This window comes from Mobula birostris, chromosome 9, assembly GCF_030028105.1.
Source record: "Mobula birostris isolate sMobBir1 chromosome 9, sMobBir1.hap1, whole genome shotgun sequence".
In the NCBI taxonomy this organism is placed as follows: domain Eukaryota; kingdom Metazoa; phylum Chordata; class Chondrichthyes; order Myliobatiformes; family Myliobatidae; genus Mobula; species Mobula birostris.
In genome coordinates this window covers 3,701,466-3,752,225 of record NC_092378.1, presented here as the reverse complement: position 1 = coordinate 3,752,225, position 50,760 = coordinate 3,701,466, and the positions used below count along the sequence as shown (strand labels likewise).

The 50,760-nt window shown below is 42.4% G+C and overlaps 1 protein-coding gene across 1 annotated transcript; it reads right to left on the bottom strand.

Annotated features, from left to right (window-relative positions):
• Window positions 1-12,892: 12,892 nt before the first annotated feature.
• med21 (mediator complex subunit 21) lies at window positions 12,893-34,410 on the bottom strand. Its single transcript, XM_072269314.1, has 4 exons — window positions 34,337-34,410; window positions 32,378-32,492; window positions 26,940-27,040; window positions 12,893-13,351 (listed from the first exon to the last, which is right to left on the bottom strand). The coding sequence occupies exons 1-4, from the start codon at window positions 34,376-34,378 to the stop codon at window positions 13,175-13,177; spliced, it is 435 nt and encodes a 144-aa protein (XP_072125415.1). The 5' UTR covers window positions 34,379-34,410; the 3' UTR covers window positions 12,893-13,174.
• Between the last annotated feature and the right edge of the window lie 16,350 nt (window positions 34,411-50,760).

Here is a 50,760-nt window from a genome sequence, read left to right as displayed (position 1 = left end):
ACAAAAAGAAAAATAATAACAATAAATAAAGCATAAATATTAAGAACATGAAATGAAGAGCCCTTGAAAATGAGTCCATAGGCTGTGGGAACGGTACAGTGCTGGATTGAGTGAAGTTATTGCCTCTGGTTCAAGAGCATGATAGTTGAGTGGTAATAACTGTTCCTGAACCTGGTGGTGTGGAGCTGAGGCTCCTGTACCTTCCTGATGACAGCAGCAAGAAGAGAGGAGAGAATGGCCTGGATGGGGGTGAGTGTCCTTGTGTGTCAGCGTCAGTCTGGAGAGATGAGTCTGTCATAAGGAAGGAGACTGAGAAGCCGAGGTCACAGTGTTTTAGAGCTTGGCAGATTGAGAGGTGATTCTTAGCTGGCTCAATAGTCTAGACCTGGGGAAGAAGTTTCCCCAACACACTTCAAATCTGCATTAAAGATGATGGGCATGATTTGAGAGGTTAGAATAGTGAATTACCCACAAGATGTTAAGACATAGAAGCAGAATTAGGCCATTTAGCTCATCGGGTATGTTCTGCCATTTGATCAAGGCTGAATTATTTTCTTTCTCAACCCTATTCTCCTGTCTTCCCCCCGTAACCTTTGATACCCTGACTAATCAAGTACGCAGCTTCAATTAGCACATGTAAACATAGCAACTTATGCTGCGTCACAGTACTCCGGGAGTGAAATCTTACACCAAAACTTCCTTGTACTACCTTGCACATATTCAATCATATTTCCAAGCTACTAGTGTACTTTGCATCTCTCATACAATTCCCTTCCTAATACTGGAAAAAAGCACTTCGCTCCACACGGTTCCAAAGTGAGGAACACAACTTCTGTAGCTTTCCCTCATGAGTAATCTCCAAGTCATTATTGACGTGGCTAATAAGTTTCCTTGGTTAATATGCCACCACCATTAGAATCATTGAGCAATACAGCACAGAAACAGGTCCTTCAGCCCATCTAGTCCATGCCAAACTGTTACTTCGCCTTGTCCCATCAACCCGCACCTAGATCACAGCCCTCCACACCCTTCCCATCCATGTACTTATCCAACTATTTCCTAAAGGTTGAGATTGAACCTGAATCCACCACTCTGCTGACAGCTCATTCCACACTCTCACCATACTCTGAGTGAAGAAGCTCCCCTCATGTTCCCTTTAAATATGTCACCATTCACCCTTAAACTATGACCTCTTGTTCCAACCTCACTGTTGTTTCTGTCAGCCCATTAAGGTAATACAAGACACATCAAAGCTTCTATTAAAAGGCGTCTCTAATGTACAAGGCAAGATACATTATATTATGCTACAGTGTTAATCAATAGAATCTAATGCGTACAGCGCACTGAATTCCTAGACAATGAAAACTCTCTGATGTCATCATCTGGATTGTATAGCAAAATCAATAAAGGGAAAACTTTATCATTATTTATGCAAAAGGAATTTCCATTAGGAAGCCACCACTGTGAATAAACTCATTAACCTTGGCAAGGCAGCAGCAATGAAAACACATTAATGCCTATGAGATAACACTTATCACACACTCAGTGGCCACTTCATTAGGTACAGGAGTGGAACCCAGTGTGGTCTTCTGCTGCTGTTAGCTATTCACCTCAATGTTTGTCACCCTGTGTGTTCAGCGATGCTCTTCTGCACACCACTGTTGTATCGTGTGGTTATTTGAGTTACTGTTGCCCTCTTGTCAGCTTGAACCACTCTGGCCTTTCTCCTCCGACCTCTTATTAACGGGGTGTTTTCACCCACAGAAATGCCACTCACACCATCTTGTTGCTCGCACTATTCTCTGTAAATCCTAGAGACGGTTGTGTATGAAAATCCCAGGAAGTCAGCAGTGTCTGAGATATTCAACCACTCCATCTGGCACCAACAATCATTCCATGGTCAACGTCACTTCGATCACATTTCTTCCCCCTTCTGATGTCTGGTCTGAACAACAAATGAACCTCTTGACCATGTCTGCATGCTTTTATGCATTGAGCTGCTGACACATGATTGGCTGATTAGATATGTGCATTAATGAGAGGTGTACCAAATAAGTGGCCAATGAGTGTACATTTGGAAACTAATACAAAATGCTGTTGGAACTCAGGTTAGGCAGCATCTATGGAGAGGAATAAACAGTTGATGTTTCAAGACTGGGACCCTTCATCAGCACCAGAAAGGGGGAAGAAGCCAAAATAAAGTGGGGGAAGGGAAGGAATCAGAGCTGGCTGTGATCAGAGAATCCAAACGAGGGGGAAGGTTATTGGGTCTCGGCCCAAAGCGTTAAATGTTTATTCCCCTCACAGATGCTGTCTGACCTGCAGAGTTCCTCCAGTGTTTTGTGTGTGCTGCTGTGCATTTCCAGTATCTGCAGAACCTCATGTTTAGATTTTCAGGTGACCGTTAACAACCCTGAAAAACTACAAGAACTACTTCCGGAAATTGAGGCGCAATGGCCAGATCTTGTGTGTGCGTGTCTGTACAGGGGAGGAACGGGATTCGTTTTGCTGTTGCTTGAGCTGTTCCGCTGAGTGTGGTGGGCACGCTATATTGGCGCCACTTGCAGGCTGCTCCCAGCACATCCTCAGGTGTGTTGGTTGTTAACACAAACAATGCATTTCACTGTATTTCTTGATGCTCATGTGAGAAATAAATAAACCTAGATACTGAAGCAACCATGCCATTTACAGCAATCAATGGCCTTCTGCTGCCCCTATCACCAACAAAAGAGAAATTTGTTCTTCCCGTAACCATCCTAGCTCACCTGAACGTTCACCAGTGTGGCTCTCTGGGTGCAGCGGTGAAGTACACATTCCAAAGACATATGGATTAGAGTTGGATGCTGATGTTTTTGATCTGACATTCTTCGGAAGTCAAGAATGAGGCATTAAACTTGTTGCTTACAATCAATTATTAGTGCTAAAAGCACAAAGGGATTAGGAAAGGAGAATATCAAAAGCAGAGCCTAATAGCGAAAGAAAATGAAGGTGAAAAAGAGGCCATGACAATGTGGTTTAACCTTCTTAAACCAATTTGTTAATAGCAGTAAATATCTTTCAAATTCTGTTGCTTCATTCAACCAATAAGATAGCCCCTGTTCAAGTAATATGATACCCACAACTGCAACCAAGTTCTTACAAAAGCAACTGCAACCACTAGAAAACACTGAACAATTAAAACTATAGTAGATTCTGGTTAATTAGGGCACACTGGAACAAGTGCATTTTGGCCCAATTAAGTGGCAATTAGCCAAAGTTTTATGGAAATAGTTAAAAAGGTTTAAAAAAGACAAACAAACCGAGTAACAAATTATGTACTTAAATGAAATACAGAACAAATTAGAACACTACTAATAGGATTACAGTACTATAAAACTGGGTATTAGTTCTCGACAGAGGAATTCATCCAGTGTACGCAATGAACAAAAGCAGTGCAGACACTTACTGCAGAAAAATGGATGGCCTCCATACAATGCCATCGACAACTTCATCCTCTAAATCTTCATTTTCATCATAACAATCAAGATAATTGTCGATACCTTCAAATTCTTTATAATTCCTAATTTGTTGAAGTAGTGAAATCGTTTCATTTTCACTCCCAGCCATTTCTGGCATCTCCAAGCTTGAAAACACAGTGAGCAAAACAGTTATTTCTTACCAATTATCAATGATAGTTCTTTTAAACACATACACAGACACCTGACGGTATTTAAAAACTGTTATTCTAACAGCCAATAACGATCAAAATACAAACAGGCATAAGAAAGTTAAACTACAAGGACAACAACAGGACAACAACGATTATTTAACAGCCGAATCTAACATAGGTTAATTGGTCCAAACGGTGTAGTTGGGCAGTGCAGGCTCAAGGAGCCTGTTACTGTGCTGTATCTCTACATACAGTATGATTATGAAGACACGTAGTCCTCTTATTGTCATTGTTTCCTTCAGTGTGATATCACAAAACACAGGACAAACCAAGATTGAAAAAACTGACAAAACCACATAATTATAACATATAGTTACAAACAGTGTAACAATACCATAACTTGATAAAGAAGTCCATGAGCACAGTAAAGTTCAAAGTTTCTCAAATGTCCCACATCTCACGCAGACGAGAGAAGGAAGAAAAAAAATCTCCCTGCCATGCTGACCACAATCCGACTCTGAGCCATCCGAAAACTTTGATCTCTGATCAGCTCTCCGACACCGAGTACTGAGCGCCATCTTTGTCCGAACAATTCGACCTCCTTCTTGGTCACCAAAAGCAGGGAAGGCCGGGGATTTTGAGGCCTACCCTCCAAAAGTTCCCAACCACACAGTAACGACAGCAGCGAATGGGCGTTTCAGAAATTTATCCAGATGTTCCTCTGTGCTTTCACGTCCATTCTCCATCAAATCAGAATTGTCCACGGCCCCTATTTAACGAATACGATATCATTTTTCACTGGAGGGCTGCGCACGCGCAGGTGCGCTGTCATCTTCTCCTCCCGCCCTAAAGGAACAGTGCACAAGTGTTGTGCTGAAGATATTAAACTAGCAATTAATTGCTAACTAATTCATTCTGCCTACGCAGTGTCTATATCCCTACGCTCTCTGCACACTCATGTCGCTATCTGAGATCCTCTTAAATGTCCCTAATGTATCTGCCTCCACACCAACCCTGGCAGCACATTCCACATACCCACCACCCTGTGTAAAACACTTGCCCAACATATCTCCTTTGAACTTGCCCATCTCACCTTAAATGCATGTTCTCTTGGTATTAGACATTTCCATGCTGGGTGAAAAATATCGTCTATGCCTCTGATAATCATGTAAAGCTCTATCGGATCTTTCCCCCATCTCTGCTGCTCCAGAGAAAACAACCCAAGTTTGTCCAACCTCTCTTTAGGGCAGAGGCAACACCAGAGACCACAGAAGCTGGAATCTGGAGCAATAATCAATCTGCTGGAGGAACTCAATGGGTTGAGCAGCATCCATGGAAGGGAAGAGTCCTGATCCAAGGTTTCAACTTTAAACATCATCAATTTCTTTCCTCCCACCAATGCGATTTCCGTCAACAGTTCTAGTCATTATAGGAAGGATGCGGAAGGATATTCCTGATTATAGGAAGGAAGTGGAAGTTTTAGAGGGTGTGCAGAAGAGATTCACCAGGACGCTGCCTAGATTAGGGAGCGTGTCTTATGAGGATAGGTTGAACAAACTAGGACTTTTCTCTTTGGAGCAAAGGAAGAAGAGAGGTGGACAAGATAAAAGGCACAGATAAATTGGATATCCAGAGACTTTTTCCCCGGGTGGAAATGGCTAATACAAGAGGACAATGTTTTTAGAGAAGTATATATATTTTTTTTACTTAGAGATACAACACGGTAACAGGCCCTTCTGACCCAGCAAGCCCACACCACCCAATTACACCTATGTAATTAACCTATTAAGCCATACATCTTTGATCTGAGAGAGGAAACTGGAACACCCAAAGGAAACCCATGCAATCACGGGGAGAACCTATGAACTCCATACAGATAGCACATGAATTGTACTCCGGCTGCTGGCGCTGTAAAGAGTCACGCTAACTGCCACGGCACTGCATCGCCCAAAGAGGGTGAATGTGAAATTAGTTTGTAAATATCTGTAATACTTCCAAACATTACTGTGTTGCAAAGGTTAATTGGATTTAATTCAAGTGTTTACTTCCGGAAAGAAGTTCCTTTTGTATGAATGGTGCAGGTATTTGTCCCTTATTGATCTCTCCAGGCACTCCATGGACTGAGCTCAGAGAGTAACACAGCACAGCACCAGGTCCTTCAGCCCAAATGGTCCATGTTGACACAACATCCTCCCTGCTAGTCTCAGTTGCCTGCATGCAGACCGATTTAAACACAGGGCTGAATTGGAAAGGTCAGGTACACGCCAAATCGAAGCAGCTGGTTCCAGGCTCCAGAGCAGATCGAGTGTCGGGGCCCGAGGCAAGTGAGGGGCTGGTTCCGCTTGCTACTCCGCTCTGCATTGAACGAAGAGTCTGTAGATGGACCCTTCGTGGATTTCAGTTCAGAACACTATATGCTTGCTTTTATTGTTTGCATGATGTTTTTTTTTCCCTCCCTGCACATTGGGTGTTTGACTGTCTATTTTAAACTGGTTCTTTTGGGTTTCTTTGTTTTATGGCTGCCTGTGAGGAGATGAATCTCAAGTTTGTATAAATACTTTGATAATAAATGTACTTTGAACTTTTGAACCCTTCAAGCCCCACCCCACCATGTACCATAAGACATTGGGCCATTCAGGCCATTGAACCTGCTCCACGTTTCATCGTGGCTGATTTCTTATCCCACTCAGCTGCATCCTCCTGCCTTTTCCCTAGGACGCTACTAATAAATAAATTATCAACTACTGATTTAAATATATCCAGTGACTTGGCCTCCACAGCAGTCTGTGGGAATGAATTCCACAGATTCACCACTCACTGGCTAAAGAAATTTCTCACCTCTGTTCTGAAGGGACTTCCCCACAATACCTAAATGTCTCTTAAATATTGCAATTGGACCTGCCTCGACCGATCCCCTGGCAACTCATTCCAGGTACTCACTACCCTCTGTGTGAAGAAGTTTCTTTCCGGTCTCTTAAGTCTCTCTCCTCGCATCTTGAATCTGTGCCTTTTAGTTTTCCCTTGTGTAAACAATGTTGGAATTTGTTCATTATTTATCACTGCACTCAGAGAATGAGAGGAGAGAGCTCTAATAGTGTGGGAGTTCACTACACTTTAACCATTAGTTTCTGTTAAATAAGACTGCAGGACGATGATGAATGTAATGTAATCCTGACTTACATGTTAGAGCGCAACAGACACAGAACATGCTGGAGAAACTTCAGCACATCAGGCAGCAACTATGGAGTCAACATTCCAGGTCAAGAGCTTTCACCTGGACTGGAAAGGGAGGGGAAAGAATCCAGAACAAAAAAAAAGTGGGGGAGGGGGAGGCAAACCACCTTGCAGGTGATTGGTGAGACCTGGGAAAGAGGAAGGTGGGTGTGTGGGGGAGACGTACAAGTTGGCAGGTGATAGGTGAGACCTGGGGTGGTGGAAGTTGGGTGGGGTGGGGGGAGGATAGGTGGAAAAGGCACACGTCTGAAGAAGGAGGAATATGTTAAGAGAGGAGTCTTAGATTTTAAAAACTATGCTTAAATAATTTCAGGTGCGAAGATTGTAAAGCTGCATATTCAATCTTGCAGTTGTGCTATTTTAAAAAACGCTAATTCAAATTCAGCCTTTTATTCTTCCTGAAAAACTACTGAATCACGCAAGCTAGTAATAACGCAAGTGTCCTCGACTTAAAGCCATGGGGTGGCACAGTGGCTTAGCATTTAGTAAAACACTGTTACTGCACCAGTGACCCAGGTTCAATTCCGACACTGCCTGTAAGGAGTTTCTACCTGCTCCATGTGATCGTGTGCTTCGTTTTCCTCCGACACATCAACGATGTACCCGTTAGTAGGTTAATTAGTCACATGGGTGTAATATGACAGGGCGGGCTTGTTGGACCAGAAGGGCCTGTACCATGCTGAATCTCTAAAATAAACGTGAAACTGATCTTTGGAGAATGGAAATGCAGGAAGCCTACAGCAGAACAAGTTTGTAAAGTCAAACGAACTACAAATGAAGATCCCTCCCAACTAACTACGACAGTCACATGTTCAATACCTAATTTACAATGGGTTAATGGGGTGCTGGGGCTGTCCAGCGAGGGGTAGCACCTCTGATGAAGGGGCCTGACAAGTCCATTCCAGGACACCTCTCTTACCTTTGGTCCCCACTGGACACTCAGCTCTCACCTTTGGCTCCAAGCGGCTGTTAGCACGAGCCAGTGCAGTGGGCTGAAGCAGGTGAGGGTAGCCAGCTGGCCACATACCCCAGTGAGACAGGGACATGGCTGGGCTAGCACGCAAAGACAGCTCTGGTGGACTGGAGCGGGATGAGATCTACAGTGAGGTGGCTCTGTAAAGGTCCAAGGAGAGAACATAATGAGGCACAGATATAGTCGTGGTCACCCACTGCAACCAAGGAAGATACCAGTTGTGTCACTGGACCAGGATTTCAGAGGTTGAGAAAGCAGAACTGCTCCAGTGCAACAGCTTTTCCACTTAAAAAAACTCTCCCGTACAAGTTTCCCATCATTGTCAAACACAGCAGACAACCACCACTGATCCCAGAGTATATTACTGGACTTGATCATTTGAGGTAAGGATGAATCAAGGACAATGAGCATGGCCCTTGTTAGTGGGAAACCAAGATTCAACATTCAAACAACAGGAATTTTGCAGATGCTGGAAATTCAAGCAACACACATCAAAGTTGCTGGTGAACGCAGCAGGCCAGGCAGCATCTCTAGGAAGAGGTACAGTCGACATTTCAGGCTGAGACCCTTCGTCAGGACGTAAGTTTCGGCCTGAAACGTCGACTGTACCTCTTCCTAGAGATGCTGCCTGGCCTGCTGCGTTCACCAGCAACTTTGTTGTGTGTTGACTGAACATTCAACATTGTTTAATATCATTTCCTGCACAGACATGTAAAGGAGAACAAAATAATTGTTGCTCTGGATCCAATGCAGCACAAAAAATTAAAAACAGTAAGAATAAAAACAATATAAATGTACTAGTTTATATCCATAGATGGTCCATAAAGTGATGCTAGGGTGAACACAAGGTGACTGATGGGAGATAATAAAACAGAGGTGGAGTTAATGAGTGGAGGTGTTGATCAGCCTCACTGCCTGGGGAAAGTAACTGTAGGACATCCCTGTGGAATGCATGGGTTTTCTCTGTGTGGTCCCGTTTCCTCTCTCAGTTCAAAGATGTAGCGGTGAAGAGGTTAATCACTCATTGTAAATCGTCCTGTGATTAGGTGAGGGTTAAATCGGGGTTGCTGGGCGGCACAGCTCAAAGGGTCAGAAAAGCCTATTTCGCACTCTACCTCTAAGTAAATAAATATCACTGCATTCATTAATAAAGGCACAGAAGACCGGGGGATTAAGGTACAACATGTTCGGGACTACTGCGTGCAGCTCTGATAATCACACAATAAAGAGGATGAAATTATATGATTGCACTGAAGCAAGAAAAAGGGGCTGGGTGAAATTACCGGGTTGAGCACCACCTGAGGGGGTGGGGGGGATGAATTTTGGGTGGAAATCTGAAAATGCTGAGAATTCATTCTTCCTCCCAAAGGAACTTTACTCAACCCACTGGGTTCCTGGATAATCTTAACATTTCCATAAGACATAGCAGCAGAATTTGGCAATTAGGCCATTTGGAGTTTTCTCTGTCATTCAATCATGGCTGATTTTATTATCCCTCTCATGGCGGATACAATAGGATCTTTTAAGAGACTCTTGGATAGGTACAGTGGCATGCAAAGGTTTCAGCACCCCTGGTCAAAATTTCTGTAACTGTGAATAACTAAGCAAGTAAAAGATGAAAACAAGAGAAATTCTGCAGATGCTGGAAATACAAGCAACACACATCAAAGTTAGTCCTGATGAAGGGTCTCGGCCTGAAACGTCGACTGTACCTCTTCCTAGAGATGCTGCCTGGCCTGCTGCGTTCACCAGCAACTTTGATGTGTGTTGCTTGAGTAAAAGATGAACTGATTTCCAAATGACATAAAGTTAAAGATGACACATTTCTTTAATATCTTAAGCAAGAAAACTTTATTTCCATCTTTTACAGTTTCAAAATAACAAAAAAGGAAAAGGGCCCGAAGCAAAAGTTTGGGCACCCTGCATGGCAGTACTTAGTAACACCCTCTTTGGCAAGTATCACAGCTTGTAAATGCTTTTTGTCTTTCAATTCTTGTTTGAGGGATTTTCACCCATTCTTCCTTGCAAAAGGCTTCTAGTTCTGTGAGATTCTTGGGCCATCTTGCATGCACTACTCTTTTGAGGTCTATCCACAGATTCTCGATGATGTTTAGGTCAGGGGACTGTGAGGGCCATGGCAAAACCTTCAGCTTGCGCCTCTTGAGGTAGTCCATTGTGGATTGTGAGGTGTGTTTAGGTTCATTATCCTGTTGTAGAAGCCATCCTCTTTTCATCTTCGGCTTTTTTACAGACGGTGTGATGTTTGCTTCCAGAATTTGCTGGTATTTAATTGAATTCATTCTTCCCTCTACCAGTGAAATGTTCCCTGTGCCACTGGCTGCAACACAAGCCCAAAGCATGATCGATCCACCCCTACTTTTTATTTCTATTTTAACTTCATCAGTCCACAGGACTTGTTTCCAAAATGCGTCAGGCTTGTTTAGATGTTCCTTTGAACCTTTTGAATAGAACTTTTGGCCGCAATGAGCAAAGGTATGCTTGGAGAAAAAAGGGTGCAGAATTTCATGAAAAGAACCCCTCTTCAACTGTTAAACACGGGGTGGATCGATCATGCTTTGGGCTTGTGTTGCAGCCAGTAGCACGGGGAACATTTACTGGTAGAAGGAAGAATGAATTCAATTAAATACCAGCAAATTCTGGAAGCAAACATCACACCGCCTGTAAAAAAGCCAAAGATGAAAAGAGGATGGCTTCTACAACAGGATAATGATCCTAAACACACCTCAAAATCCACAATGGACTACCTCAAGAGGCGCAAGCTGAAGGTTTTGCCATGGCCCTCACAGTCCCCCGACCTAAACATCATCGAGAATCTGTGGATAGACCTCAAAAGAGCAGTGCATGCAAGATGGCCCAAGAATCTCACAGAACTAGAAGCCTTTTGCAAGGAAGAATGGGTGAAAATCGCCCAAACAAGAATTGAAAGACTCTTAGTTAACTATAAAAAGCATTTACAAGCTGTGATACTTGCCAAAGGGGGTGTTACTAAGTACTGCCATGTAGGGTGCCCAAACTTTTGCTTCAGGACCTTTTCCTTTTTTGTTATTTTGAAACTGTAAAAGATGGAAATAAAAAAGTTTTCTTGCTTAAGGCATTAAAGAAATGTGTCATCTTTAACTTTATGCTTTTTGGAAATCAGTTCATCTTTTACTCGCTTAGTTATTCACAGTTACAGAAATTTTGACCAGGTGTGCCCGAACTTTTGTACGGAGCTTAGAAAAATAGAGGGCCATGTATAACCCTAGGTAATTTCTAAAGTAAGTACATGTTCGGCACAGCATTGTGGGCCGAAGGGCCTGTGTTGTGCTGTAGGTTTTCTATGGTTCTATATTCTATAACCCCATTCTCCTTTCTCCCCCTATCCCTTCATGCCCTGACTATTCAAGAATCTATCAATCTCTGCTTTAAATATACTCAATGACTTGACCTCCACAGCTGTCTGTGGCAATGAATTCCACAGATTCACCACCTTCTGATTAAGAAATTCCTCCTCATTTCCATTCCAAATGGACATCTCTCTATTCTGAAGCTGTACCCTCCCTATAAGAAACATCCTCTCCCCATTTATCTCGGCCTTTCGATATTCAGTAGGTTTCAATGAAATTTCCCCTCATTCTTCTAAACTTCAGCAAGTACAGGCCATTAAACGCTCCTCCCCGTAACCTTTGATGCTCTTACTAATCAAGAGCCTATTAAATACACCAATTCAAAAGATTTCCTATTCCAATAATTCTGTCTGCTGTTTACAGAACCTCTCTGGCCTACATGTAGCTAGCCTTGTAGCTGTGATCTGGGAAACTAATGTACAGTCACCTTATGGACAGACACTTCTGTACCTAGCTCCACTTTACGGGCATACAATCAATGATTATAAGCTATCTTACATTTTATATTTATTGTGTTATTTATCTTATTGTGTTTTCGGTGCTGCATTGGATCTAGAGTAACAGTTATTTCATTCTCCTTTACACTTCTGTGCTGGAAATGACATTAAACAATCTTGAATCTTAAATTAAATCACATCTTCGCAAACTAAACAGAACTGCCAGCCAGGTTTAATTTAATGTGAATATTCACAATAGATTTAGCATCGACTTCCTTTCATGATGGCATCCAAGATGACATAATTAATTAACAATTATTTAATAATGACTTCCTGTCTGAATGGCTCTGAGCTGCGATGTCTGTCAAGGTCATGGCTTTTTTTTTTAAGGTTTGTTGGGATGGGTTTTTGGGACAGTGCGAGGATGTAGGGGTTAGATTAGGGTTCAGGGGCAAGGATGAGGGGGAATTAGAGGTTGGGGCAGTAAATGAACCATTATGGGCAGAAGCTGGAGGTTATGACACCAATAATATACTATTAGTCTAATATTCTGAGACCTCTGTGGGTCAGGCTCGACCATGGATGTTGCGTCCTACCTGTCTACATACGCAAAGCCAAGGTAGTATGATGTGAAGTGCAAGCTGTTGCCTATGTAGCAGGCTAGCCCTCTCCATGCAGCTGATGAGCCCAAACGAACCGCAGAGACTGGTACAGTTTTGTACCAGTGGTGTCACTGGAGTTTCCAGTCAGCATTGAACTCAACGTAGGATTGCCTTAGGGACTCCAGCTCCAACCGCAGAGACTGGTACAGTTTTGTACCAGTGGTGTCACCGGAGTTTCCAGTCAGCATTGAACTCAACGTAGTATTGCCTTAGGGACTCCAGCTTCAGATTTTTCCCTTGGGGTTTACTCCCAAAGCCTTCCCCATGAGTGGGTACATCCACAAGGCAGCAGAGGTTTAAGATCAGTTTTCCTTCTCCTAGATGAGCTGCCAACCACAGCCGATGAGCCCCATCTGCCTGAAGCGAATGGTTTTAAGATGCTGGTAACCCACCTTTGCCCATTCTCGTGTCAATAGAAACAGTTTTGTAAGGCTTAGTAGCTAAGCCAGGAGAGTATAGTATAGTATATTAGTGTAATATTATTGTACAATATTATAATATATACTATAATTACTTTGTGAGCTAACTTCCACATAGTTTGAGATTCTTGCTGACAGATAAACAGGTTTATTATCAATCACTGTAATGCATGATGTGAAATTTGATGCTTTGCAGCAGCAGTACAGTGTAAACACAAAATTAATTTGTCTTTGCAAAGATTTTACAAGTCCATTGTACAAAAGGCAACAATTTCAGTCTTACTATTTCACCATATCTCTTCCTCTTGCACCATCTGCCACCATTCCACACTGAAACAAAATGCGGTGGTTCTATTTTGGCTTGCCAGTCTGAGCAGGGAGCCCGTCCCTATGCTAAGATTCGGGGGCACGCTGGGTGTAACCACTGCTCCTTGTGCTGAGCTGTGACTGGGCAATGTCGGCTAATGCACACTGAATCTTCTCCAGCAGCAAGTCCCCTCGGAATACAACCTCCTCCAGTCGAGCTGCTGCTGCGTGGTTCTCCTCCTCCAGCTGGCGTAGGCTTGCAGCCTGGATATTGAGAAACAGGATTAGGTCAGAATGCAAGGATATAGAATACCATAGTACAGTACAGGCCCTTTGGCCCACAAAGTTGTGCCGAACTTTTAACCAACTCCCAGATCAATCTAACCCTTCCCTCCTAACAAGTCTTCCATTGAGCTTTCATCCATATGCCTAAGACTCTCTTAAATACCCCTCATATATGAAAGATGTGCTGGCATTAGAAAGGATTCAGAGAAGGTTCACGAGAACTATTCCAGGAATGAAAGGGTTAACATGTGCAGAGTGTATTATGGCACTGCACCTGTACTCACTGGAGTTTGGAAGAATGAGGGTGGGATTCAGAATCAGAATCAGGTTTACTACCACTGGCATGTGACATGAAATTTGTTAACTTAGCAGCAGCAGTTCAATGAAATACATAATCTAGCAGAGAGAAAAAAAACTAAAATAAAACATAATAACAAACAAGTAAATCAATTATGTATATTGAATGGATTTTTTTTAATGTGCTAAAACAGAAATACTATATACTTAAAAAGTGAGGTAGTGTCCAAAGCTTCAAAGTCCATTTAGGAATCAGATGGCAGAGGGGAAGAAGCTGTTCCTAAATCACTGAGTGTGTGCCTTCAGGCTTCTGTACCTCCTACCTGACGGTATCAGTGAGAAAAGGGCATGCCCTGGGTGCTGGAGGTCCTTAATAATGGACGCTGCCTCCTTCATCTTAGAGAGAGGCACTAGACAGGAATGCCCAATTTCTCCTCTCCTTTTTGCGCTATATATTGAACCGCTTGCCCAACTAATAAGACAGAGTGAAATCGTAAAAGGTATCAAGTTGGCAGGGATTGAACAGAAGGTGGCGTTATTCACAGATGATGTTTTGGTCTATCTGAGTGAACCAGAAAAATCATTTATAGGATTGTTTACACTGTTGGATGACTTTGGGAAAATATCAGGTTATAAAATAAATGTAAAGAAAACGCAAGTTATGTCCCTAAATTATACACCATCCAAAAAATTGCAGGATACATATGATCTTAAGTGGGAAGCTAAATCATTAAAATATTTAGGAATAACCATGCCGAAGGATCTTTCAACACTGTCACAGGTAAATTATGGGCCATTATCTCAGAGATAAAAGCAGATATGCATAGATGGAATCTTATCCCCTTTTTAAGTTTAAATTCAAGGATAAATACTATAAAAATGAATATTCTTCCTCGGTTATTGTATCTTTTCCGTACTTTACCGGTGGAGGTGGATGATAATCAATTCAGGGAATGGGACAAATGGATTTCCCGCTTCATTTGGCAAGGAAAGAAACCTAGAATTCGATATAACACCTTACAGTTAAGGAAGGAAGGAAGGAGGTATGGTTCTTCCTTGCCTGAGAAATTATTTTTATGCCTCACAGATAACCCCTCTGTTATATTGGTGTAATAGGGAATATAAGGCTAGATGGAAGGAAATAGAATTTGGATTAGTTGACAGTTTTCCTCTTCAGGCCTCAATAGCTGACTAAGGATTGATGGCCCAGTTGGAAAAGTTTAAAAACGCTTGGATAAATCTTACAATAAAAGTATGGCAGAAGGTGGTTAATTCATGTGGAATTAATAACATGTTAAAACTCTTTAGATGGTGTGCATATGATACCGAATTCCTTCCCAACAGAGGAGATAAAAGATTTGAGCTATGGATAAAGAAAGGTCTTACAACCTACCTCTCATTTATAGATAAAAAGAGTATTACAAAGTTTCCAAATCCTGCAGGACAAACATGGCCTAGAACATAATGACTTTTTTAGGTACCTTCAAGTACGAAACTATGTTAACCAGAGTTGTAGGTATACAGACCTATCAACAGTAGAATTAGAATTTTTCAAGATTCTGAATTCGGCTTGCAGTTCAATACCTAGTAAATCAGTTTCTCGATTATATAATGCACTCTCCCATGCTAAAAATGTAAATACACTGTATATTAAAGAGAAGTGGGAGAAAGAAGCGGGGTTGGTACTTTCAGAGGAGGCTTGGGAGAAAATCTGCAGCTTTCAATGGTCCTCGACTAATTCTTTGACTTGGAGAGAACATTGTTGGAAAAACATTATAAGATACTTCAAGACCCCATGTCAGGAAAAATATAAAGATACAAATGTAATGTGTTGGAGAAGGTGCGGCTCCAAGGAGGCAAATCACTTTCATATTTTTTGGGATTGCCCTAAATTAAGTCTATTTTGGGAAGGTATTCATAGAACATTAGTTAAGGTACTTAGGTCCCAGATACCTCTGAACTTTGAGACGCTCTATTTGGGGCATGTATTGTTTCTTGAACAGAAGGAAGATATAAAGTTGCTGCAGGCCCTCTTAGCGGCAAGTAAGAAATCAATCACTAGAAAATGGCTAAATCCAATACCACCTACATTAGAAGATTGGTACGAAATTACCTTGGAAATATTTAAATTGGAAATATTTAAAATGGAAAAGTTGACTTACTCCCTGAGAACTCAAAATGAAAAATTTTATCAAATCTGGAATAAATGGATTGAATATATAACCCCAAGTAAAGGAGACGACGGAGACATAAGAGAGGCTTTATTGCAATTAACGGCTGAACTAAGAAAATTAAGAACAGAGCTTAGAGACGTGAAGATGTGCTATGATAAAGCTGTGAAAAGACAGGATAAAATGGATAAGAAACTTCAGAAGATGGAAAGAACAATGGAGCATATTAACGATAGAGTGGACAAAACAGAAAATAATGTGCTTGTCTGGAACACGGAAAGAAATCGACTCTTGGAGAAAGTGGACGTGTTGGAAAATTTTAGTAGACGTAATAACATTAAAATTGTTGGTCTTAAAGAAGGTATAGAGGGAGATAATCCAATAGAATTTTTTCAAAGATGGATCCCGAAAACCTTGCAAATGAAAGAGGAAGACCAATCAATTGAAATTGAGCAGGTACATAGAGCTCTAAGACCAAAACCACAAGATGACCAATATCCATGATCAATTTTAATAAAATTCTTAAGATTTCAAGACAAAGAAAGGATTCTACAGGCGCCTGCCCAAGCTGCCAAGAAGAGAAAAGGGCCACTGATGATAGAAGGGAAGAAAATTTTTTTTCTACCCTGACATAAGTTATGAACTTTTGAAAAGAAGGAAGGAGTTTAATCCAGTGAAAAAAGCCCTATGGGATCACGGTTATCAATTTATATTGCGTTATCCTGCAACCTTGAAGATTTTTTTGCCTGATGGAGAAAAAAGATTTTTTGACGATTACCGGAAAGCGGAGGAGTTTATGCGAGATTCTTTGAATATTCACCAGATACAAAAACAAACTTAGGGGAGCGAGATGGATTGAAGATGAAGACTGGATCAAGGATTAGGCCTGTTGAATTTTTAGGTGGAGGAATATATAAATAGATTCTTAATTATATGAGGGAGGGGAAGAAAGGTTAAAATTTGAGGAATATTAGCTGGGAATAATAACATTAATTTTTTTTCTATATATATATAATTTTTTGTTACGGGGGAGCTGGAAGAAACACTGACCAATCGCTACGTTATTCATGTGTGCAAGCGTGGCAATAGCCACGACCCGCACAGTGGAGGGGGGTAGTGTTGTGTATCCTTTCATTCACAACATTAGTGGGGGGGTATTTTGTTTTTTCTTTTTTTGTATCTTATCTATCTTTTTTTCTTTTTGCCTGGATGATTGGGAGGGAAACACATAGCAACATGGTGAAGTTCAAAGAGATTCCTCAGGGAACTATGAGAGTTGAGAAGCTAAGTAATGTTTTAGATTTTAAGAGATAAATATGTAACATTTTTGAATATTTGGAGCCCTTACTTATAGCTCCGATGATGAAGGTCTTGGTTCCTTGGGGGAAAGTAACAAATATATATTAAATTTATTTTTATCCCATGGAGCATGTGCAAACCTTCCAATATTCAGGCGGTTCCTTTTTTTTTCTTTTTTTCTTTTCTTTTTAGGTAGGAGTATATATCGGGGGGGGAGGGTTAAGGGGAGGGGGAGGGTAGATATTTTTTTTTCTCATGTATCACTTTGAAAACTCAATAAAAATTATATTAAAAAAAGAAGTTTGGAGTTCAATTCCAGCACCGTCTGTATGTCCTCCCCATGAGTGTGTGGGTTTCCTCTGGGTACTCCAGTTTCCTCCCACAGTCCAAATACATACTGGTTAGCAGGTTAATTAATCTTTCTGTGATTAGGCTTGGGCTATATTGGTGGGTTGCTAGGCAGCACGGCTCCTTGGGCCGGAAGAGCCTGTTCCACACTGTATTTCGAAATAAATAAAACAATTCCATAAACAATAATGCAATGAACAGTTGATTTCTCTGTCATTAAGGTTCAAATGTATGATTAACCACCACAAATCCTCTCTGCCCTTACTTCTCACAATGGTTCCAAGAGATTCAGCATGTCACCAAAGATTTACAATGTTTTATGGATGTATAGTAGAGGGCATTCTGACTGGTTGCTACTGCACAGGATCACAAGAGGCTGCAGAGGGTTGTATACTCAGCCAGTTCTAGCACATGCACAACCCTCTCCACCACTGAGGACATCTTCAAGATGCGGTGCCTCAAGGCAGCAGCATCCTTCACTTAAGGACCCTCAACATCTGGGACATACCCTCTTCTCATTATTACCATCAGGGACGTGGTACAGGAGCCTGAAGTCAACATTTTAAGAACAGCTTTTCTCCCCTCCACCATTAGGTTTCTGAATGGTCCATGAGCACTACCTTGTTATTCTTTTCCTTTTTACACAATTTATTTTTTAATTTATAGTAATTTTTAATTTCTCTACCTTGCGATGCAGCTTCGAAACAACAAATTTCATGTCATAGGTCAGCGGGGATAAACTAATCCTGCTGTCTACGGTATCAGGCGGAACTGCACATATTGCCTTGGTTTAAAACTACTTCCAGAAGATGGCGCTCATGTCAAAAATTACAAAACCCTATTCCAACTTGCACTGATTTCCCCTTCCAACAAGTCTGTCAGGGAGAGCCAAAGTTCCAAGTAAATTAATTGCCATAGACTACCCCAAGATTCATTTTCTTGCAGGCATTCACAGTAAATACAAACGAGAACAATAGAATCAATGAAGAAATGCACACAAAGACAGATAATCAACCAATGTGCTAACGACAACAAATTGTGCAAATACAAAACAGAAGAAAAAAGTAAAAAAATAACAAAATATAAAGAATAAATATTGAGAACACAAGTTGTAGAGTCCTTGAAAGTGAGTCTGTAGGTTGTGGAATCAGCTGAGTATTGAGGTGAGTGAAGTTATCCACAGTGGTTCAAGAGCTTGATGGTTAAGGGGTATTAATTGTTTCTGAACTGGTGGTGTGGGTCCTGAGGCTCCTGAACCTCCATCCTAATGGCAGTAAACTCTCAAACCCACTGTTTCAGAGGTTCACTCAAAAGCAGACAGGAAGCCAGCTCTGAAAGGGGCACCATGGCAGTACAGCAGTTAGCACAACGCTGTTACAGCTCACCGCTGAGGTGTCGGAGCCTGGAGTTCAATTCCAGCATCCTCCGTAAGCAAGTCTGTACATTCCTTCCTATGTGCACATGGGTTTCCTCCAGATGCTCCGGTTTCCTCCCATAGTTCAAAGGCATACCAGTTACTAGATTTATTGGTCAATGTAAATTGTCCCATGATTAGACAAAGGCTAAATAGGTGGGTTGCTGGGTGGCAAGGCTCAAGGGGCCAGAAGGTCCTATTCCGCACCGTCTCTCTAAATAAATTTTTAAAAGCAACAGGCAAAGTTATTAACAAGCAGCAAAGTTAAGATGAGATCACACTAACGTCTCACAACCACATAAGATTTTGCAATGTGGGTGGAATAAAATGTCTTAAAGTAGAATCAGTGGAAAAATAAAAGATCAATGAAAATTTAGCTGAAGGACCTCTTTTCTTCTGTCCAACTCTCTCCAGCTCTCTGTACCTGACCCAAGCAAGCCCAGAAGCCAAACCAGAATGATAATTTACATGTGACAAATAAATCTCATCTTTAATGCACTGGGGGTCATAAGGAGTAATCCAATCAGCAGTAAGTGTTGTACAACAAATGGCAGCAGGATGACTGACATGGTCACGATCCAACTGGAAACAGAGACTTCTCATGTCACCTAAGGGAGTGATGGGACTCGATTCATACAACCTGCTCAAAAGGCACAAACACATCTATACCTCCAAGCTATGCACAAACCACTCCCCTCCTTACCAAATTTTACAATCTGAATTTACAACACGGAAACAATTTAGCTGCTCTATGGTCCCCACAAGCCTCCTTACATCTTAAAGCAACAAACACAAAATGCTGAAGGAACTCAGCAGGTCAGGCAACATCTATGGAGTGGAATGAACAGTTGACCTTTCATCATGATTGGAAAGGAAGAGGGAAGAAACCAGAATAAGAAGGTGGAAAGAGGGAAAAAGAGGACAAGCTGATGGGTGATAGGTGAAACCAAGTGGTGGGGAAGGTGGATGGGGGCGGTGGGGATGAAGTAAGTTAGGAGGTGATAGGTGGAAAAGATAAAGGGCTGAAGAAGATGAAATTTGATAGGGGAAGAGAGAAGACCATGGGAGAAAGAGGAGGGGGTGACGAACCATGGGAAGTCTCCAGAGATAACAGTGAAAGGTGTGAAAACAAAAAACATCTAGTGAGCAGTAGTTCTTCAGGTGAAAATGCCTTGTTAATGAGAGAGGTTGAAGAGAATGGCCAGAGTGGTTCAAGCTGACAGGAAGGAGACAGTTACAACAGTGGTGTGCAGAACAGCATCTCTGAATGCACAACACTTTGAACCTTGAAGTGGATGGACTACAGCAGCAGACGACCACACTGGGTTCCACTCCTGTACCGAATGTGGTGGCCACTGAGTGTAGGACATGGGACATGACATCACAGTTCAGGCCTTTCAGCTCATGACGAAACATGTTCAACGTGTTCAGTTATCTGAAACACCATTTCTCCTTACAGGTCTATTGATGTTTTGAATATAATGAGAATGTCTCTACGTCAACAAGGTATCTCCTCTCTTGCCTCGAGCACTCATCCTGTTTGTGCTGACTCTAACCCACAAAGACACCAATACTCTGAGGAAACAAGAAGTAGACTAGAGGTGGACAGGTTTAGAAAAGCCTACTCTAGACCGGAGATAATGTGGCATAGATGTTTATATGTTCTATCCCACATGATTAACTTCTGCACTGGAGTGTGGTGGTGGTGGATGGCAGGGTTTATTCAGAGATACAGCGCGCAGAACAGGCCCTTCGAACCACACCACCAACCAACCCATCGATTTAACCGTAGCCTATTCACAGGACAACTTATCATGACCAATTAATGTACCTATTAACTGTACATCTTTTGACTGTGGGAGGAAAGCAGAGCAGCCAGAGAAAACCCACATGCACATGCAAAGGAACACAAACTTGCTGGAATTGAACTCCAACGTTGCGCTAACTACTAAACTACCAGGGTGCCCAGATAGGGGTGGAAGGAAGGTTGATTAAAAAATGGGAGGCATGACACAGGAAGAGAAGGGCATATTTATGTTAAAGGTGCAGAAACCACAGAGATTACTACATAGAAATTCTAAATTCAGACAGTCGTTCAGAAAGGGGTTTGTATAGATGTACAATGTTCACAAGACAGGATGTGGACTGCAGTCTATGTAAAGTGAAGCTATGTGACAAACACGTTTCATATTACCACCTCAGCACAAAATAGGATGTGGCTCTGTAATGAATAGATAACTTTAACAAATAAATAAACCTGCAGTATCTACCAAACCTACAGCCTCCAGCATAGAAAAGGTATGGGCAAAGTCGTCACTAAGTTTCACAACCTGAGTCAAGATAATGAACTAGAAGAAAAAATGCTGTGTTGGCCTTCATTAGTCAGGTGATTGAGGTCAAGAGCTGCAAGGTAATGTAGCTCTATAAAATTCTGGTTTGACCACACCTGGGAGTATTATGTACAGTTCTACTCACCACATTATAGGAAGGATGTGAAAGTTTTAAAGACTGCAGAGGAAATTTATCAGAATGCTGCCTGGATTAGTAAGCATGTCTTAGGAGGATAAGTTGAGAGAGCTGGGTTTATTTCTCTTTGGAGTGAAGGAAGGTGAGAAGTGACTTGATTGAGGGGTACAAGATGGTAAGAGGCATGAATCAAGGGAACAGTCAGAGACCTTTTCCCCCGGGGCATAACTGGCTAACACAAGGAGGCACAAGTGAGTGCACAGTTTCAATTTTCATAAGATAAACTTACTTACAACATTTAAACTGAAAAGAGCGCAGAGGAGACATGAGGATGTTGCTGGGGTTCGAGGGACTGATTTACAGAAAAAGGTGGAGAAAGTTGGGATTCTCTTTTTTCAGTTGACCATAGGAGTCTGAGGGAAGTGGATAAAATCATGAGGGGCCTCGACAAAGTGAATGCTTGCTGACTTCTCCCCAAGGTTGAAGAATCAAAAACTAGAAGGCACAGGTTTAAGGTGAAAGGGGACAGATTCATAGGAACTTGAGGGCAACATTTTCACCCAGAGAGTGGTCCGTATATCGATCAGGTGCCAGAGGAAGTGACTGAGGCAGGTACTTGGTTGGGAAAGGTTTAGGGATATGGGCCAAATAGGACCAGCTCAGATGAGGATCTTGGCCGGCATGGATCAGATGGGCCGAAGGGCCTAGTTCTGTGCTGTATGACTCTACCAGGTGTTTGGAGGAAAGTACAGGGGTTATGTCAGAGGCAGTCTTTTAATTAAAACACAGTGGCGGGTGCATGGAATGCCTATAAGGGTGGTGATAGAGGCAGATACATTACTAATTTGTTTTTACTTAGCAATACAGCACGGAGTAGGCCCTTCCGGCACTTTGAGACACTCCATCCCAGCAACCCTCCGAAAAACCAGATTAACCTTAATCTAATCACGGGACAATTTATAATGACCAATTAACCTACCTGGTACATCTTCGGACTGAGAGGGGAAACTGGAGAACCCAGGGAAAACCCACACATTCCACAGGCAGGATGCAGAGGCTCCTTTCAGAATGGTGCCGGAATTAAACTCTGAACTCTGGAATGCCCTGTGCTGTAATATTGTTGTGCGAACCACTACTCCATAGGCACGTGGGTGATAGAAAAACGGAGAGCTATGGTAGGGGTGGAAGGGTTAGATTAAACTCGGGAGGAGGTTAAAAGGCCACACAACATTGTGTGTGGAAGGCCCTGTACTGCGATGTAGCGTTCAGTGTTCTACTTTGCACTCTTCTGTTTATTTATCTGTGCTGAATGAAAAGGAATGAGCCAGCTTGTCCCATTTTCCAGTCTATCATCTGATAGATTACAACTCTTCAAAGGCACATTCAAGTACAATTTAAACGCAGTCAGCGTTTCCACATCAATCCTTTCAAACTGAGACTTCTAGATGCATGCCATTTTCACCTTAAATCTAATCTTCGTATTTTAACTAATTGGCTGCCGTGGTCACCTCTATCAAAGGAAATTATCCTTTGTAAGGAACACACACAAAACTTTGGAGGAACTCAGCAGGTCAGGCAACATCTATGGAGAGGAATGAAAAAGTCAATGTCTTGGGCATCAGGACTGAAAAGGAAGGGGAAAGAGACCAGAATAAGCAGCTGGGAGGGGATAGGCTGGAGAACAAGGAACCTAATAAGAAAAGACAGTGAACAAAGGGAAAATACACACAAAATGCTGGAGGAACTCAGTACAACAGGCAGCATCTATAGAAAGGAATAAACAGTCAAAATTTCAGGACGAGACCTTTCATCAGGACTTTTATCTGGACAATGGGAGAAAGAGGAGGAGGAGGAGAACCAGATGGAGGTGATGGGCAGGTGAGGAGAAGAGAAGGGGCAAGAGTGGAACCCGAATGTGAGAAGGGGGAGGGGGAGAATTTACATGGTTAGAGAATTCAATGTTCATGCCATCAGGTCAGAGGCTATTCCTGGGTCCTCAATTTTATACACTCCAATTAAGTCTCTTCTCATTCAGCACAGATACAATGTACAGAACAGCACAGAACCTCCCACGCAAAATGTTGTGCAGCTTTTAACCTACTCCAAGTTTAATCTAACCCTTCCCTTCCACATAGCCCACTATTTTTGAATTGAATTGAATGATCTTTATTGTCACTATACATAGGTACAATGAAACTCTGTTTGGCTTCCTCTCAGGCAATTAAATAAATCAGTAGATAAAAACAAGACAGTAATAGAAAAACAGTATTAAATAGATAAGTAGCAGACAAAAAGCTGCAGCAGCGCCAGAATATCACAGTAATGCACAAAGTGCCATTAGAGCAAGTATTTGAGTCCTTGTGTGTGCTCACAGTTTCAGTCATTGTTCTGTGGTGGGGGGGTGGGGGTGGGTGCTGTGATGGAGGCCACAGCTCTGGGATAGAAGCTGTTCCTCAGTCTATTTGTCCTGGTTTTTCTCTCATCCATATGCCTTATGGAGCAGCGGCTAGCTCACTTAATTATTCTGTTCCAAAGATACCCTTGGCTTTTTCGTTCCTCTCAGCCACCATTCTCCAGTTCTGAAAACGTCCTCAAATCTCGGCACTCTGCTCAGTGCAATTCACAACTATACATAAACCTCAAACTGTGGCCCGACTAGAGTACTTCAGTGGCTCACTCACACCTCTGAAGTCTTTTGGGCCATTGATTGTATCTTTACAAAAATCTCAGCATTCAAGCTGTGGTCTTGCTCAACTAGACCAAAGATTTTCAGCTTTTGTTCATAGAACACAACAGCTCAGTACAGGCCCTTCAGCCCACAATGTTGTGCTATTTAACTTAATCTAAGATCAATTTAACTCTTCCCTCCAACATAGCCCTCCATTTTTCTATCATCCATGTGCCTATCTAAGAGTTTCTTAAATGTTTTCAAATGTCCTGCCAGGCGTGGTGTGGAGGCAGATACACTCAAAGTTAGTTAGTTACAGAATTGATAGCCAGGGGCAACGGAGACAAGATGATATGCCACTTAGAGACAGGCATGACGACTGTGGTGCTCCCACGCACCTGAAAACTCAACCCTCGTGGTGGAGGTTGTGGGTTTGGCAGGTGCTGTTGCAGAGCAATGCACATGAGGAAGGAAGCAATTCATGTTGAGTGGGATGTACTAATAAAGTTAGTAAATCTGCCTTGGTGTTGAGCTTCATGTGAGATGCTGGAGCTGCTTTCATCCAGACAAAAATGAATTATTCCATCACACAAACATCCCAGATTTAAAGATACAATTAGCTTGTATTTCAAAGCATACAGTGAAATGTGTCTTTTGCATCATTGCCCAACACACTCCGAGAAGTGCTGATCACAAGTATTCCCCTGCTTCTAGCACTAACATAGCATGCCCACAATTTACTAACCCTAACCTGCACATCTTTGGAACGTGGGAGGAAACTGGAGCACCCAAAGGAAACCCACACAGTCACAGGGAAAATGTACAGACAGTGGTGGGAATCAAACCCCAATCGGTATCACTGGTGCTGTAAAGCATAATGGTACTGTCAATGGCGAAAAGACTTCAGTGCATAAGACAGCCAGAACACTGTCACAAGATGCCCATTCTCTGACTTGCTCTTACAGTGTTGTATTCATGGCTGCCACAAAGTGGTTGCATGAGTAGCTTAAGAACTAGTATCCTGCTACAGCTAAATGCCCATCTACCTCCTCAGGTGTATCCAACCATTCAGAACATGCCTGGATGAGGTGGTCCCACATCACCAGGTTCAGGAACAGTTATTACCCCTCAACCATCAGACTCCTGAATTACTGCAATCACCTCGGTACTTAATTGATAGCACAACCTATGGACTCACTTTCAAGAACTTTACAACTCATGTTCTCAGTATTACTTATACTCATGTCAGCCAACAGGAGAAAGTTCTAGACAGTTTTGGTGACAGACAGTGTGGCTCGCGGTGCTTTTTGGGCAGGAGCTGCAGACAGGGCAGGAGGGAAGATGACTGCGACTGCCGTGGGAAGGACAGCCCTGTTAAAAGGGAAGGGCCAATACTCTCGAAAGACAGCCCGTTTGTTTGAGATGGATTTCAAGTGGTTCAGAATGTGGTGTCTGCTTTCACGTAAACCGTGGGTCCAGCGCGTGAGTAAAAAGACAACTCCAGAATGAGCTCCAACTTTATGTGCACATTTGGACTGGTTTAACTGTAATGGGCCCTTTTATTTTTTTTTGTGTGTGTGCCTGTGTGCATGCGCCCGTCCGTGATGATGTCCTTTTCATGGCTTTTTACAAGGCGTGGAATGAGAGAGAGAGAGAGAGACTGTGTGGCGCGCCACTCCTCACACAGACATTTTCGCAGCATTTTCCATTTATTTTATGAGGTCAAGTTGCGATCTCGACACTCAAGCCGGCACGGATGGAAAGCGTACTCGGGAGCGGACCCGACTGGTTTCGAACCCGGGAACCTCCGCTCCCGGGTCCAGCGCTGATGTCATTGCGCCACCAGCCGGCCCGGCCTTTTATTTTCTTTTCTCTTTCCTACTGTTTGATAAAGCTGAAATTTGTAAATATACTTTCTTTATAATTTCATTATAAAGACACTGAATGTTGAAAGGACTAGATAAGGTGGATGTGGACAGGATGTTTCCTCTGGTGGGAGTATCCAGAACTAGAGGGCACAGTCTCAAAATTGAGGGAGACCTTTTAGACAGAAGTAAGGAGGAATTTTTTTAGCCAAATAGTGGTGAATCTGTGGAATGCTCTGCCACAGACTGCATTGGAGGCCAAGTCCTTGGGTACATTTAAAGTGGAAGTTGATAGATTTCTGATGGGGTTGGGGCATCAATGGTTATAGTGAGAGGGCAGGTATATGAGGTTGGATAGGGTCTGGGATCAGCCATGTTGAAATGGAGGAGCAGACTCAATTAGCTGAATGGCCTAATTCCGCTGCTATGTCTTCTGTTTTATGGTCTAACAATTTTATGCTGTGTATGATCTGTTATTTCTTACTGACCAATAATTGAGTATGGGCAGTATTTACACTGCATTCGCTCAAATTGAGGTTTCTTTAATTGGAACATCATGGACTTCCTGTTTGGCTGAACCCCAGGTCATACTGACCTTAGATGTACATTGTTAATGAAAGATGGCCTTCTTACCAGAGTCCCATGGCTGTTTGCAGAGCTGGCTAACAAGCTAAGTTTGCATACCAGCCCGGTGACAGGATTACATTTATTTATTATTAATTTTTGTATTTGCATTGTCTGTCTTCTTTGTCACATTGGTTGTTTGTGTAATTTTATATTGATTCTATTGCATCTCTTTGTTCTACTGTGAATGCTTGCAAGAAAATGAATCTCAAGAGTTATATATGGTGACATCTGTGTAGTTTGATAATAAATTTATTTTGAACTTTGAGAGCAGCAAGTAGGTCAAATCAGGCATGTGGTTTGGTTGGTGCAAACTGACCAATTTAAGTAGACAATCACTCTACCGATAACTCCACAACTGTCCCACCAGTTACCTAGCTCTCAATGACAGAATCTCTCAGGCAGTCACTCTTACCTGCAACGCTGCTGTTGATTCTTCACTTGGCAGCGAGTCCACTAACACATCAATATCTTTAGCAGTCCTTGCTATCAGTGCAGCAAAAAGCTGTGCATATTCTACGGAAAATACAGAATCAGGTAATTAACAGAGTTTCTGTAAAGTCACACCACAGTATGAAATAGCTAATAAAAATGATGGGATTATAACGTGGCCCATTTCATTGCCCCTGACTGTTTTACAACCGATGATTTACTCTTTGTGACACACTGCAGGTAGTGTCATGGATAGACATTTGACTCAAGTCAAAGTTAATTTATTTTCAAAGTACATATATGTTCAGTTGTCACTTTATAAAATACCTCCTGTACCTAACAAAGTTGCCACTGTATGTTCATGGTCTTCTGCTGCTGCAGCTCACCAACTTCAAGGTTCGATGTTGAGATGCCCTTCTGCATACCACTGTTGCAACACATGGTTACTTGACTACACTGTCGGCTTCCTGACAGCTTGAACCAGTCTAGCCAATCTCTCTCATTAACAAGGCTTTCTCGCCCACCAAACTGCTGCCCACCTGAATGTTTTTGCTTTTCGCACCATTCTCTGTAACCTATAGAGCAGGGGTCCCAAATTTTTTTATGCCATGGACCAAGGCCATTAAGCAAGGGGTCTGTGAATCCCAGGTTGGGAACCCCTGCTCCAGAGACTGTCGTATGTGAAAATCCCAGGAGATCAGTAGTTTTTGAGACACTCAAACCACCCCATCTAGCACCAACAATTATTCCACTTTGATCACAATTCTTCTCCATTCTGATGTTTGTTCTGAACAATAATTGAACCCCTGGACCACGTCTGCATGCTTTTTATGCACTGAATTGGTGCCACGTGATTGTACTATCCATGTACCTACCCAAACTTCTCTTAAATGTTGAAATCGAGCTCACATACACCACTCCTGCTGGCAGCTCATTCCACACTCATGATCCTCCAAGTAAAGAAGCTTCACCCCATATTCCCCTTAAACTTCTCGCCTTTCACGCTTAACCCATGACCTCTGATCGCAGCCCCACCCAACCTCAGTGGAAAAAGCCTGCTTGTATTTACCCTATCCATACCTCTCATAATTTTGTATACCTCTTTCAAATTTCCTCTCAATCTCCTACAGTCCAAAGAATACAGTTCTAACCTATTCTATCTTTCCTTATAACTCAGGTCCTCCAGACCCAGCAACATCCTTGGAAATTTTCTCTGCACACTTTTCAACTTTGTTTACATCTTTCCTATAGGTAGGTGACCAAAACTGCACCCAATACTCCAAACTTGGCCTCACCAATGTCTTACACAACTTCAACATCACATCCCATTTTCCGTTCTTAATACATTGATTTATGAAGGCCAATGTGCCAAAAGCTTTCTTTACGACCCTATCAACCTATGACACCACTTTCAATGAATTACATGCCTGTATTCCCAGATCCTTCTGTTCTACAACAGTCCTCAGTGCTCTACCATTTACTGGTCTCTGCGGCACTCCACTAGTCACAAGCTAGTCAGAGAGGGAACCCTCTACTACCACGCTCTGGCTTCTCCCACAAAAACCATGTCTAATCCAATTTAGTACCTCATCCTGAATGCCGAGTGACTGAACCTCCTTGTCTAGCCTCCCATGCAGGACCATGTCAAATGTCCTGCTAAAGTCATGTAGACGACAACTGCCTTCATCCACTTTCCAGGTAACTTCCTCAAAAACCTCTACAAGATTGGTTACTATGGACAAAGTCATGCTGACCATCCTTTTCACTTCAAGTCTATCCAAATCCGGTCCCTTCGAATACCTTCCAATAACTTTCCCACAACCGATGTCAGACTCACCGGCCTATGATTTCTTGGTTTCTGTTTGAAGCCTTTTTTTAAACAGCAAAACAACATTGGCTATCCTCCAATTCTCTGGTACCTCTGCTATCGCTAAGGATGTTTAAATATTTTAAATATCTCTGCTAGGGCTCCAGTAATTTCTGCACTTGCCTTCCACAGGGTCCAAGGGAACACCTTGTCAGGCTATGAAGATTTACCCATCCTGGTTTGCCTCAGAGTAGCGAACACCACATCCTCTAATTTATACAGGATCCATGAAGTTGATGCCACTTTGCCTCACTTCTATAGATTCTGTATCCATCTCCTGATGCAAAGAGTGCATTTAAGATCTCCCCCATCTGTTTTGGCTACACATGGATTACCATTCTGGTCTTCCAGAAGACCAATTTACCAATTTTGTTCCTAGCAATCTTGCTCTGAATATACCTGTAGAATCCCTTTGGATTCTCCTTCACCCTGTCTGCTAGAGCAACTTCATGCCCTCTTTCAGCCATCCTGATTTCTTTCTTAAGTATTCTCTCGTATTTCCTATACACCATAAGCCCCTCATTTGTTCCTACCTGCTATGTACCTCCCTTTTTCTCTTAACCAGGGCTCAACGTCTTTTGAAGACCAAGGTTCTTTACATTTGTTACGTTTACCCTTTTTTCTCACAGGCACATACAAGCTTTGTACTCTCAAATTTCATTTTTGAATGCCTCCCATTTTTCAAGTACATCTTTGCCAGAAAACAGCCTGTCCCAATCCACACTTGCCAGATCATTTTGATGCCATCAAAATTGGTCTTTCTCCAATTTAGAACCTCAACCTGGAGACCAGATCTATTTTTTACATATTTACTTTGAAACTAATGGCATTATGGTCACTGGATGCAAAGTGTTCCCCACACAAACTTCTGTCACCTGTCATATCTCATTCCCTAATAACAAATTCAGTATCACGTGCTCTGTTGTTCGGATTTCTATGTACTGATGAAGGAAACTTTCCTGAACACATTTGACAAATGTTATCCCATCTAGTCTTTACAGTATGGGGTTCCCAGTCAATATGTAGAAAGTTAAAATCATCTACTATGAAAACCTTATATTTCTTGCAACAGTTTGTGATCTCTTTATAAATCTGTTCCTCAATTCCTAGAACTGTTGGGTGGTCTGTAATATAGCCCCATTCACGCGGTCATACCTTTCTTATTTCACAGTTCCACCCATAATGTCTCACTCATCGTGTTCTCCAGTCCGTCCCGATGGAGCACTACTGCAACATTTTCCTTGACTAATAACACTACCCCTTTTTCTTTAATCCCTCCTGCTGTCACATCTAAAACAGTCCTAACAGCTGCAATGTCATAATTCCAGGTGTTGACCCATGCCCTGAGCTCATCTGCCTTTCCTACAATACTTCTTGCATTGAAACATACATAGGTCAGGAGACTAGTCACACCACACCCAACCTTTTGATTCCCGACTTTGCCTCCACAACCTCTCTACTAACCATTATGGCACCTGGTTTCCATCCCCCCTGTAACGGTAGATTAAACCTCACTGTGCAGCATTAACAGATCTTTCCACTAGGATATCAGTCCCCCTTCAATTCAGGTGCAAACCGTCCCTCCTGTACAGGTCCCACTTTCCCCAGAATCTTAAGCCCTCCCTCCTACACTAACTACTTAGCCACATGTTAAACTGTATAATCTTCTTAGTTCCGGCCTCACTAGCATGTGGCATGGGTAGCAATCCTGAGATCACAACCTTGGTAGTCTTTGCCCTTTAACCTGGCACCCAACATCCTACCCATGTCATTGGTACCTACATGGGCCATGGCCTCCAGCTGTCCACTCTCCCACTTAAGAATGTTGAGGGCTCAATCTGAGATGTCCTGGATCCTGGCATCTGGGAGGCAACATACTATCCTGGAATCTCATTCTCGCCCACAGAACTTCTTGTCCATTCTCCTAACTAACAAATCCCCCATCACTAACTACAGTGTGCCCCTTTGCCACCCCGACCTTCGCAGACTTAGTGCAAGAGACCCGACCGCTGTGACTTTCTTCTGTTAGGTCAACATCCTCTCCACAGGGGTACTCTGCACTGCTCCTTAACCCCTTTCCCCTTCCTCACTGTCACCCAGTTTCTTGTGTCCTGCACATTGGGTGTAACTACCTCTCTATATGTCCTACCTATCACCCCTCAACCTCCCGAATGATCCAGAGTTCATCCAGTTCCAGCTCCAGATCCTTAACACTGTTAGAAACTGCAGTTGGTAGTTCTCAGGGACACTGGAGGTCTCCCTGCCTTCCCACATCCTGCAAGAGAGCATTCAACTATCCTGCTTAACATCTCTATTGTCCTAACTGAGCAGATATAAAGGGAAATTAAAAAAACTTGACCTTGAGCTTTACTTTTCCTTCTCTGACCGAAGCTTCTCTTCGCTGAGACCTCGATGAGCTAAAGCCAGAACCCAAGGGTAACAGCAAAATACTTGCAGAAATTTCTAGAGCTTGCTAAAATCTCTGCTCTTGTGTCCACTATCAGTAAAACACTAAACAAGAATGGTGTTCATGGAAGGACACCACAGGGGAAACTACTGCTCTCCAAAAACACATTGCTGCACTTCTCAAGTTTGCAAAAGACCACCTGGATCTTCCATAATGCTTCTGGGACAATGTTCTGTGCAGCATCAAGACAGAAGTTGGCAGAAATGCTCACTGCTATGTTTGGAGGGAAAACGGCACTGCACACCAACACCAAAACCTGAAGCACAGTGAAGGAGTATAATGGTTTAGAGCTGTTTTGCTGCCTCAGGGCCTGGACAGTTTGCAATCATTGAAGGAATAATGAATTCAAAAATTCATCATTAAAATAAGACATTTTACAGGAGAATGTCAGTGTAGCAGTCCGTCACCTGAAGCTTAATAGAAGTTGAATGATGCAACAAGACAACGATCAACCAACAAGAGTAAATCAAGAACAGAACGGTTTAAAAAGAAGAAAATTCATGTATTGGAATGGCCAAGACAGGGTCCAGACTTTAACCCAATTGAGATGCTGTGGCAGGACCTGAAGAGAGCTGTTCATGCAGGGTATCCCAGAAATATTGATGAACTGGAACAGTTTTGTGTGGAGTAATGGTCTAAAATTCCTCCTCACTGTTGTACAAGTTTGATCAGCAATACAAGAAATGTTTGGTTCTGGTTATTACCACTAAAGCAGGTTCTACCAGTTATAAAATACAAGGGTTCACATACTTCTTCCAGCCTGGACTGGGAAAAATTAAACAATGTGTTCAATAAGGACAACAAAAAATATAATTGTCCGTGTGCTATTAGTTTAGGCAGATTGTGTTTGTCTATTATTGTGACTTAGATAAAGATTAGACCACATTTTATGAGTAATTAATGCAAAAAACCAGGTAATTGCAAAGGATTCACAAACTTTTTCTTGCAACTGTATATATTTCTTAATGTAATTCACAGCTTTCATTATGTATTTATTGTACTGCTGCCGCATAACAACAAATTTCACAACTTGCCAGTGATAGTAAACCTGGTTCTGACTGAAGTACTGCCATGCACCCATGCTTACCTTCTGTGGGATTAGATGGCTGATCTTTGTTTATGGCTGTCTGAATGTTTGTAAATGATGCCGGCGGAGCACACTGCTGCAAGACACCGATGGCATTGCAGAACTGGTCGGCCAGCTGAAGAAAGAGTATTAACTCAAATTACTGCAAACCTGTTTAAACAGGGGTTATAGATGACAGTAACAGAGCGATCACAGCACAGATTCGCCATGACAAAAAAGACTGATTAGAACATCTTGAGAAATTGAAAGACAGCCTTGAGTTTAAGTTTTAAAATGGAAGTCATTTTGTGACTATGTTTTTCTGCTATCGGAGCTATATGTGCTCTGTGCTGTTGGGACTGTGCTTTGCCCTTTGCCCCAGATGAATGCTGTTCTGTCTGGCCCTACTCATGCCTATGGTTGAAATGACAACTTGAACTTGAACCACAGAATTGATAACTATGAGCTAAATTACTATTTCAACAGTGTCATTGTGTTAGACTCCTTGTTTATGTTCAGAAATTTATTTTCATACTTTGCTTTTTAGTACTTAGAATTGGAACATAGAACATGTACGTCACAGTACAGGCCCTTTGGCCCACAATGTTGTGCCGATTTTTTAACCTCCTTTCTAGGATCAATCTAACCCTTCCCTCCTACATAGTCTTCCATTTTTCTATCATCCACGTGCCTATCTTAAGAGTTTCTTAAATGCCCCTAACATATCTGATTCTACCACCAGCCCTAGGAGGGCAATTCCAGGCACTCACCACTCTCTGTGTAAAAATCTCATCTCCCCTATAGTTTCGTCCAATCGAGCTAACCAATTCAACTAACCAAATTGAATTAAAATCCCTGTTTACACCAGGAATTGTCAGCATACCTTATGGCTGAACTGAAAGAAACTCCCATTCCAATTCTGAATGACTGTCGCAATCTACCTTCACCATTCACACCCATTGGGCAACACAGTATCGTAGCAATTAGCACAACACTTTGTAGCATCAGTAATGTAAGTTATGGGCATGCTACATTGGCACCAGAAGTGTGATTGCATTTGTGGGCTACACAAATTTCAAAATTTCACTTTTGAAGGACTTCCACTTACTAAGCTTCTCTTTGTCAAAGACAACCTATCCCAATCCACACTTGCCAGATCTTTTCTGATGACATCAACATCAGCCTTTTTCCAATTTAGAAGCTCAACCCAAGGTCCTGTCCTATCCTTTTCCACAGTTACCTTCAAACTAGTGGTATTATGATCACTAGATCCAAAATATTCCCCTACACACCCCTGTCACCTGCCCTGTCGTTCCCTAACAGGAGATCCAGTATTGCACTCTCTCTAGTTGGGACATCTATCTATTGATTAGAGAAACTTTCAAGATTCAAGATTGGTTCCTCAGTACACGAATGTAAAAAAAAATCAAAATAGGATTTGATGCAGTATAATAAAAGCATACAATAAACATAAAAGCAATCCTTTAAAACTGTTGAATTAACTCCTAAGCACATTTAACAAACTCTATCCTATCCATCCCTTTTACAACACAAGAATATACTGTAAAAAGTCAATAACTGTCAAGTTAAAATCGCCCATTATGATAACCATGTAGAATCTCTCGTGTACACTGTAGTTGTCTGCTCTCTCTCTCTCTCTCTCCACAAATTTGTTCCTCTTAATCCTGCTGACAATTGGTCGAGCTATAAAATAACCCCATTAAGTTGGTCATCTATGCGTGGTGTCAAAACAGTTAGGTAATATCTTAAATTGATCATTTTCCATCTGTATTTAGTCGAGAGACGGTCACAGATTTTATAGAACTGAGGGAAGTAGGGAGGAGCACTGAGGAGTGGAAGGGGGAAAAAGTCTTTGCAGTGAGGTATAGAAGGTTTGATAAAGGAGGGAAGGGAGGGAATCTGAGGGGGAATACTGAGAGCCCGGGGGGGGGGGGGGTGAGAGAAGCAGCCGCCACTCACCGAATTAACTGCATCTTGCAGTTGAGTCAATCGGTCCGCCATCTTTCAGCAGCAGCAACAAGCCGCCTTACTATTGGTGGAAAACACCTAGCAACGACCAACCAATGCATGGTCTCCGCACTTCGCCTGTTCCAAGTGCCAAACAGCCAATCTGTGTCACTGGATTGAGACTATTAACCAATAGAAACCGCCTCCCCGAATCGATCAGATTTGATTGGCCTACAGGAGAACCTGTTAGCCAAACAGAATCTACTATGTATAGACCTCCCGGAGTTACCCAATTAGCAATTAGTGATGGGTAAAAAGCGTCCCAAAAGCAGCCAATTAAAATTAGATTATCTACGATCCTGCATTTTTCTCTACAAGTTCAGCCAATGAAAGTGAGGCATTGTGTTTTTACTGAAGTCCGAGAAAACCAAACCTAACGTAACAGGCAAGGACCTCGGCGAATCAAGTGGCTCCCAAGCTTTTGTGTTGACCTTTCAACATAAGAAATAGGAGCAGGAGTCGGCCATTTGGCCCGTCAAGCCTGCTCGCCATTCAATAAGATCATGGCTGATCTGGCCATGGACTCATCTCCACCAACCTGCCTTTTCCCCATAACCCTTTATTCCCCTACTATGCAAAAATCTATCCAACCTTGCCTTAAATATACCAGTCCTGCCAAAACCGTTTTGGCTCGAAATGTCAACTGCATTCTTTTCCATTGATGCTGCCTGGCCTGCTGAGTTCCTCCAACATTCTGTGTGTATCGCTTAAATATATTTACTAAGGTAACCTCCACTACTTCATTGGGCAGAGAATTCCACAGACTCATCACTCTCTGGGAAAAGAAGTTCCTCCTCATCTCTGTCCTAAATCTACAGTCCCAGGCAACTCAATCTCTCTTCATAGTCTAACCCCCTTGTCTCTGGAATCAACTGGGTGAACCTCCTCTGCATCACCTCCAAAACCGGCATATCCTTCTCAAGTAAGGAAACCAGAACTGCACGCAGTACTCCCGGTGCGGCCTCAACAGTACCCTGTACAGTTGCAGCATAACCTCCCTGCCCTTAAATTCAATCCCTTGGGCAATGAAAGCCAATATTCCATTTGCTTTCTTGATAACCTGCAAACCAACCTTTTGTGATTCATGCACAAGCACTCCCAAGTCTCTCTGCACAGCAGCATGCTGCAATTTTTTACCATTTAAATAACAATCTGATCTTTCATTTTTCTTCCAAAGTGGATGACTTCACGCTTACCAACATTGTAGTCCATCTGCCAGACCCTTGCCCACTCATTTAACGTATCTATATCTCTCTGCAGATTCTCCGTATCTTCTGCACAATTTGCTTTTCCACTCAGTTTAGTGTCATCAGCAAACTTACATTCACTACATTCAGTCCCCTCTTCCAGATCGTTAATGTATATCGTGAACAGTTGCAGGCCCAGCACCGACCCCTGCGACACACCGCTCACCACTGATTGCCAACCAGAGTAACACCCATGTATCACCACTCTCTGCTTTCTATTGGTTAACCAATCTGTATCCATGCAAATACATCACCCCCAACTCAATGCATCCTTATCTTATGGATAAGTCTTTTATGTGGCACCTTATCAAACACCTTCTGGAAATCCAAGTAAAGAACATCTATCTGTTCCCCTCTACCCGCTGCGCTCATTATATCCTCAAAGAAATCCAGTAAGTTTGTCAAACAGGACCTGTCTTTGCTGAATCCATGTTGCATATTCCTGATGGATCCATTTCATTCCAGATGCTTCACTATTTTTTTCTTTAATGATAGCTTCAAGCATTTTCCCAACTACAGATGTTAAACTAACTTGCCTATAGTTACCTGCCTTTTGCCTACATCCTATTTTGAACAGTGACGTGACATTTGCCATCTTCCAGTCTGCCAGGACCTGCCCAGAATCCAGAGAATTTTGGTAAATTTTCACCAAAGCCTCTACTATAACTTCTGCCATTTCTTTCAATACCCCGGGACGCATTCCATCAGTACCAGGGGACTTAGCTGTCTTCAGGCCCTCAAGTTTGCTCAGTACTACCTCTTTAGTGATAGTTATTGACTCAATCTTATTTGAACTTTTCTGGTTGATCAGTGAGAACTATGGAGTCGTCCATCAGCATCCCGTCGGGAGGTTGTCCCCACCACAACAGATCCAGCACTGGAGCTGGCACCAATGCCCACTCCCACCACAGTCTCAGTCCAGCCCTTGTGGTCTTTGGCGGTGTCCCAACTGTCAACTCCCTGCATCACTGGTGGTGTCCACAATGTCCACACTCTGCTGTCGCTCTGCAGTGTCCCCTATGTCTCCTCCCTGCGGTCACTAGTGTTCCCTGTGCCTCCTCCCTGCAGTCACTAGTGTCCCCCATGTCTCCTCCCTGCAGTCACTGATGATGGCCCCTTGTCCATGGTGCTCACTCCTTGTGGTCACTGGTGCTGTTGCCTGTGTCCACAGTCTCTGTGCTCACTGTTGTTTTCCACACCATTGGTGGTGTTTCCCCCCACCATGTCCAGCCTGAGTCACTGCTGATGTTCATTAACACAGGTGTTGCCCGAGTCCACTGCTTCCAGTCCCTCTGGCCACAGGGACCATGCCAAGTCTCAGCACTTGTAGTCACCATGGAAATTCTCTCCAGACCCATTTGCTGACCGTGTACAGAGTCACAAGAATATCAGAATCAGATTTAATATCACCAGTATATGTTGCTGTTCACATACACCAGTGGCCACTTTATTAGTTATATCTGTTCATTAATGAAACTGTGGGCACGTGGCTAAGTAGTTAAGGCATTCAACTAGCGATCTGAAGGTCGTGAGTTCGAGCCCCAGCCAAGGCAGTGTGTTGTGTCCTTGAGCAAGGTACTTAACCACACATTGCTCTGCGACAACACTGGTGCCAAGCTGTATCAGCCCTTGCTCTTCCCTTGGACAACATTGGTGTCGTGGAGAGGGGAGACTTGCAGCATGGGCAACTGCCGGTCTTCCATACAACCTTGCCCAGGCCTGCGCCCTGGAGAGTGAAGACTTTCCAGGCGCAGATCCATGGTCTCGCAAGACTAACGGATGCCTATTTCTATTTCATTGATGAAAATATCTAATCTGCCAATCACATGGCAGCAACTCAAGTGTAAAAGCACGCAGAAGTGGTCCAGGGGTTCAGTTGTAGTTCAGACCAAACATCAGAATAGGGAAGAGACGTGATATAAACGACTTTGTCTGTGGAATGATTGTTGGTGCCAGATGGGTGGTTTGAATATCTCAGAAACTGTTGACCTCCTGAGATTTTCACACTAACAGTCTCTAGAGTCTACAAAGAATGTTGCGAGAAACAGAAAACATCCAGTGAGTGGCAGTTCTGTGGACAGAAACGCCTCGTTAAAGAGAGAGGTCGGAGGAGAATGGCCAGACTGGTTCCAGCTGACAGGAAGGAGACAGTAACTCAGATAACTACACGTTACGACAGTGGTGTGCAGAGGAGCATCTCTGAATGTACAACATGTCGAATCTTGAAGTGGATGGGCTACAGCAGCAGAAGACCACAACATACACTCAGTGGCCACTTTATTAGTTACAGGAGGTACGTTAGAACGTGGCCGGGGTTCCGGTGACATCATCGTTCAGAATGGCAGCTTCCGGAGAAATGCATATTTTGCCCTGTTAATCCATCAAGTATAAGATCTTTTGAAAATATCTGAATTGATAAGGGGGGCAAGAATGGGGAGAAAGAATGGAGATTAAAAAAGCATCACTGCGGAGCCTATGGAAGAGAGGTACAACGAGCGGCCCTCCTACACGTGCACGTGGCGGCGGGGCTGACTGGGCCTCGTTCAGGCGAAGCGGCAAATATGATAAAGATTCTGGAAGAGATAAGGGAAGTCCAAAAAGATATAAAGCAGCAACTCAATGATATAAAGTCAGAACTCGCCAACGTCAATCAGGAAATAGCGATGACAGAGACTCGAATTGAGAAGGTGGAAGATCGTGTGCAAAACGTGGAACGGATACTAAGTAAGACGATAAAAATATTAAATCAACAGGAAAGTAAATTGCTGGTTGCAGACACTCTTCCAGGAGGATACGAGGGCTCTCGGGTGGAAGGTCCAGCTGCTGAGTTGGCTCGACTGGAAGCTGGCTGTGTTTTGCTTGATGCGTGAATGTGGTTTGGAACCTGTTGAGGGAAAGAGAGTGGGGAAGGAACGGAAATTGCTGGGAGGGGGTCGTGTGGGTCCGGTAATGGCGGACAAGATAAGAGGCGGGGTTGAGGGAAAGAAAGTGGAGAAGGAGAGGGATAGAGACTTGGGACCAGAGGTAGGCAGCTGGGGAGAGGTGGGTTATTGTGAAGGGAGAAATAAAGGGAATGAGGAGGTAGTGAGGGGTCGGATGAATAAAAACCAAGACAAAAGGAATAAAAGAATAAGAAATGGTAGTGGAGAAAGCTCTGAAAGTGAGGAAGATGAACAAGCTCAGAGAGGAGGTGTTGTCATAATTAGGTTTAATGAGAAGGCTCAGGGACATATGAAGAAAATTAACCCATTTGTGCTAACAACAACTCTGACAAATAAGATAGGGGAAATAGTATTTGCAAAAGTCCTTAATGATGGCAACTTATTGGTAAGATGTGCGAATGAGGAACAACTTGAGAAAGCACTCAAGCTAAAAGAGATAGGAAAATGCAAGGTGGAATACACTGGGAGGGTGGGAGCACAAAACAGTGGTTGTAAAGGAGTGATCATGGGGATACCAATGAGTATAAATATGGAGGAGATAAAGAGGAATATCAAAGGAGGGAAAGTAATGAATGTTCAAAGACTGAAAACAACAAAGGAGGGAGTGAAAAAGGAAAGTGAATCAGTATTGATTGAATTTGAAGAAGAAAGAGTGCCAAGGAAGGTGTTCCTGGGTTTCATGAGTTACCCAGTAAGGGTGTACGTGCCAAAACCACTGAGGTGCTATAATTGTCAAAGGTTTGGACACGTGGCTAAAAACTGTAAAAGGCAGAGGGGTGATCATGAATATGGAAAGTGCGGAACAGGAGTTCAACCAAAATGCTGCAATTGTGGAGGAGCTCATAATGTTGCATATAGCGGGTGTGAGGTTGTCAGACGGGAGACTAAAATTCAAGAAATAAGAGTGAAAAGAAAGATCACTTATGCAGAAGCTGTAAGAATATCAAGAGAACAGAATAATGCTCCTAATGAGCAGGGAGCAATAGGGATACGAGAGACGCAACAAAGAACAAATGACAGGATTTATGTAGACAAAAAGGCTCTAGTAACATTCATTGCAGGAGTGATTAATAGTACTGCTGAGGTAAAGTCAAAAAGTGACAAAATTCAGCTGGTGGTAAAAGCAGCAGTAAACCATTTAGGGTTAGTAGGACTGACATGAGAGGAAGTGAGGGAGAACCTCAGTAATCAGTCAAGCCAGGAAGTGTCATGTGTTGGTTAATACTAATTATGGTGATTCTTCTACAATGGAGTACAAGGAGCTTACTGGCCAATAGCCAGGAACTCAAGCACTTTATTAAAGAAATGGTTGTAAAACCGGATGTAGTGTGTATTCAGGAAACTTGGTTGAAACCAACTTTAGACTTTGTGGTATATGGGTATACAATGATAAGGAAAGATAGAAATCTAGGGGGAGGAGGGGGTTGTGCTATGTTAATCAAGCAAGGTATACCATATAGGGTACTGGAAAAAGGAGATGATCAGGAATACATAGTGGTGGAAGTGTGGGAGAGAGGGGAGGGAGTGGTTATAATTAACTACTACAATGCATGTAAAAGGTTGGATTTGGACAGCCTATAAAGATACAAGGACAAAACAGACATAAAGTAGTGTGGTGTGCAGATTTCAATGCTCATAGCACAATATGGGGGGATCAGATTACAGATCCAAATGGAAAGGTAATTGAAGATTTGATGGAAGAAAGGGATTTGGTGTGTATGAATGATGGTAGTGGCACAAGGATAGATATAACAACAGGAACTGAGTCAGTGTTAGATATTACGTTAGTGTCTAATACCTTGGCTGGCATTAGTAACTGGGGAGTTTGGACTGCTTCAACAGTAGGCAGTGATCACTACCCAGTTTTGTGTTCAGTGGGTGAAAGAGTTGAAGTAAGACCAGGTGGCGGAACCCCAAAGTGGGTGTTTGGAAAAGCTGATTGGGGTAAGTTCCAGAAGTTGAGTGAGAAGGGTTGACAAAGATTGATATTTCAGGAAATGTAGATGAATTAAACAGTCAGGTGACTTCAGCAATTATCATGGCAGCAGAAGGATCTATACCTAGGAGTAAAAATAGGATGAATAGAAAACTGGTACCATGGTGGACAGAGGAATGTTGTCAGGCTGTAAAAAAACAGAAATAGAGCATTCAGGCTAGTTAAAAGAACCCATAATATGCAGCATTTGGTTCAATATAAGAAAGCACAGGCAGTGGTGAGAAGAACTATACGTCAAGCTAAAAGGGCAAGATGGAGGAGTTTTTGCGACAAGGTAGGAAGAACAACACCTGTGGGAGAGATATGGGGAATGATTAAGAGGATGGGAGGAGATAGAAGGGAATGGGAATATCCAGTAATGATATCTGAGGAGGAAACTGCAGTCTCCAGTAGGGATAAGGCTGAGGTCATGGCCAAGTCATTTGTACTGATACACAGTTCAGAAAATTTGTCTGAAGAAGGGAGAAGAAGAAGGGAAAGAATAATGAGCCAACACCCAGGTGTGTTAAGCAGGAGGGAAGGAACAGATGATATAATTGACGATCCATTTACATTAGCAGAAATGGTGAGAGCAATAAAGAGATCGAGACCAACCTCCCCAGGGAAAGATCTGATATGCTCTGTGATGCTAAAAAATCTAGGAGAAGGAGCGCTCTTGAAGTTGCTGCATTTTTATAACAGAGTGTGGGAGGAGGGAAGATTACCAAGTGCATGGAAAGAAGCAGTAGTAATTCCAATAAGGAAGCCTGGCAAGGATCTGTCAAAACCCACTAGCTACAGACCAATTGCATTAACATCAAGTAAGATAATGGAAAGGATGATAACAGAAAAGTTATCATATGAGCTTGAGAAAAGGGGAATGCTGGCAAGTTATCAGAGTGGTTTTAGAAAGGGAAGGAATTCCATGGACTCAGTGATTATGTTAGAGACTGAAATAAGGAAGGCCCAGGCAAATAGAGAGTCAGTAGTGGCAGTGTTCTTTGACATTGAAAAAGCCTATGATATGTTGTGGAAGGAAGGATTATTAATTAAACTGCACAAGATGGGGGTTGGTGGGAGAGTTTTTAATTGGATTAAAGATTTTTTGTTTGGTAGAAAAATTCAAGTTCGGATTGGATCAGAGTTATCAAAACAGTACATAGTGGAAAATGGCACATCCCAAGGTAGTGTGATTAGCCCGTTACTTTTCATCATTATGATCAATGATGTCTTCACAAAGGTACCACTGGATATAGGTAGGTCACTGTTTGCGGATGATGGGGCCTTGTGGAAAAGAGGCAGGAACATGGACCATATAATCAGGAAACTACAAGAAGCAATTGATGAAGTGGTGGAGTGGGGTTATGATTGGGGATGTAGATTTTCAGTAGATAAAACTCAAACTGTATTTTTTACCAGGAAAAGGGTTGAGGTAGGGAAGAAGTTAAGGATGTATGGGGTTGAATTAGAAAGGGTTGCATCATTTAAATTTCTGGGAGTTATATTTGATTCACGATTAACATGGGCAGACCATATCAGGAAAGTTGAGGAAAAATCTAAAAAAGTAATAAGTGTGATGAGATGTTTGACTGGTAGGGAATGGGGAGCAAGTTGTTCAGATTTGAAGAGAATGTATGTGGCTTTAGTAAGATCTGTATTGGATTATGGAAATATAGTATATGGATCAGCAGCTAGGTCTCTTATAAGGAAACTGGATGCGATTCAGGCTCAGGCCTTGAGAGTGTGCAGTGGGGCTTTTAAAACATCACCAGTGTCAGCACTACAGGTAGAAATGGGAATAATGCCTTTGGAACTAAGAAGGATGCAACTGATGGCAAACTACTGGGCTAACTTGCAGGGGCACAACGATTCTCACCCTACTAAAGGAGTGTTGCAGGAGTGCTGGGAAAATGGGAGGTTTCAGAGGGATACCTTTAGTCGGGTAGGGAATGATATCGCGAAAGAATGTGGAGTATTTGATCTGAGGATAAGTCCTTCAGTAGTTTATCCGGTTGTAGCTCCATGGAAGCTTGTATGGCCTGACATAGACTGGCATTTGTTAGAGGTAAAAAGGTAAATATAAAACAGATTTGGTAAATGCATTTAACTGTCATGTGATGGAAAAATATAGTGATTATACTCACATTTATACGGATGGTGCGAAGGAACCTGAAACAGGAGTGACAGGGTTTGGGGTGGCTACACCAGCAAAAGAAATTGGAATCAGCAGAAGAACATCTAATAAGTTAGGGGTGTTTACAGTGAAGATGCTGGCAGTGTTGGTTGCGTTGCAATGGGTGCAGAAAGCCAGACAAGCCAAAGCATTGATATGTTCAGATTCATCCTCAGTTCTAGCAAGTTTAAGCTCTTTTCACACAAACAACGGCAAGATGTACTTTATGAAGTCCTTCAGTTAGTTACAAGAATTGCAAATCAGGGAGGTCAGGTAAAATTTCTATGGGTTCCAGCACATGTAGGGGTGAAGGGGAATGAGAGGGTGGATGAGCTGGCAAAGAGGGCGTTAAAGAAAGAAAATGTGGAAATGCACATTAGTATTAGTATCAGTAAAGCAGAGGTTAAGTGTGTAATCTGGGAAAAAGTCAACCGAATGTGGCAAGAAAGATGGGACAGGGAGGGGAAAGGGAGGCATTTATATCAAATACAAAAGAGTGTTGCAGTTACTAGCAAACAACAGGAATTCTGCAGATGCTGGAAATTCAAGCAACACACATGAAAGTTGCTGGTGAACGCAGCAGGCCAGGCAGCATCTCTAGGAAGAGGTGCAGTCGACGTTTCAGGCCGAGATCCTTCGTCAGGACTAACTGAAGGAAGAGTGAGTAAGGGATTTGAAAGTGGGAGGGGGAGGGGGAGATCCAAAATGATAGGAGAAGACAGGAGGGGGAGGGATAGAGCCAAGAGCTGGACAGATGATAGGCAAAAGGGGATACGAGAGGATCATGGGACAGGAGGTCCGGGAAGAAAGACAAGAGGGGGGGGAACCCAGAGGATGGGCAAGGGGTATATTCAGAGGGACAGAGGGAGAAAAAGGAGAGTGAGAGAAAGAATGTGTGCATAAAAATAAGTAACAGATGGGGTACGAGGGGGAGGTGGGGCCTAGCAGAAGCTAGAGAAGTCGATGTTCATGCCATCAGGTTGGAGGCTACCCAGACGGAATATAAGGTGTTGTTCCTCCAACCTGAGTGTGGCTTCATCTTTACAGTAGAGGAGGCCGTGGATAGACATGTCAGAATGGGAATGGGATGTGGAATTAAAACGTGTGGCCACTGGGAGATCCTGCTTTCTCTGGCAGACAGAGCGTAGATGTTCAGCAAAGCGGTCTCCCAGTCTGCGTCGGGTCTCGCCAATATATAAAAGGCCACATCGGGAGCACCGGACGCAGTATATCACCCCAGTCGACACACAGGTGAAGTGTTGCCTCACCTGGAAGGACTGTTTGGGGCCCTGAATGATGGTAAGGGAGGAAGTGTAAGGGCATGTGTAGCACTTGTTCCGCTTACACGGATAAGTGCCTGGAGGGAGATCAGTGGGGAGGGATGGGGGGGACGAATGGACAAGGGAGTTGTGTAGGGAGCGATCCCTGCGGAATGCGGGGGGGGGGGGGGAGGGAAAGGCAACTCTGCTCTTAAACGCATCTCCCCCATTTCACGTACATCTGCTCTCACTCCATCCTCCCGCCACCCCACTAGGAATAGGGTTCCCCTGGTCCTCACCTACCACCCCACCAGCCTCCGGGTCCAACATATTATTCTCCGTAACTTCCGCCACCTCCAACGGGATCCCACCACTAAGCACATCTTTCCCTCCCCCCCCCTGCATTCCGCAGGGATCGCTCCCTACACAACTCCCTTGTCCATTCGTCCCCCCCATACCTCCCCACTGATCTCCCTCCTGGCACTTATCCGTGTAAGCGGAACAAGTGCTACACATGCCCTTACACTTCCTCCCTTACCACCATTCAGGGCCCCAAACAGTCCTTCCAGGTGAGGCAACACTTCACCTGTGAGTCGACTGGGGTGATATACTGCGTCCAGTGCTCCCGATATGGCCTTTTATATATTAGCGAGACCCGACGCAGACTGGGAGACCGCTTTGCTGAACATCTACGCTCTGTCCGCCAGAGAAAGCAGGATCTCCCAGTGGCCACACATTTTAATTCCACATCCCATTCCCATTCTGACATGTCTATCCACGGCCTCCTCTACTGTAAAGATGAAGCCACACTCAGGTTGGAGGAACAACACCTTATATTCCGTCTGGGTAGCCTCCAACCTGATGGCATGAACATCGACTTCTCTAACTTCCGCTAAGGTCCCACCTCCCCCTCGTACCCCATCTGTTACTTATTTTTATGCACACATTCTTTCTCTCACTCTCCTTTTTCTCCCTCTGTCCCTCTGAATATACCTCTTGCCCATCCTCTGGGTCCCCCCCCCCCCCGTCTTTCTTCCCGGACCTCCTGTCCCATGATCCTCTCGTATCCCTTTTGCCTATCACCTGTCCAGCTCTTGGCTCCATCCCTCCCCCTCCTGTCTTCTCCTATCATTTTGGATCTCCCCCTCCCCCTCCAACTTTCAAATCCCTTACTCACTCTTCCTTCAGTTAGTCCTGACGAAGGGTCTCGGCCTGAAACGTCGACTGCACCTCTTCCTACAGATGCTGCCTGGCCTGCTGCGTTCACCAGCAACTTTGATGTGTGTTGCAGTTACTAGGGTAGGTAATGGAAACAGAAGAGAGGAAATTGTGTGGACTAGGTTAAGGCTGGGGCATTGTGCATTAAACAAAACATTGAAAATGATAGGGAAACACCAGACAGGATTGTGTGAGGAATGTCAGGAAGAGGAGTCAGTAGAACATGTAGTTCTGAGTTGCAGGAAGTATGGGATACAGAGAGAGATGATGAGAAATAAACTAAGGGAGTTGGGGATGCAGGAATTCACATTAAAAGGGTTGCTGGGCATGGGTGAGAAAGCACGTCCGGGTATTTTTAGCGTTTTTAAGGGGTACAGGGGTTTTTTATAGAATATGACGAATAAACAGGAATAGGATACTAGGATGGTCAAAGATGGGAGGGTGAAGTGTCGGTTTGTATGTGTGTATGTGTGTGTGTGTGTGTGTGTGTGTGTGTGTGTGTGTGTGTGTGTGTGTGTATGTGTGTGTGTGATTGGGTGAAGGGATTTAGAATGTATGTCTAGTGCACATTCTGGAGCAGAGGGTGGCGGTAATGCACCATTAAGCTGGATGCCAACCGCCGTAAAACAAGATACAAACAGACAGACAGAAAGTAAATTGCTTGACCAGGAGGGAAGATCACGACGGAAAAGTATCAGGATTTATAATGTTCCCAGAGGAGCGGAGGGATGGTCGATGATGGACTTGTAGAAAAGATGCTGCGGGATGCGCTGGAGATTGAAATTGAGGGGGCGCATCGTTCACTTGTTCCGAGGCCTCCCGGAGACAGAGAAAGTAAGCCGCGCTCAATAGTACTTAAATTCCTTCGATTCAAGAGCAAGGCGGAGATTCTATGAAGGGCGTGGGGTAAGAAGAGGTTTTTTTGGAACGGGAAGTTAATATACTTCAATCAAGATTGCCCCCCAGCGGTCTGACAGAAACAAAAGGAATATTCGAAGCAAAACGAGTATTGAAGCAAGAAAAGATTAAATTCCAAACCCCGTACCCTGCTAAACTGAGAGTATTTTGCCAAGAAGGAATACGACTATATCAGACGGTGGAAGAGGCGACTACAGACTTGAAGAACAGAGGACTGCCCATTAGCGTGGTCAAACCAAGGGAAAGTCTGGCTGAGCAGTTGTCCCGATCTGCTTGGGAAATAGTAAGAGAACTGAGAAAGCAGGGGACGGGAGGAGGACGAGAGAAGGAAATTAGGAAGAGACTGTGAGTTCTCCAAGGGCAGCCCTCACCTCCTCCAGAAGAGCCATAAGGTTTGGCTAACTTTAAAAGGGCTGAGAAACTAAACGGAAGCAAAAATAGACGGTGATACACCTATCTCAAGAAATACATATTATAATGCGGATTTAATATTATTCAATTTTTAAAAATTCATTCATTCATTCATTCTTTTTACCCCACTTAAATGAGAATATATACATGGGAGGAGTACACAGGGAAGTCATTTCTGTGTAATGGACATTGATTTTTTTACTTACTTTTATAGGTACTGCAGCGGGGGCCCTCAACTGACAGGTAGGAGGGGCTATCCCCCACGGCTAGATGCTTCTTCTAGCTCAACCCAGGGTCATCTAGAAACCCCAGCCTTGGAATCACTCCTTTGTTACCTTTTTTTTTATTATTCACATTTCTTGGCTCTTATTTGTTCAGGGAGTAGATCGATTAAGTTATATTCTGCAAATTTCAATGATACACTAACAAATAAATACACATGGCTAAGGACAAAGTAAAATTCATTTCTTTTAATGTCAATGGGCTGTTGAATCCAGTCAAGCGCAGTAAAATTCTATCAAAAATGAAAAAAGAACAAGCCCATGTAGTATATTTACAGGAAACTCACTTAAGTGATAATGAGCATGGAAAATTAAAGAGAATGAGCTTCACTAATTTGTTTTTCTCCTCATATAAATCAGGACATAGAAGAGGAGTTGCTATTCTCATCCCAAGCAAGCAAAATTTTGAAAAAGTATTCGAAATGGGAGATAAGGAGGGCAGATATATTCTGGTAAGGGGGAATGTAGATGGAAATCCAGTTACTTTATTGAATATATATGCATCCCCAGGAAGTGATATTAGTTTCTTCCAGAAAATTAGTAATATTATGGTAACGGAAATAGAAGGTCTCTTGATATGTGGGGGAGACTTAAATTTACAATTACGACCGAAGTTAGACTCTTCCAATAGAAAAACTTATGAAACAAAGTCCTTACATAAGAAAGTTAACACTCTTTTTGAGGATGTTGGTCTAATTGATATATGGAGGGACCTTTTCCCCAACAAAAGGGATTACACTCATTATTCTGCCCCCCATTCCGTATATACAAGAATAGACTATTTCATAACATTTGGAAAAGCTAGAGACAAAATAATCACCTGTGGAATTGGGACAATAGATGTACGTGACCATGCACCTATATATTTATCTGTTGATTTTGACCTACAACCAAAGAATACTACTTGGAAACTAAATTCAAGTCTACCTAATGATCCCTATTTTAAGGAACAAATTAAAAAAGAAATTGGTCTCTTCACTTAGAATTCAATGATAATGGAGAGGTTTCACCTCCCATTCTATGGGATACTCTGAAGGCTGTCTTAAGAGGGAAAATAATAGCGACATCTTCATATAAGGGAAAATAAGGAATAAAACATTAGAGGAATTACAAAACAAGCAGAAGGAACTAGAAAAAAAAACAAATTGAGTTTGGCACAGGATACACTAGAGGAAATTTTAAAAATTAGGAATGAAATTAATAGTTTGGCTACACAAGAAATTAGAAAAAATTTGGTTTCTGAAACAGAGACACTATGAAAGTGGATCTAAATCGATGAAAATACTGGCGTGGAAACTGGAAAAAAATTTAGCAGAAAATACGATTCATAGAATTAGGGATTCAAGAACAAAAGTGATAAAAAAATAAGCTGAGTGAAATTCAAGAAGCTTTTGAAATGTTTTACAAAACTCTATATTCCAAAGTTCTAGGGGGAAGCATAACCTAAATTGACACCTTCCTGAATTCTTTAGAGTTACCCACTTTAAGCAAAGAACAAAATAGAACAATGACTGCTGACATAACTGAAGCTGAACTAAAAACTGCAATTAGTAGGCTTAAATTAAGCAAGTCACCAGGATCAGATGGATATACGGCAGAGTGGTATAAAGAATTTAGAAATGAGTTAATTCCTGCTTTACTCCCCACACTGAACTGGGCTCTAAGAAAGGCGAAAATGCCACCCAGCTGGAAGGAGGCAATAATCTCAGCTATACCGAAAGGAGGCAAGGATAAAATGGAATGTGGGTCATTTAGACCAATATCTGTTCTTAATGTGGATTATAGAGTATTTACCTCCATCATGGCCAAACGATTAGAAGAGTTTCTACCCACACTGATACATAATGATCAGACAGGGTTTATACAACAACATGAAACACAAGACAATATACGAAGGACACTTCACATTATGGATCATATAAAAAATGAAATTGAAGCAATGAAATAAGCGTGGATGCTGAAAGGGCATTTGATTCGGTTAATTGGAATTTTCTTTACAGAGTTTTACATAGTTTTGGTCTACATGATACAATTATTAAAACTATACAGGCACGATACGACAATCCTACTGCCAGGATTAAAATCAATGGATATTTATCTAATAGTTTTACCCTAGAAAGGGGCACGAGACAGGGTTGTGCACAGTCACCGCTACTCTTCGCATTATATCTGGAACCATTAGCTCAATACATCAGACAAAATGAAGACATCAGGGGAATTACTATTAAAGGGACAGAGCATAAATTAGCCTGTTACGCGGATGACATTTTGATCTATCTAGGGCAACTAACATACTCTTTACCTAAATTGATGCAATCCTTTGAACAATATGGCCAATTATCAGGATACAAGATCAACATAGATAAAACCCAACTACTTTCATATAACTATAGCCGACCAAGAGAAATTGAAAGTAGATATCCTTGGGCATGACAAACAGAATCCGTCAAATGTTTGGGCATCATTATGCCAAAAGATTTGGCAAAATTATCAGAATGCAAATATAAGCCTATATATAAAAAAAAATTAAGGAAGATATAACAAGATGGAACCTAATTCCTTTTCTTGGTCTCAGTTCAAGGATTGAATCTATTAAAATGAATATACTGCCCAGACTTCTATATCTCTTTCAGACCCTACCAATAGAGATTAACCAAAATCAATTCAATGAATGGAACAAGATGCTATCAAGAAATATGTGGCAAGGTAAAAGGCCTAGGGTTCGTCTCAAAACTTTGCAATTAGCCAAGGAAAAGGGGGGATAGGGCCTACCTTCTCTTAGAGATTATTATTTTGCAGCACAGTTGAGAGCTGTGATATGCTGGTGCAACTCATCATGTGACGCTCAATGGAAAAACATTGAGGAGAGGATACTTTCCAACCCCATACAGGCAATTTTGGCTGATAGTAACCTACAAAGTTACGAAAATAATATTGACAACCCATGGGTGAAATGGACTCTTAAAATATGGAAAACTATTATAAAAGAATATAAACTAGAGAGAGACATTGCAATTCTTAAATGGTGTGCATATGACTCGGATTTTATGCCAAATAAACTAGATGCTAGATTTAAGGACTGGACAGCTAAAGGAATAACAGCTATTTGCAATATAATGAAAGGAGGAACAATGTTCAGTTTTGAAATGCTCAAAGAGAAACACTTATTAGAAAAACAAGGCTTTTATCGGTATTTACAGATGCGACAATATGTTAATAGGACAGTTAAAAATGTAACCAAGGCAAGTACATGTCTGATAGAGCTATTTAGAAAAACATATAATTCAGACAACGGCAGTAGAATAATTTCAAGCGTGTACAAGAGTTTGTCAAATCTTAAAACACATTCGACTTCATACATTGAAACAAAATGGGAGAAGGAAGGAGGGATAATAATATCTGAGGAAGAATGGACAATAATATGGAGGTATCAATGGAAGTGTACCAGTTCACAGAAATGGAGGGAGCTTGGGTGGAAAAACTTGATAAGATATTTTATTACACCCTCTCAGAAATCCAATTATGATATTAACCCCCCCTGTTTGCTGGAGAAATTGTGGAAATCAAAATGCAAACCATTATCATATTTTCTGGGAATGCCCCGTTATCACAGACTATCGGAGTGGGATACATAATGCCCGACAAGACCTCTTTAAATGTGAAATACCCTTAGAGAGTAAGACCATATATTTTGGGTATATACCTCAAGAATGGTTGAAAAGAGATAAATATTTAATGAATATACTGCTGGTGGATGGTAAAAATACCCTTAGCAGGAAATGGTTATCACAGGAGAGCCCAACTTTAAATATATGGATGGAAATTACAATGGACATTTACAAAATGGAGAAGATAACAGCATCTGTTAATCATAAGTTGGAACAATTTTATTCATACTGGAAAAAATGGTTTAACTACATAACACCTCATAGTCCTGATTTTATTCTCACAA

Excerpts from the sequence above, each read along its gene's own strand:
- med21 (XM_072269314.1), bottom strand. The coding sequence starts at position 34,378 with ATGGCGGACCGATTGACTCAACTGCAAGATGCAGTTAATTCG. Across the intron at positions 32,493-34,336 it reads TGCAAGATGCAGTTAATTCG|CTGGCCGACCAGTTCTGCAA; the intron begins GTGAGTGGCGGC and ends CTCTTTCTTCAG. Across the intron at positions 13,352-26,939 it reads AATCAACAGCAGCGTTGCAG|GCTGCAAGCCTACGCCAGCT; the intron begins GTAAGAGTGACT and ends CTCAATATCCAG.